The 72,089-nt window shown below is 32.0% G+C and overlaps 4 protein-coding genes across 14 annotated transcripts in view; 3 read left to right on the top strand and 1 right to left on the bottom strand.

Moving 5' to 3' along the window:
* Positions 1 to 10,484, top strand: part of LOC127728076 (HSPB1-associated protein 1 homolog) — a 13,213-nt gene extending 2,729 nt beyond the window's left edge. For 2 of the 9 annotated variants that reach the window (XM_052235275.1, XM_052235277.1), the window contains exons 2-9: positions 314 to 339; positions 875 to 1,058; positions 1,464 to 1,642; positions 2,997 to 3,133; positions 4,351 to 4,483; positions 5,675 to 5,818; positions 6,818 to 6,934; positions 9,731 to 10,484. In XM_052235275.1, coding sequence (XP_052091235.1) covers positions 896 to 1,058; positions 1,464 to 1,642; positions 2,997 to 3,133; positions 4,351 to 4,483; positions 5,675 to 5,818; positions 6,818 to 6,934; positions 9,731 to 10,468 — 1,611 coding nt within the window. In that variant the 5' untranslated portion in view covers positions 314 to 339; positions 875 to 895 and the 3' untranslated portion in view covers positions 10,469 to 10,484. Of the gene's footprint in view, positions 1,059 to 1,463; positions 1,643 to 2,996; positions 3,134 to 4,350; positions 4,484 to 5,674; positions 5,819 to 6,802; positions 6,935 to 9,730 lie in introns of all 9 variants that reach the window. The other 7 variants (XM_052235274.1, XM_052235276.1, XM_052235270.1 and 4 more) reach the window with 6 other exon arrangements.
* An 8,659-nt stretch (positions 10,485 to 19,143) lies between these two features.
* On the bottom strand, positions 19,144 to 36,937 carry LOC127728061 (uncharacterized). The gene is made up of 3 exons (XM_052235252.1): positions 35,270 to 36,937; positions 32,437 to 32,556; positions 19,144 to 25,746 (listed from the first exon to the last, which is right to left on the bottom strand). The coding sequence occupies exons 1-3, from the start codon at positions 36,686 to 36,688 to the stop codon at positions 25,330 to 25,332; spliced, it is 1,956 nt and encodes a 651-aa protein (XP_052091212.1). The 5' UTR covers positions 36,689 to 36,937; the 3' UTR covers positions 19,144 to 25,329.
* Positions 36,938 to 37,176: 239 nt separating this feature from the next.
* Positions 37,177 to 54,807, top strand: LOC127728138 (charged multivesicular body protein 5-like). The gene is made up of 7 exons (XM_052235380.1): positions 37,177 to 37,307; positions 43,798 to 43,902; positions 44,833 to 44,879; positions 49,549 to 49,642; positions 49,993 to 50,064; positions 50,782 to 51,000; positions 52,112 to 54,807. Exons 1-7 carry the CDS (start codon positions 37,239 to 37,241, stop codon positions 52,166 to 52,168), a joined length of 663 nt encoding a protein of 220 aa, XP_052091340.1. The 5' UTR covers positions 37,177 to 37,238; the 3' UTR covers positions 52,169 to 54,807.
* Positions 54,808 to 55,323: 516 nt separating this feature from the next.
* On the top strand, positions 55,324 to 64,731 carry LOC127728033 (uncharacterized). 3 transcript variants are annotated; one of them, XM_052235192.1, is made up of 6 exons: positions 55,324 to 56,056; positions 56,830 to 60,305; positions 61,037 to 61,145; positions 61,528 to 61,593; positions 62,500 to 62,659; positions 63,035 to 64,731. In XM_052235192.1, the coding sequence occupies exons 2-6, from the start codon at positions 56,843 to 56,845 to the stop codon at positions 63,245 to 63,247; spliced, it is 4,011 nt and encodes a 1,336-aa protein (XP_052091152.1). In that variant the 5' UTR covers positions 55,324 to 56,056; positions 56,830 to 56,842; the 3' UTR covers positions 63,248 to 64,731. The 3 variants fall into 3 exon arrangements, with proteins under 3 accessions (XP_052091152.1, XP_052091151.1, XP_052091153.1); XM_052235191.1 differs by lacking the exon at positions 55,324 to 56,056 and having other exon boundaries at positions 56,072 to 60,305; XM_052235193.1 differs by lacking the exons at positions 55,324 to 56,056; positions 63,035 to 64,731 and having other exon boundaries at positions 56,072 to 60,305; positions 62,500 to 63,026.
* Positions 64,732 to 72,089: the final 7,358 nt, after the last annotated feature.

Raw genomic sequence — 72,089 nt, 5'->3', positions numbered from 1 at the left:
TTAAAGGGAGAGTCCCATCATTAATTTATGTGAAAATAGTTAATTCATAGATATCAGATTATCTCTCATGGAATCTTATTGACAGCATATTTTTACTTCACATTATATTGTAAAGAATATTACATGTTTTAATTCAAGTTGGTGCCTACACTGCCTATGTAGTAGAAATATAGAAAACATTTTTAAAGGAAAAGTGCGAAAACTTTAGACTTGACAATTATATAGCAATTATAAGATGACTAAACCTTACCTTTAGATGACTTTACAAATTGATGTATGTTTTAAAAATACATCTACATAATTTCAATGACAGATGTGGAACTCAAATCTGATGGAATTGTAAGTATAATTTTTTATATCACTACACATGCTTCATACTAACAACCTATGAACTAAACTGTTAAAATTACCAGTTGATCATTTAGTAGAGATAAATTCAAACTGCAATTTTGGTAAAATATTTTAGCAATTGGTATTGTCATGATTGTGAAAGGCAATTCAGACTTAATTTCTGGTCTTACAGTCTAAAAATTTCTAAAATTGATTTAAAAGTTTGGCTGCTTAACCTTTGTGCATTGAGTGTACCTGATGATGTTTATTCAAGAAAAATCTGTCATTTTCATTGAAATTATCATGAAATGTTATCATACATGTTTATAATCTGTTATGATATATGTTTATAATCATTAAGAAGGTGAATGAAAATCAGGATAAGTTCAGCACCTTTGAGGATCTTATAGTACTGAAAAATCTAATATTACAATATTTGCATAAAAATTATGTACCTGTGTCTTTTTTTGTGTTTTATATAAATATATGCATGATATGTATATATTTTATACAGTGCAGATAACTATTTTTATGGTTTTCATAGATAATCTCACAATTTGTTACCATGACAAATTTAGAAGCCTTGATTTTATCCAAGAAATGCCCACCCATTATGTTGAAAAACAAGATTTCTGACTGGCCAGCAAGAAAGTGGACACCGAATTATTTAGCCAGTGAATTGACAAATCAAAGATACAAATGTAAAATTGCTCCAAAGGATGATAATGGTAATCTTAATGTAGCTATCAAATCTGATATGCAAGAATCATGCTTAGTAAATTATTGAAATTCAGGAGCATACTACAGAATAAAAATACGTTGATTGCTTAAAGTTACTTGGACAAAAGACTTAGAAACTGGTCTAAGTGAATCCTGGACTAATCATTTTTATGTGGAATTTGAGTTTGAATTTCGTTCCGTATATATTTATAAGAAATCTAGTATTGTAATTAAACACCAATGAAATCATGTTATGCATCAGAATCTACATGAAGTTCATTCAGCTTTGGATTTTTGTGCATTGAATATTAAAAGTTAAGAGTGGCAATTCTTTTACATAAACATGTAAATAACAATAAATTGTTTTTTAAGACAAGGATATAAAAACTAGCAGATTTTCAAATTTTTTATAGTTTTGTGGGAAACAGAATGTGTCCATGAGGAGATAACTCTACAGCAGTTTGCAGAATGGAATTTGGGAAAGCCAGATGAAAATAACCCTTTGCTTCCTTACAATAGATCAGATGTCACCTGTTACATAGACTACAAATATATGAAAGATTTGTTTATTGAGAAAACAGATCACCTGAAAGTAGGATGTTAATCATGCTTATAGTCATTTGCTTTTTTTTCTGTAATATTATTATTTTTACCTCAGAGTACTCTGTTTTTACCTTTGCTGTATAATTTTCTTCAAGATTTTGTAAAATTAGCACAGTTGTATATGAGATAATTTTTTGGTACATATGGAAACTCTGTTAACACAGTCACAATTTTAATAACATTGTTTTGCTGCTAGTGCAAATTCATATTTACATCGATATTTAAAGGTTTCATAAAGAGTGAGAATTGGATATTGCTTGTAATTCCACCTAATGTAATAATGCTGCATTTTGATTGGATGAGAGACATGGTATTTTTCACCAATTTCTATGTATTGAGATTTTCTTTTCTCTGCCAGGGTATTTGTCATTAGGGAATTCCATGAGCTGGGGTATTTGCTAGCAAAAACCATGGTAGATGGGGAATACCATGTCTAAAAAAACCAAATGAATTATTTCTATTCTAATAGGAAAAATTTATGGTCATTCTTAATATACGGTTCCAAATAAAATATTTAGGATAAAAAACAGCATTTAATTTATTGAATTTAGAGTGAATGACGTAAACAATTCCGCGAACCTGTACTTTTAATGATGTCATAAATATAACTCAACGGAAACGCATTGTCAACTGGTCATAAACATAAACTAGAATCCGCGTGTATTTACGCTTCACTCAAACTGATGAACAAAGTGTAGTAGTCAGCCGAGAAACAGCTTATTATATAAGAAATTGTACGGTCAGTGACTGTACATCAAAAATGATCAGAAATGATTATACGGCCAATGCAATTTAACTGCGCAAATAGCACAGCTTCAGTATATATAAAAATTATACATTCAAGTAGAAACTCCATATGATACCCGATTACAATAAACTTTCTGGGGTCAAGATGGATACAAAGAACATTCGGTGGAATTAAACAATAATATCATGCTTACAAGGGGTATTTGGGAAAAATACCGGTTTCGAGGTATTCAAATTTCCCTCGCCTAACGGCTCTGGAAATTTGTACCTCTCAACCGGTATTTTTGGCAAATACCCCTTGTAAGCATGATATATTTGTATAATATCATCTTGAGGTAATACTTTCTTTTGATGAGACTGTACATTTTGTTTGCATTTTCAAAGGGGAACAAAACTAATCAGAAAATGAAGAAAAAAACAAATATTTCAAATTGAAAATGACATTTATGAAATGTTTTCTAGTACCCGTTTCTATAGCGATAGAAGATATAAGCGTTAAGCATAACAACAAATTTTTTAAACAATTAAAAAAAAACACATTTCAGATGAAAAAAGATATATGTTATATTTGGAAAAAATACATTTCTCCTTTGCAGGCAGTGGATTGGAGTGTTTTGGGGTTAGAAAGCAGAGATGGAAATGACAGTACTATTTGGATTGGAAGTGAAGGCTGTTACACTAATTGTCATTATGATACATATGGTTTTAATTTGGTAGCTCAGATTTATGGTAGGTAGGTACAATTTTTGGAACGATTCATTTGAACATATTATTTTCCTATAAATTAATCGAGATATCAGATAAACGTCGATGAGACAGCTATCCAACAACACAAGCTAACTAAAACATAATATTGTAAATTCAGGAATTTTTTTATGTTTTTATTATTGTGATAATTTCTACAAGAAAGGTTTCACAAAAAATAAAAATAATGAATTTTTTGTATGCAACATTTTCTGATATCACAAGAATTAATCACATTTTTTTGGTCAATTGTAACAATCATAATAATAGATGCACACAAAATTTCTGAATTTAACATTACTAGAGATCACTTCAGATTATCATTAGTTACCAGATATCCATATTGCTTAGAAAACTTTTACTAGCTCAAATGTCAATAAATGTAACAGAGATGGCTGATAATGTTAACAACACCCCCTTAAATAGCAATCAAACAATAAACCAACATATACTGCTACAACTACTGACAAGGTTCCTCACTTGGGTAAGGCAGTTATAAATGATGGAGTTACATAAAAAATTGTGAGTATGAAATTTTTCCTGTATGACGATACTGTAGTAAGTAATGGCAGAACTAAAAAATTCTTTAAAAATCAATTCAGAAAATAAGAATCAAAGTGCTTTCTATTAGAAACATATATGTATTACAAAGATATATGGACATAAATAATACTACTCAATATTTTCATCAAAATTGGATGCTTAATTAGGGCTGTTCCAAAATTTATTGGGGTGGGGGATGGGAGGCACACTAATTCAATATGTTGCATCTTCCTTAGAATTTCATAAGAATTTTTAGTAAAATATAAAATATTATATGGGTGGTGCAGGTTTTAAAAAAGTGCCACCTGTGTTTAATTCTGGAACAGCCCTTACTCAAATTATAGCTTAATGTACCGTACTTGTTTACAGTTAACTTGTCTTTCTAACAATTTATGTCAAATTTTATTACATGTACTGTCATTAAAAAGTCACAACATTGAGTATCTATCACATTTCAATTACATTTTCACATTTACAAATGACTTTTAACACAAAGCATGGCATTTTGTGTCCAAATTTCTTTAAAAGTTTAATAACTGCATCCGTATTAATATAGGAAATGAAATTTATCAGACACAATTTATCTTTTATGTCTTACATGTACTTAGTTGTTTACAATAGATATTAGAATAATTTATATATACTGAAGTAAAATAATTGTAGGAAGAGATGGACTTTATTTCCACCTTCAGATACCAAATATATGTATCCAACAAGGATCCCTTATGAGGAGTCTAGTGTTTTTAGTCAGGTCAATGTGAAAAAGCCAGATACCACTACTTTCCATCTTTTCAAGGTAGAATTAATTCTATTCAAAACTTTGATTGGAAATACATTTTTTCTATAAGGGCTATTCCATTAAAATGTATGTGGGAGGGTAGGAAGGGACTTTCAAAATATCCCTACAACCAAGAACCATTTTTTAGATAATTTTGCATAATGGTAATAGACACATATTGAAAAAACACCCATGACCCACATTCAATAATTAAACTTCCCTTCCTACCCTCCAACATACATTTTAATGGAATAGCCCTAAACTAAGGAAAATCAAATTTAGTATTTTGCTATAATCCTATAATCTTTCATACTAAAATCATATGAATCTTCTGAAGTAATTTTTTATTCTTTAAAGTAGTGAGTTCAGGTTGTATCAAGTAATTCAGGATAAAAACTTGCCTGACAATTTATCATAAAGCAAATGTGGAATGGATAGGATGATACATATAGATTCTTACAATGGTACCAGTGGATTATCAGATTTATCTAATCGAGATAGTTAAATAATCAAGTTTTTTTAAAGTCTGAGCCCCGATATTTTTAACTTTCGAGATTGGATAAAATCTGATAATCCAGGAGTAACTATGTAAGAATCTGTTTCTCTAATGATTATCAAATAAATTTTCATTTTTGATAAACGAAAATCCCCTTCTAGTGCCTTCCACGTTCCACAAAGTTGATAATTTCATTAACACCTGTTAGCACATTTTGATTCATCCAGTGAGCTGATAAAGGTTATGACTCTTAAACTCATCCAATCATCTTCTGATATCATCGGCAACCACACGTTGATTAAATTTTTTTATACAATGGGTCCATAAAGGGTTAATTTGCCAAATAATTAGAGAATGAATTTTACATTGTCAAAGTCTTCCTGAACATACATACTAAAATAAACTTGAAATATACCAAGTGCATGTGCTACCTGTTATCAAAATAATATATAAATTTCCATTTTAACTCCTGGTTTAGTTAAATGCACAAACTTTCTTCAATATATATTAGTTTGATGTGTTTTTCTTTGAATTTCAATATGCATTTTTATGAAATATTGGAAATATAAGAAACTATAAAGTTAAATGTAAAACAAGAAATGAACATTGATTCAGTCTGGTCTATTTTGGTTGAAAAATAATATCAGCATCTGATCCATTTCATAAAAATGACAATTATATTTTTAAGTGTCAGATGTGTTTCTAATTTTCAGAATTCTCATCCTCATGTGGTAATTTTAGAACCAGGAGATGTTTTATATGTACCTAGACATTGGTGGCACTTTGTTGAGAGTTTAGAAACATCTATCAGTATAAATACATGGGTAGAAATGGTATGTTCATATAGTGTGAATTGGGTAAATGGCAGACAAAATTGAATTACAGTAATTGAAAGAGGCCAAAAAGTGTTCTCATAAAATGTTCTTATTTAGATTTTGTAGGCGACATATTTCTTAATTTGCAAGAAACTGGTTATTATATCATGAATACAAAATGATGTATTTGGAACTACCCCTCAATTAAAATCAACCTGAAAATTATTATTTGGGTCTTTTTTTGTTGTGTTCCAACGGAGCAAAAAACATCTGATGTGTTTACAATTTAGAAGGGAGAAGGTAGAAGGGAGATAGTTCAATAGGCCATTTTTAGTAATTAAGGTATTATAACCTACATTGCACACACCTTACTGTGCTTATCCAGAAGGCTTTGCACAATCACTATATCAATTGCTTAAAAACGTTGCAGTATGTATTCTCCTCTACCAACTGATCAACTGGAAGAACAGTTTAGCTAATTTCTTCAGTGAAAAGTTGTTAGTGTGAAGTGAGTGCAGTGAAATAAAAATAAATTAATGCTTACCATCCAAGTCCAGTTATTTAATGTCTTTGTCATGAAATTGAAATAAAATGATCACCTACTATAATATGAGGCACTGGTTTAAAAAGGTCTGACTTGGATATGAAAACTTCTGTCTTAGTGACATTTTAAACATAATTAGTTCTAATCATTCTTTAGTTGGTCCATAGTTTATTGCTTTGTTTTTAAACAGGAAGTTTCTGATACTGTGAATATGACAGACGCATTATTCAAGAAAGTACGTTTTCTTTGATTGCAAAGAATCATTGGTTCATGGATTCTAAAATTTAGATTTCATAATTGATAAAGTACAAATCAGTGGAAAATTTGCATTTCATTGGTTTTAATGATGTGTGGTTTAAAGGAGATGTGGGATGTAAATCAATGAGAGCAACCCAATGGTAAAAATTTATAAACAGTATGCATGTAAGTATGCTCCAAATAATAATATCTTCAGTATTTGTAAATGATATTATTTTGTTTAGTTTATTCAAATTCAGGAGGAAGACAAAGATAGCCATGTGACTGAAGCTTTATCAAGAGTATTGTTTGGGTGTATGATGGACATTAAAATAGGGTCAGTTGGGTCAACCACTGATTGGATTAATCCAGGAGAGGTAATAAAATTGCACAGAATGTTCAAATGTATGTTGATGTAGAGGAGTCATAAATGATACCCTGAATATAAATTGAATGTTGCTTCTTTCAGCTTGTATTTTCATATTTAAATAAAACATAGCTACTAGAATTAAAACAAACAAAAGGTTTGTGTATTGATTTTATTTGTGAATGCTTTGTAACTTGTATGTTTAACTATTATGAGGGACAAAAAATATTGAGATTGAATACACAATCATAAAGTGTCATATAAAAAAGGCATACTGCTCCAATTATCTATTTAACACAAATCTCATGGATTCCAAATTTATGACGACACACTCGATCAGATGACTCGAACCTCCGATAAGTCGAATACTTTGTCCAGTCCCTCCGACTCAACATAACGGGGTTCGACTGTATTTGCATTTTTTAATTAACACACAGTTTGAAAAATAAATTGTATCTGCATATACAATGCTACTTTTCATGGTGATTTTGATACACAGTAGGATGCTCACAACTTACTGTTTACATATGTATGCTGATGCATGTGTTTCATGACTGGGTTAAACACAGTGGTTGTCAGCCTTATATTTGGTAAATGTTAGGCAAGCATGAAAAAGAGATTACTTAATTTGTGTAATTGGTTCTAGGACAAAAGCCTACCAGGTACCTTACATATCATCCTTACACTGTTCACTCATTAACTATATGATGAGGATAATTTTAAGCTTATCTCATAAAGTTAACTAGACCTGAAGTTAACTAATAAAGCACTAGGTATTAAGACACATTACAAAAAGTTTAGCAGAAATATTTAAAAATTTTAAACTATTTGAAAATTTAAACAAGATATGAATAAATGTGGATAGTGTTCACATGTTGACACAGATGATGCCCCCCCCCCCCCCCCTTGCATATCATATAGTTATAAAGGGACATAATTGAAGAATGGTAAAAGTGACGCTACCCAAATTTGAACTTGATCGGAGTTTTGTGGTAATAAGCATTGTGTGTAAGTCTCATAACATTTGGTTGAGGCTAACTTAAGAAGAGAACGGAAACTAAAATTTCAGCAATTTTTCTATTTGTAAACACGCATAACTCTAGAACAGTTGTGTATAAGTTTTATAACATTTGGTTGAGACTAACTAAAGTAAGAGAACAGAAACGAAAAATTCAGCAATTTTTATGTTTATAAAGGGACATAACACAAGAATGGTAAAAGTGTTGCCACCAAATTTCGTACTTAATCTGTATTATGTAGTAATAAGCATTGTGTATAAGTTTCATAACATTTGGTTGAGGCAAACTAAAGTTATAAAATGGAAACAAAAGATTTGTAATTTCTCTTAGTTTTGTGGTAATGAATATTGTGTATAGGTTTCATAATGTTTGGTTGGGGCAAACTTAAGTTACAGAATGGAAAGTAAAAATTTTGCAATCTTTCAATTTATAAAGGGGCATAACTCAATAATGGTTAAAATGACACTACCCAAATTCAACTTGATCTGTGTTTTATCAGTGGAAGTCAAAATTAAACATTGCATTGTATAAAGCATTGATTGTAGTTGATTCAACTATAATGATTGACAAAGGAAGATAACTCCAATTTTAAAAATTACTTGATATTTAGAAGAAAATAAAAATTTTGCAATTTTTCCATTTATAAAGGGGCATAACTCTAGAACGGTTAAAGTGACGCCACCATAATGCAAACTTGATCTGTGCTTTGTGATAATAAGCATTGTGTATAAGTTTCATAACATTTGGTTGAGGCAAACTTAAGTTAGAGAACGGAAACTAAAAATTTTGCAATTTTTCCATTCATAAAGGGACATAACTATAGAACGGTTAAAGTGCCGCCACCAAAATTCAAACTTGATCTGTGTTTTGTGGTAATAAGCATTGTATATAAGTTTCATAACATTTGGTTGAGGCAAACTCAAGTTAGAGAATGGAAACCAATTTTGGGACGTACATTCGTAGGTACGTACGTACGTACAGACGGACAAGGGTAAAACTTAATGCCCCCACCGCTACAGCGGGGGCATAAAAACAGTAATATTCATATATTTAATCACATCTATAGTTCATTCTGAATCGCTACATGAGGTTCTGGATGGGGGTTTCTTCATTTCTGTATTTCTTTGACCGTGATGATAATTTAACAGTTGAACATTTTTCTAAAATCTTATTACATCCTGATGTTATTAATAAGGTTAAGGAGTCAATTACAGAACCCTTTGACATGCTAAGATAATAAACACTTATAAAGACTTACTTGTTTTTTATCCTTTTCTATAAAGACAATCTGTTTATGTGTAGAAGTCATTGGTCTTTATTATGGTTAGACACTCAATATATTCTATGGCCAATATATTTCAGATGAAATACTATAAAAACTTACATATGCCTATATAATCAACTAGTTTCTGCAATAGGCAGGAATACATGAAAAACACAAAGACACATTTTTGTCTAGCCTCAGCAAAGTAACATAGGCAAGACTAAGGCATGCTGTTTCTGTCAGCGGTCTCAACAATGAATTAGTTTTTGGTTAGGTCAGTTAAGGGGAACCACTAGTGACAGGTCAATGATATTTGGTTGTATTAGCATTGGCACATCTCATTTGCATAAGAACAGGAAAACAAAAGAAAGCTTCTTGTTGTGTCTTCGATATAAAATGTTTTCTTTCTTAGTGCAATTATTAAGAAGTTACTATGTATACTTTTTTTTAAATAATTCTTAATAAGTTATTTGAAATATATATTGTTGCATAAAAAATAATAATTACTTTTTCCATTTTACAGGAAGTCCAATGCCATGATGTTAACTTCAGATATCTTCAGCAAGCTGTTGATTCATATAAGAAAGCAGGAAATAAAAAGAATCTTTATAGCAATTTAACTAAATTTGCATCTCAGATAGGAAAGTATTTTGATTTAAAAATTGCAACCAACAAAGCTGCAGCTATTCCTGGCAGGAACCAGTTAATTTTTCAGGATGTTGTTGACAGTGGAAATAATCAAGCAACTGAGCAGAGTTTGAAAAGAAAAGTCAGTACCAGTCCTAGAGATGAGTGTAAAAAACAAAGGAAAGATCTTGAAACTGAAAATTTGAATGCTGATATGGAAAGTTACCATGAATGCCTTCACCACAATACCTTATCATTTGATTCTGATTTTAGGCTTCTTGAACCAATGTCATATGATTTGTATGTAAAGGAGGTCATTTGCAGTTATCATACCGAACAAGAGACAAAGTATGATTCAGACATTGATCTACCACCATTCATGAAAAAAACATCGCAAGAATTATTGCAGAGTTGTAAGGAATGTCAATTATTATGTGACAGGACTGAATTAGAAACTGCTCAACAGTGCCAAACATGCAGCATAAAAACATCAGATACAATACAATCTACGCAACAGAACTTTGACCGTGATGACAATTTAACAGTTGAACATTTTGCTAAAATCTTATTACATCCTGATGTTATTAATAAGGTTAAGGAGTTAATTACAGAACCCTTTGACATGCTAAGATAATAAATACTTATAAAGACTTACTTGTTTTTTATACGACCGCAAAAATTTTTAATGCTCTCATGTCGTCGTCTGCGTCGTACGAAGACGCATTTAGTTTCCAGACAAAAACTTTAGTTTAAGTGAATGGATCTCTATGAAATTTTACCATAAGGTTCAATATTGGTTTTGGGGGTTATGGCACCAACAGTTAAGGAATTAGGGGCCAAAAATAAGCATTTCTGTAACTTCCAGACAATAACTTGTGTGTTAGTGTATGGATCTCTCTGACATTATACCACAAGGTTCCATATCACAACGGGAATGCTGGGATTGATTTTGGTAGTAATTGCCTCAAAATTTTAGGAATTAGGGGCCAAAAAAGGGGCAAAAAACAAGCATTTTTCTAGTTTCATGACAATAACTTGTGTGTAAGTGTATGGATCTTTCTGAAATTGTACTACAAGGTTCCATATCACAAAGGGAAAGCTGGAATTGAGTTTGGGGGTAATTGCCCAAAACGTTTAGGAATAAGTGGCCAAAAAGAGGCTAAAAATAAGCATTTTTCTTGTTTCCAGACAATAACTTGTGTTCAAGTGTATGGATCTCTCTGAAATTGTACTGCAAGGTACCATACCACAAAGGGAGGGCTGGGATTGAGTTTTGGGGTAATTGCCTCAAAATTTTAGGAATTAGGGGCCATAAAGGGGCAAAAAACAAGCATTTTTCTAGTTTCAGGACAATAACTTGTGTGTAATTGTATGGATCTTTATGAAATTGTACAACAAGGTTTCATATCACAAAGGGAAAGCTGGGTTTGAGTTTGGGGGTATTGCCCTAAATGTTTAGGAATTTGGGGCCAAAAAGGGGCCAAAAAACAAGCATTTATACAGTTTCCAGACAATAACTTGTGTTCAAGTGTATGGATCTCTCTGAAATTGTACTGCAAGGTACCATACCACAAAGGGAAGGCTGGGATTGAGTTTGGGGGTGATGAATCATAAGGGGGTTCAAAAAATTGGGGGAGGGGGATTTTTTTTTCCTTTTTTCCCTTTTTTTTTTTTCTTTAGAATTTTCCATTTTAAGTTGGTTATTTTTGATTTATATATAAAAGCAAATAATAATGATATTGTTTGATTTCATCAAAAATTGAAATATTGGGGTTCTTTGATATGCTGAATCTAACCGTGTATTTAGATTCTTAATTTTTGGTCCCGTTTTCAAATTGGTCTACATTAAGGTCCAAAGGGTCCAAAATTAACTTAGTTTGATTTTAACAAAAATTGAATTCTTGGGGTTCTTTGATATGCTGAATCTAACCGTGTATGTATTTAGATTTTGGATATTGGACCATAATAGGTAAATTAAACATTTTTAAGTTCTTAGACCACATTCATTCTGTGTCAGAAACCTATGCTGTGTCAAATATTTAATCACAATCCAAATTCAGAGCTGTATCAAGCTTGAATGTTGTGTCCATACTTGACCGAACTGTTCAGGGTTTGACCTCTGCGGTCGTATCAAGCTGCACACAGTGGAGCATTTTATTATCCTGTTCTATAAAGACAATCTGTTTATGTGTAGAAGTCATTGGTCTTTATTATGGTTAAACACTCAATATATTCTATGGCCAATATATTTCAGATGAAATACTGTAAAAACTTACATATGCCTTTATATTGAACTAGTTTCTGCCATAGGCAGGAATACGTGAAAAACACAAAGACACATTTTTGTCCGGCCTCAGCAACATAGGCAAGACTAAGGCATGCTGTTTCTGTCAGCGGTCTCAACAATGAATTAGTTTTTGGTTAGGTCAGTTAAGGGGAACCACTAGTGACAGGTCAATGATATTTGGTTGTATTAGCATTGGCACATCTCACTTGCATTTGCGTCTATTGAAACATAATAAAAATTGTGATCAGGTCAGCTGAAGTTGTCAAGCAAGTATGGTTAGTCAAAGATATTTGTTATGCAGTTGTATTAACATTTGCTAGTCTCATTTCCATTGAAATTATATGGCTCTGCTCCCTCTGTCGTGGTTCATTGACTGTGAAACTTTTGCATAGTTTAAATGTTAAGTTTTTGTTTAGGTCCGTTTAAGCAGTTTAAGGGGAACCACTTGTGATAAATCAATGTTATTAGGTATGCAGTTGTATTAGCATTGGCAGTTCTCATTTGACACGGAGATTAATTCGCCCTGAACCTTTAGTCATGATCCAGTAACATCAGGCGTTCCTCATGACACTCAGGACCAATACTCTTTCTCATTTACATTAATGACTTAGCTGACTATCTAAAGCACAGCTAATTAAGACTCTTTGCAGACGACAGCATCATTTACCAGCCTATTATCTGCCAAAATGATTACATTAAGCTTCAAGAAGACAACAAAGCAGTATAAAATGGGAGAAAGACTGGCTCATGTCATTTCACCCAGACAAATGTAACATCCTTAGAGTTTCAACAAAGAAAAAACAAATACACCATACATTTCTTTTACAACATGCATGGTCATATCCCAGAACAGTTCAATCAGCAAAATATCTAGGCATTACACTTTCTTCAGATTTCAAATGGAACAAATATACACAACAATCTACAGCAACAGCAAATCAATCTCTATCATTCATAAGGTGAAACTTAAAAATTAACTCAAAATTTGTATAGGAAAAAGTTTACCATACTATAGTTAAGACCGCAGACTTCAGAAAACATAAACAGACTGGAACAAGTGTAAAGAAGAGCCGAACAATATGCCTTCAACAGATATCATAACACCAGCAGTGTATCTGAAATGCTAAACGATCTGAAGCCAACTATATATTATGGGTTTTTATACGCCCGTCTACAGGACGTATTATGGTATACCGTTGTCCGTCCGTCCATCATAAATGCTTTAACCAATTTGCATAAAACTTTGGTGAATTGTTTATATCTATTGACGTGAGCTCCCTTTCATTTTTGATAAATTTCAGATTTTACGTTTCAGAATTATGAGGTTTTATTCATTAATAAAATGCTCCGCTGGGGCGCAGCTTGATACGACCGCAGAGGTCAAACCCTGAACAGTTGGGGCAAGTATGGACACAACATTCAAGCTTGATACAGCACTGAATTTGGATTGTAATTAAATATTTGACACAGCATAGGTTTCTGACACAGAATGAAAGTGGTCTAAGAACTTATAATTTTTTAATTTACCTATTCATACATGTGATGGACTGTGAAACTCAGATCAGGAGATTAGGACTCAGATCAGGAGGTTTTTAATCGACATAAATTTGTCGTAAATGTAACCGTGTGCTGTAAAAATGGTCTTTTAAAGTGTGTTTTCTTCAACTTTCCATCCAATTTATTATGTTTATAGTACCCTTGTACTTATAAAGTTTCTCCATCTTTATATTTTACATGTTCAATCTAACATTTTTTTTTTTCAGTATGTTCTTTAAATTTCTTACTTCATATTCTATAAAACATTTATTGCAACCAGAACATTTGTTTAACCATCTGCAAATAGCTTTTGTTTGCATACTCAGAAAATCATTCTAACTGTAAAACAAGGGTCATAGTTAATATATAAATTTCAATTTAAGCCTTGAAAGGAAGTATAGAATCCTCAAATAATTTTCAAATTATTATTTTTTTATTTGTCCTAAGACATTTAAAATCATTTATTTACCATCCTTTTATGATTATTTGTTCAATTTATATTTTATTTATATTCTTTTAAAAATTTTCATTATTAAAAGGAAAGTAACTTAAAACAGGATAAATCAAGGGAAGTAACCCAATAAATACACAGTTTTTGTTACACAACGGCAGTTAGCCTGAGGTAAAAAATCATTGATTACCAGTATGTTTGACACCCAAGCTGACAAGTGAAGCCATATAATTATGCATGTTAATTGATTTACAGGTAAAATATAACTTCAGGTAATGTGAGTTACACCAGATGCCTGAGATGATATGTTGGGCAGAAATTTTTCATTCATGAAAAATTTCATACACGGGATTATAATTTTCCTCTTCAACCGGAGGTCGGGAGGAGACTCCTGAAAACAGGATTATTGTACTCCTGTCGGGAGGTTCACATGTATGCTATTCAAACCATATCATTATTATTTGCTTTTATATATAAATCAGAAATAACCAATTTAAAATGGAAAATTTTAAAGAAAAAACGAAAAAAAAATCCCCCCCCCCAATTTTTTGAACCCCCTTATGATTCATCACCCCACACTCAATCCCAGCTTTCCCTTTGTGGTATGGTACCTTGCAGTACAATTTTAGAGAGATCCATTCACTTGAACACAAGTTATTGTCTGGAAACTAGAAAAATGCTTGTTTTTTTGTCCCTTTTTGGCCCCTAATTCCTAAACGTTTAGGGCAATTACCCCCAAACTCCAACCCAGCTTTCCCTTTGTGATATGGAACCTTGCAGTACAATTTCATAAAGATCCATACACTTACAAACAAGTTATTGTCCTGAAACTAGAAAAATGCTTGTTTTTTGCCCCTTTTTGGCCCCTAATTCCCAAAATTTGGAGGAAATTACCCCCAAAAATCAATCCCAGTATTCCCTTTGTGATATGGAACCTTGTGATACAATGTCAGAGAGATCCATACACTTACACACAAGTTATTGTCATGAAACTAGAAAAATGCTTGTTTTTTGCCCCTTTTTGGCCCCTAATTCCTAAAATTTGGAGGCAATTACCCTCAAAATCAATCCCAGCATTCCCTTTGTGATATGGAACCTTGTGGTACAATGTCAGAGAGATCCATATACTTACACACAAGTTATGTCTGGAAGTTACAAAAATGCTTATTTTTGGCCCCTTTTTGGCCCCTAATTCCTTAACTGCTAGTACCATAACCCCCAAAATCAATCCCCACCTTCCTTTTGTGGTATTGAACCTTATGGTAAAATTTCATTGAGATCCATTCACTTAAACTAAAGTTAGAGTGCGAAAACTAATGTGTATTCGGACGACGACGCCGGACGACGACGACGACGACGACGACGACGACGCCAACGTCATACCAATATACGACCACAAAAATTTTTTTGCGGTCGTATAAAAAAAGGGGGCAGTTTACAGTTTTCGGACAATAACTCCAAAATGCGTTTAGCAGTTCTCTTGAAACTTTGGTGAATTGTTTATATCTATTGATGTAAGCTGCCTTTCGAATTTTATAAATTTTAGATTTTACGTTTTTGAGTTATGGTGTTTTACCGGTATTCATTAAAAAAGGGGGGATTTTCCAGTTTTAGGACAATACCTCAAAAATGCTTTCAGCAGTTCTCATGAAATTTTGGTGAATTGTTTAAATCTATTGACAAAAGCCCCCTTTCGATTTTCATAAATTTCTGATATGACATTGAGAAGTGATTGAACTTTATTCTTTGAAAATGCGAAGGGCGTATCATGTGCTCATGGCGGAACTGCTTATTCTCATTGTTGAAGGTCGTATGTTTATCTATAATTGCTAACTGGATTTTGAACTTTTGTGGATAGTTGTCTCATTGGCAGTCATACCGCATCTCCTTATTTTTATATAAACTAGCAAACCTCACAAGAAGGCAGATTAAAAACCATATCAGATGTTCCATAAAGTCATAAACAATGAAATTGCATGACCATCGCAAAATTAACTCATAAATAGGCCGGTCTTAAACAAGATCAACATACAGACAACTTCAATGCAAAACAGACAGTTTCAAATATTCATTTTTTAGGCAAACAGTCAAAGATTTGAATAAACTACATGTACCACCCTAGATCTCAAACCATAATTCAATAAATTTTGATGATGTTCTCACACATAAAATCTTCCTTAAAAAATTCTATAAACTAATTAAATGTACTTATTGCTTTTTCTTGAAATAAAAAAAATATGAAATAAAAGAAAAATGTGGAACACAGATACCCCCACTTGTAAATATATGGCAAATTCAGCAATATTTCCATTTATAAAGGGACATAACTCAAGAACAGTAAACATAACATGTCCAAATTTAAACTTGTTCAAGTTCAGTGGTAATAAGCATTATGTATAAGTTTAGCAACATCTGATTAAGGCTAAGTAAATTAAAGTTTAGAGTGTGGAAACTGCAAATTCAGCAATTTTTCCATTTATTAGGGCACCCAAATTCAAACTTGATCTGTTTTTTGTGGTAATAAGCATTGTGTATAAGTTTCATAACTTTTGGTTGAGGCAAATTAAAGTAAGAAAATGGAAACTTATTTTGGGACTGATGAATGGACAGACGGACTAAGGTAAAAAAAACTTTATATAAAAGTTAGATAAAAATTTTAAATTTTATAAATAAAAGAAATAGGCCATGACTGAGAGGGTTGGACCAAATGATTTCCATGGAAATAAGATATGCCAATGCTAAAACAACTGCATACCAAGTATTATTGACCAACCACTAATGGTTCCCTTAAACTGACCTGAAATTACAATACCACAGTGTTATAGTAATCTCAGAACTGACCAAATCACAATCTTATACATTGTGGATGCTGTGACGGCCAAAAACAGCACACCTAAGTCTCGCTCTTTTTGTGACTTCCTTAAGGCAAGGCAAAGCTAGAAAATCGTATAAATATCATCTATCAAACTAGTAATGTGTGATTAAAATCAAGAGCTAAATCTGCCTGTGGATAACACTGCACATTGGGATCTACAAAATGACTGGATATGTATTTCTCTGATGTGTCTCAATCTTACAACAAATTTGAACCAATTTTGAATATGAAAACGTAATGACTTAAATTAAAATTGATTGACTAATTGTTTCCTTGACATCCAGTGCCAAATCATGCATATTCAGGATGAGAAAAAATTAACAACAAGAGGCTGTCAGAGTGACAGCAAAAAGGATTTCCTGCAGAGGTCGAACCCTGAACAGTTGAGCAAGTATGGACACTATATTTAAGCTTAAAACAGCTCTGAATTTGGATTATGATTGAATATTTGACACAGCTTAGGTTTGTGGCACAAAATGAATGTGGTCAAAGAACTGAAAAATTTGAAATTGGACATTTACCTATTATGGTCCAATATCCAAAATCTATGTACATTGTTAGAATCAGCATATCAAAGAATCCCAAGAATTCAATTTTTGATGAAATCAAACAAAAGTTTAATTTAGGACCCTTTGGACCTCAATGTGGACCAATTTGATAAAGGAATCCAAAATCTTTAAATGCATGGTTAGATTCAGCATTTCAAAGAACCCCATAAATTCATTTTTTTTTTAAATCAATCAAAGTTTAATTTTGGACCCTAATTTGAATCAACTTGAAAACTGGACCCAAAATTCCAATATTTATATACAGGTTTAGATTCAGAATTTGCAAGAACCCTATATATATTCAATTTATGTTGAAATGAAACACAGTTTAATTTTATCCATATACTTATTAATTTTCTGTTCAAAGGGAAATAACTCAAACTGAATAAATGATATCAAAATAGTTCTCTAAAATTAGATATGATGTTTTATCTATTTTCAAATTATAATCAAAAATCTAAATACCACTTAGATTCAGCATATCAAAGAACACCAAGAATTCAATTTTTTTTTAAATAAAAAAAGTTGTATTTTGGACCCTGTGGACCTAAATGTGGACCAATTTGAAGACAGACATCAAAATTAAAAAAAAAATTTAACAAGAGACCAAATGTCAAAGAAATTAATTATTAATTTCTGTACAAAGGGAAATAACTCAAATTCATATAATAAAAATAAATTTTGCTACTGAAAATTCTAAAACTCAACAATTAGAACAGATAAAATCGTGAAAATTGAACTTGACCTTCATTTAGTCACAGGAAACAGCATATCTAAATTTGAAATTTTGTCAAAGCATTTTCATGTTAATGAACGGACACTTTTGTCAGCTGCCCGCCCGCTGTACATCCCCAAATCAATAACTGATTTTTCTTTCGAAAATCCAGTTAATAAAATGAAATAGTAGGTTCTGAAAAGTGGGTTGACTGTGATGAATGGTAGGAAAGTTAGATTGCTACTTGAAAAAGAGATTATATGGGATATGGAAATAAATTTTGCCTTGCAAAAGGTCTTATTTACCCCTCAAAGAAAACTTTGAATTTACAACTGTTGTGACATTGGAAGGTTTCCCACTTACACAGCAGCTGATATAACTACCTGCAACTATTTTCACAAAACATTTCATGTGTAAAGATACTTGTGTTTTTTGTTTTTTTTTATTATGTTATGGGGTTTTTTTTTTCCTGAGGAGTCAAGTGTTGGAGATTGATGTGGTATGTTGTACTGTGCAGTATTTTTACTATTCTTGTCTTCCTATTTGTGTATTATCATTAACATTTTCGTATAATTTAAAAATCAATTTTATTGATAATATTTTTTGTTTAAACATTCACTGGTTTAACTGGATTTTCAGAGCCAAAGGTTTCTTTTTCATTGTTATCTATCATGTGTGTGTGTGACTTTGTGATTAGTAGTTTGTTCTTCCTTCATTTTAACAGGTTGTCTTGACCATGTTAACTCCTATGGATTCTTGACATTTTGATTATTCCTTGTAAGAGCTATCTGCTAAGTAATCTTATAGTCTCTTTCTGAATTATGTTGTCTTAAACAAATTGTCCAAGATTTTAACTGGATTCTTATGCATATATTTTTAAAACAATAACAACCAAAAGGCAATAAAATTTGTTTAATCAATTTAGGTATTCTATAAATTAATAACAAAGTAATATTCCATTTTAAATGCTAGTCTGGTTGAAATAAAATAAAACATGACAAGAAAACTTTAAAAAAAAAAACAGCAACTTCAATCTGGTTATATATATAGAATGCAAATCTGGTTTGTATGTAAAAAAATCCAATAAAAACAGCCAAAAATTCTAACAATTGAATAACATAAAAATTTTCAACTACCATAAGTAGTTTTACTTTGAGGACACAATTTTCTAAAGTTTTGTATAAAATACAGTTGTTTTTACACCATTACCTGTATGATGAAACAGATGAAACAGTTTGAAAACTGTAAAAATATTTTCATTTGTGGTCTGAGGAGAACCTTAGTTATTTGGATCATGAAACATAGCTTAATATCAATGAAAATATGTTTTTCATTAAGCATAGTATAGTATTTCATAATGAAGTATGAAACTCATGTAAATTGATACCACACAAACCATTAAACTGTCACAATTTGCACAAGCAAACTTACTAATCAATATAAATTCAAAATTAACATGCAAATGCAAGGTAAAAATAAACAACTTAGAAGTGATGTATAGAGTTTTGATTCATTATAAATCATCTATTAGAAATTAAACATGTTCCTTGATTTTCCCCAATGATAAAGTTGTTTTATCCCATTACCAATTATTCACATTCTAATCTAACACCTTTTTCCATGAATTTCGTAATAATATATGCAAGATACATATCAAAATCATAATATATTTCAGACTTTTTACATTTTTTTTTACAGGCAGGGGAATTTCCTCATATTTTGTACAAGTACCTAGGTTTATAGAAAAATCTATCTGAGTTTAGTCTGTATCGCACATTCACTTCTTAAGGGTTAAAATCCACTTGGTTATTGAAGAAAAATATATCATTGTGGCAGGTGTGTAGACTCCATCAAGATCAAGAGTCATAAAATGTAGCAGAATACCAAACAGGAACTAGTTCTTATTATAACTAACCTTAATTAATGACACCTGCAAACATTCAGGTCAGACTGTATTATGGTAGATAATGCAGTCTTATCAAGATATTACTGAGTTCTGAATATGTACATTAGTACAATGTAGTCTACTATATGGTTTACTCTTACTTTCCTGTGAAGGGATGATGACAGTAATGCTTTATACTGAAGACGTCTTATTTCATATAATCATGGGTAAAAACTCCACTTGTATTTAGTAACATTGAGGAACAACTCTGCCATAAGAAGCACTCATCTACAAGAGTAGCACTAATCTGCAATTGAAAGTCAACTTATAAGGATTTCCTGTTAAACAAAAACAACAAAACAAACAGTCCTTTCAATTACATTAATAGAAGTATCAAATAAATAAAACTATTCAAAAAATTATACAAAGTCCATAAAAAACCTCAACATCAGTAAAAACTAAGTTAAAACACTAACAAACAATATAAATATATATCAACAACAATTACTTGTACAAAAGTTAATATTTTTTACAAATGAATGATATTACTTAGTATATCTATATATCAAAGTTATAAGTACATTAAACTTTGATTTAAATAAAACAATTACTGCATGTTAATGATTAAAACTTGGGAGATTACTAAAGCAAACAAAATGAAATGACAGAAATACTCTGTGTCTACTTATTTACCAATTATTGCTTTTACTGCAGAATCAGCAGATTAATGCATTGGATAAATTGATAATTTATTAGGAATTTGTTTGTTTACTTTTTTATCTATCAAAATCAATATTTCAGTGTGTATGGCTATAAAACCCTGACACAAGACCTTGAATAAGAGTAAGGTACTATGAAAATATTAAAATAAAATAAGATTTAAGTTCAATTAAGTTTACCCATTATATTTATTTACAAATGTACTCTCTCTATAAACAGCAAAATAACTCAACAAATAACCTAACTCCATGGAATCTGTGTTTTTATTGCCCATTTTGCTACAATGATTTCACACAAGGTTCTGTTGGGATCCATGTTGCATCATTTCTGCCAATTGATGCCAGATTAGCATGAAATGAGACGCATCTGTAGAGAGCATACCAAATATTAAATTTAAAAACATAGCCTCACAGTTTTCCCTTAGAAAATTATTAATCAAAATGTGGCAGCTATGTTTTTTCTACTAAGAATGGGAATATGAATTCCAATATATGTATAGAGTCTCAGACTTAAATCCATTTACTTTCCTAAATTTGTATCATTTTGGCTTATTGGTTTGAGAGGAGATGTCCTTAGTTTTAATTATAAATAAAAGGAAATGAGGCGTAAATGTCAACAAGACAGCAACCCAAATGTCATAAATAATCAAAAGACATCTAGATGGCAACATTACAGTATGTTAAGGGTTGTCATCTTTGAAATGTGCCTTTGTGTTCTCTGTGTACTGTCATTTTTGTACACCAGGACACTAAGTTTGGTATGTTATTTAGTTTTCCGTATTAATTTTTCACTTTTTTAATAACATGATCTTTTACAGAATGAATTTGGCATATATTATTTTCAGTTTTGCATTAGAATAAAAAATGAAACTAATAGTAGATTGGTGTATTGTCTGAAGTCTGATTTCCTTCCAAGATTTTTGCCAATTTATTTAGAGAATTTATTAAAAATGCCAAACCATGAATTAGACCCCTCTTCAAACACACATGTTCCTTAATATTTTTGTATACTTTTACATGTCATGAATAGACATGGTCGGATTAGTCTGCAAGTGTACTGTGACTTTCTGTAAATTTCAATCCAGTGTGAATAAAGATTGTGAATGTTCTGAAACTTCATGGTCAACAAATGCATAGTCATTTTAATTCAATAAAAATTGTTATAAATTTTTTGGCAGAGGCCTTTACGACATAATAGTATGTTGATTTCAATTGATTTTATAGTAGTGTTACGAAGAATTTCTGTATTTTGTGATTTGTAGCATTTATTTTACCTTTGGTGTTTTAAAATGGAAGGCCCAGTATTAAGAGAAGGCACATTTCATAGAGGACACCGTTTACATTGTGTTAACATACAGTCTTCAGCAATAGACAGATGACAAAGATTGTATACAATAGGTCAAGCTCTAAATAGCCCCAAATCTATTGAAGTTGTGAACAAATTTATGTACATTTATTTCACAGATCCTTCAAAAAATAAAAGGTGTTCAAAAGCATATAAAATAAAAATCAGTACAAGAATAGCACTTGGCTCTAAGATAATGGTATACTAGAATACAAAAACACAGGTACAAACAAAAAGATAATAAACAATACTATAATGTATCAAAGATTGTTCACAGTTACTAAAAGCAAACTAAAGTACTTTAATGCTGATAAGAAATCATGCTATCCTAAACTGTCTACAGTTTGAATTGGTCACTAGAAAAAAATCCAAATTATAAGAAGTTAAGAAAAACATGCTTTCAACAGTAGCAATTTACAACCGTTACAATCATGTTTCAATGGAGGATCCAGGATCTTGAAAAAAGATGTGATGTCTACAGATTTATCATATTTGCTCTTTCAAAAAAAGGAAAACAGTCTCCTCTCTATTCTGCCATTTATGCTTCTAAATATTTGTTTAAAATCATTATATAATCATGAAACATTCTGACTCAAACAGTATTTGGTCTGAAATGGTCATTAAAGCTTTAGCTTAGTTTCTACATTACAGACAAATAAAGATATGTGTGGCCAGCAGAAACTATAATGCATAATGGAAAAGAAGGATTTGTTTTGACTTTACACTGGATGATGTGTTGTCTAACAAAAAGCCTGTATTCTAAGTGTTAAATCTTTTAAGCCAAATATGAAGCTAATGTGTTTCTGCTGCTTTACTTAAAAAAATTTGTAGGTCAAAAAAAATTCTGACTATCATGTTCAAAGTTTTTAATTAATCTATTTACTGGAGTCACAATCTTGCTAGAACAGCATTTGCTCAAAAATAGTAAATAAAAAATTATACACACTCCATCAAAATTTAAGTTAAGATCAATTGATTAAGTGGTATCATGAAAGTAAAATGTCAATATAATACATCCATGGTGGTATCAAAAGAATTTTTTATCCCCCCGGAAGACAAATATCAGTTTTAAAAAAACAAAATGTAAGAAATCTGGGCAAAACATACCAAATTTCGTAAAGCTTATTATGTTCAATAGTAAAATCTTTACACATATCCAATATAACAAAAATACAGTGAATGGCAAGAAATAAAAACAAAAAATATGAAATTAACTTTGGCACCCATCCAAGTTAACAGCACTAAAATTTACATCAAATATTTTACATATTGTATGTCAATAGTGTTACTCAATCACTATTTTCAGTCATATACTATGTAATTGGTTGACTTATATTTTTAACCATTAGAAACAAACTGTATAGTGCATGGCCAATCTTATGTGGTGCTATATAATATTAGTAACATGGTGTGTTAGTGACCTAATACGATATATATGGGGTCAGTAAATTCCATATTGGGTGAGAGCGAAGCTCGAATCCCCATATGGAATTGACTGACCCCATATATATTGTATTATGTTACTAGCACACTGTGTAACGAATTAATCTTACCGACTATCTTCACATGTGGTATTTAGACTAGCGGCCCTATCAAAATGATCAAGTCTGAATTCAATACTTAGTATTAAGAACCTACTTCCATTTGTCTATACAAAAAAACAAATGCCAATAATAACAACTTGTTAGCTTTAAATTTGTATTATGAATTTATTTCAATCGTTCATTATCAATTTCTTCGTCTGTTGAAACTCTCAGATTTCTTTTTTATTTTGAAAGGGAAGTAACTCCTTACTAACCCCATATGGTAACTAACCCCATATTTTTTAGGACACCCTATATCAAATATATGTAGTCACCACGTGTAGTCCTTTAACCAATTATATCCCCAGAAATCTATAGGAGGTAAGATAAACCTTAATATATGAAAAACCCATGGTAAAATACTACACAGCTCTGGGCTAGTTGAGTTTACTGCATCACAATGCATTTTGGGCTCAAAAATGTCCTATTTCGGGGAATACTGATGTAATTCAAGAGTATAACTGCAAAAAGTTTATTCTGCTATTTGGCAATTCCTTGATTTTTCAGATGACCTTGTCCAAAAAGAATCTACCCAATATCCCATCTTTTTAACTGCATTTTACAGGCCATTTCATATAATTTCCCAATTTTATTTGAATTTGCCATGCAAATAATTGAACTAATTATCTTTACATATAAATTGCACATAAATAATTAAAAACACTACAACATATCATTATTTTTTAAATACTAGTACATTTTTATAGTCATAAATAATAAACTGTACATCTGAATATGTTTAGCAATTTGTCCTATTCTTCAGTATGTCAGCTTTTAAAAACTGGGATAAGTAAAAATTGCATTTACATCAGAATAAGAACAGAACACTCAATTTATTGGCTGTTGCAGAAAAGGTAGAATCTTTGAACATGTTGAAGGCATTTGCATATAAATTTTTATGAGTTTTCTATGAGTGGTTGGGTCTAGATTATGTTTTAGCATTAAAGTATATTATTAAAAAAATCTTGGGAAAGTGGGACTGCTGCTGAAAAAGTGCCTTCAGAGATATCAATAAACTTTTTGTCTGGGGGAAAACCCTAATATAAAACCATAAATTATGCGTACTGAATGCAAATTGAAACTACAAAGTTATGTCCTAAAATAGTGATTGAATAAAACAACACATAACAAAGTTATAAAATCTCAAATTACAACAATTAGTAAAAATAAAGCTTCTTACCACACATACTGACTGATGATTCTCATATTAATTACATTCAAATAAAATAAACTTTCACAAAACTATTGGAAATTTTGACTTGAAGGGTAACAAAAATGAACATGTATGAGATCTGGAGCCTCTCATTACTACCTATATATATATATATATACATGTATGTTAGTTTTGCAAAATAGTACATCTGAAGTTCTTATAAAATATTCAGCTTTTAGATAATGAACAAAGAAAGCAACATATTTCTATTTATATATTCAAAGTTATTTCAATGAGGAAAAACTGTTCAAAATATAGATATGAAAGTTGTGTGACTTATAACTGAAGTAACCTTAATGGTAACTTAAATAAGAATGAGTCAAACGAGAGTCATCTGTTTAATCATTTCTGGTAAAGTATGACATGATTCCAATGTCTTTCAGCTGCTGATAAACAGTATCATCCCAGCCTTTGTTGGCTGCTGGATTAATGGGACTTGGGTGTGTGATTCTCTCTACACGGATTTCATTATTTCCCTGATTCTTTAGAACAGATTGCACTCTTGACTCTACAAACTTTCCTATACATACTATTATTTTGACTTGTAGGATGTTTAAAGTCTCAATCAAAGCCATGTCACAAGCATGGTTTAAGGCATTCCTCTGGTCTGCTCTTAATTCTGGTGGAGTGATATTTCTGCCAGTTGGTGACATGAATGCTAATGGGCAAAAATTATGTACAAAGCAATGTCTGAAGAAAACCTCAGGTGTTCCACAAACTCTCTTGAAAAATCCCCAAAAACGGCCACCACTCACCTAAAATAAGAAAAACAAAATAAACAGTTATTGTTAATTCAGAAATTATTGTGAGCATTTATGAATGCAATTGTTAAACAATGGAAAAGAATCTGAGATACAGGAGTAGCTACATAAAAACAAGAAAACTCTGAGTTATTGCTCACTAATGATACCCCTGCTTTAAGTTTTCAATAATCAGAAAGTTGAAGAGAAAAGTATCTGAAAATGCATGAATCTAAAACCGCGTCACATGGTAAAGCATGCTGATGTGAACCCATATAACAAATTTCAGGAAGATCTGATTTGTAGTTCCTGAGAAAAATGCAACGAAAATTACATGGGATAGATATACAGACAGAAGTAAAACAGTCTACCCCCTCCTTTGGAGCGGGGGTAAAAAAAAGGAATTAGAATTCAAAATATCTATTGGTAGATTATATTGATATTAACTTATTAGCCATATAGATAGATAACATATATAACTTCTACCTAAATTGGTTGGAGAGTTGTCTCATTGGGCTTTGGCAATCACAACACATCTTTAAATTTTTATATAATATCAGAATGATTAACAGATGGGAGTAATGTGTAAGTCTGACTTCTCCATAAAGGAAATAACACCTCATAATTTTTGTGTGTCTGAAGGGCATTAAATTCTTATGGATTTACATTTTTCAGGAACACTGAAACCCAATCATTTGAAAGCTAATTAAAGAACCTTAGTGAGCGCTCTCACATACCCCACATCCCCACATTGTCACTGGAGGAATAAAATAACAGTAAGAAAAAAAAATTGAATCATTATTTCCTGTCGATATGCACATCTACGTAGTATGTCCTTATTATCTACAAAGTTTCATGAAATTCTGTTGTGTGGTTTCGGAGGAGTTGCGATGACAAACTGTTGCAGTAGTATATTGAAGCAAATAAGTTCAAAGGGGCATAACTCCTAGAAAAAAAATTGAATCGTAATTTCCTGTCGATATGCACATCTGCATAGTATGTCCTTATTATCTAAAAAGGTTTAATGAAATTCTGTTGTCTGGTTTCAGAGGAGTTGCGATGACAAACTGTTGCAGTAGTATATTGAAGCAAATAAGTTCAAAGGGGCGTAACTCCTAGAAAAAAAATTGAATCGTAATTTCCTGTCGATATGCACATCAACGTAGTATGTCCTTATTATCTGAAAAGGTTTCATGAAATTCTGTTGTGTGGTTTGAGAGGAGTTGTGATGAAAGGAAACAGGACTGACGGAATGGCGGACGGACAGACAGATGGATGGACGGGTCAAAAACATTATACCCTCCGCAACTCATTGCGTGGGGTATAATAAACATCTTTTTTAGAATTCTCAATACAGAAACCAAATACAGCTACACTTTTTACATGGACAAAGTGATATAAATGTGAATTGATCACCTGGTAAAGATATGCCATTTTGATACAAAGTTTTATCTTTATTTTACCCAACGCAACGAGTTGCGGAGGGTATAATGTTTTTGAACCGTCCGTCCGTCTGTCCGTCCGTCAGTCCTGTTTCTTGTCATCGCAACTCCTCTCAAACCACACAACAGAATTTCACGAAACCTTTTTAGATAATAAGGACATACTATGTAGTTGTGCATATCGACAGGAAATTACGATTCAATTCTTTTTCTAGGAGTTACGCCCGTTTGAACTTATTTACTTTAATATACTACTGCAACCTTTTGTCATCGCAACTCCTCTCAAACCACACAACAGAATTTCATGAAACCTTTTCAGATAATAAGGACATACTACGTTGATGTGCATATCGACAGGAAATTACGATTCAATTTTTTTTTCCAGGAGTTACACCCCTTTGAACTTATTTGCCCAATATACTACTGCAACCTTTTGTCATTGCAACTCCTTTCAAACCACACAACAGAATTTCATGAAACCTTTTCAGATAATAAGGACATACTACCTAGATGTGCATATCGACAGGAAATTAGGAATCAATTTTTTTTCCAGGAGTTACGCCCCTTTGAACTTATTTGCCCAATATACTACTGCAACCTTTTGTCATCGCAACTCCTCTCAAACCACACAACAGAATTTCATGAAACTGTGTAGATCATAAGGACATACTATGTAGATGTGCATATTGACAGGAAATTATGATTCAATTTTTTTTTCTGATACAATTTTTTTTTTTTACACTTATTTCATTTCTCCAATGACAATGTGGGGACGTGGGGTATGTGAGCGCGCTCACTAAGGTTCTTTAATTTTTAATCAGTTTGTACCTATCTATTATCATTGTTTTTGAGATCATTCCAAAACACAATAAAATGCTCTGCTGGGCGCAGCTTGATACGACCGCAGAGGTCGAACCCTGAACAGTTGGGGCAAGTATGGACACAACATTCAAGCTTGATACAGCACTGAATTTGGATTGTAATTAAATATTTGACACAGCATAGGTTTCTGACACAGAATGAATGTGGTCTAAGAACTTAAAAATTTTTAATTTACTAATTCAAACCACATCATTATTATTTGCTTTTATATATAAATCAGAAATAACCAATTTAAAATGGAAAATTTTAAAGAAAAATAAAATGCTCCGCAGGGCGCAGCTTGATACGACCGCAGAGGTTGAACCCTGAACAGTTGGGGCAAGTATGGACACAACATTCAAGCTTGATACAGCTCTGAATTTGGATTGTGATTAAATATTTGACACAGCATAGGTTTCTGACACAGAATGAATGTGGTCTAAGAACTTAAAAATTTTAAATTGGACATTCACCTATTATGGTCCAATATCCAAAATCTAAATACATGGTTAGATTCAGCATATCAAAGAACCCCAAGAATTCAATTTTTGATGAAATCAAACAAAGTTTAATTTTGGACCCTTTTGACCTCAATGTGGACAAAGTTGATAACAGGGCCCAAAAATCAAAAATCTAAATACATGGTTAGATTCAGCATATCAAAGAACCCCATATATTCAATTTTTGTTGAAATCAAACAAAGTTTAATTTTGCTGGACCCCGATTTGGACCAACTTGAAAACTGGGCCCATAATAAAAAATCTAAATACATGTTTAGATTCAGCATATCAAAGAACCCTAAGAATTCAATTTTTGTTAAAATCAAACAAAGTTTAATTTTGGACCCTTTGGACCTTAATGTAGACCAATTTGAAAACGGAACCAAAAATTAAGAATCTAAATACACGGTTAGATTCGGCATATCAAAGAACCCCAATAATTCAATTTTTGATGAAATCAAACAAAGTTAAATTTTGGACCCTTTGGACCTCAATGTGGACCAATTTAAAAACGGGGCCCAAAATCCAAAAACTTAATACACGGTTAGATTCAGCATATTAAAGAACCCCAAGAATTCAAGAATAAAACCCTATTGAAATTGATCAAGAAGTAAGCAATTTATACGAAGTATCTTCTTTTGCACAATACTGTGCAATTGAATATTTCTTGCTATTGCGCAATACTATACAATTGACAATTTCTTGCTATTGCGCAATATTGTGCTATTGGATATTTCTTGCTATTGCGCAATACTGTGCAATTGAAGATTTCTTGCTATTGTGCAATACTGTGCAATTGAAGATTTCTTGCTATTGTGCAATACTGTGCAATTGAAGATTTCTTGCTATTGTGCAATACTGTGCAATTGAAAATTTCTTGCTATTGCACAATACTTATTATATAATAATTTACACATCCTGTTTGGTGTGTATCTCCTACCATATCATTATTATTTGCTTTTAAATATAAATCAGAAATAACCAACTTAAAATGGAAAATTTTAAAAGAAAAAAAAAAGGAAAAAAATTTAAAAAAGTTAAAAAAAAAAAATCCCCCCCCCAAACTTTTTGAACCCCCTTATGATTCATCACCCCCAAACTCAATCCCAGCCTTCCCTTTGTGGTATGGTACCTTGCAGTACAATTTCAGAGAGATCCATACACTTGAACACAAGTTATTGTCTGGAAACTAGAAAAATGCTTATTTTTGGCCCCTTTTTGGCCCCCATATCCTAAACGTTTCGGGCAATTACCCCCAAACTCAATTCCAGCTTTCCCTTTGTGATATGGAACCTTGTAGTACAATTTCAGAAATATCCAAACACTTATACACAAGTTATTGTCATGAAACTAGAAAAATGCTTGTTTTTTGCCCCTTTTTTGGCCCCTAATTCCTAAAATTTTGAGGCAACTACCCCCAAAATCAATAACAGCCTTCCCTTTGTGATATGGAACCTTGTGGTACAATGTCAGAGAGATCCATACACTTACACACAAGTTATTGTTTGGAAGTTACAAAAATGCTAATTTTTGGCCCATTTTTGGCCCCTAATTCCTTAACTGTTGGTACCATAACCCCCAAAATCAATCCCAACCTTCCTTTCGAGGTATAGAACCTTATGGTAAAATTTCATGGAGATCCATTCACTTAAACTAAAGTTAGAGTACGAAAACCAATGTGTCTTTGGAAGACGCCGCACGACACCAGACGACGACGACTACGCCGACGTCATACCAATATACGACCAAAAATTTTTTAACATAATGCCCTAATTCCTCAACAGTTGGTACCATAACCCCCAAAATCAATCCCAATCTTCATTTTGTGGTATTGAACCTTATGGTAAAATTTCATAGAGATCCATTCCCTTTAACTTAAGTTAGAATGCGAAAACCAATGTGTCTTCGGACGACGACGACAACGACGATAAAGACGCCAACGTCATACCAATATACGACCACAAAATTTTTTTGCGGTTAAAAAATTAGTCAAAAATCGTCATTCCATGGTTTCAGCCATATTCAGCATTTTTGTAGCTCTTGTACATGTATAGCTGAACATTTTTGCTATTTACAGTTTCTACTATTATACATGCTGTTTTCATGATAATTTGCAAAATTATAAGAATTGGTCAAAAAATGTTTTAAAGTCAACAACTCCTATAAGGACGCATCAAATGGTTTTAGTCATATTGTTTTTTGTATATCCTGTATTGCTGATCATTTTTGTAGTTTACAGTTTTTATCTATATTTTGTAGCCCTTGAGAAAAGTGGTAAAAACACAAACATTTGTCAACTAATGATCATTACTCCATAAGCAGCCATTCAATGGTAATGGTCACATGGCTTTTTTTATAGATATTATATTGCTGATAATTTTTTTTCTATTTACAGTTTTTATCTACCGGTATCTGTTATAGTTTTTGAGACAATTGGCAAAAAACATGAAAATTCTTCAAAAATCATCATCAAGGATCAGAACTCCTTCAGGAGTCATCCAATAGTTTCGGTCATACATGTATTTACATTGGTGTAGGTCTTGTATTGCTGATCATGTTTGCCTTTAACTGTTTTTACAACTTAAAAGGCAAAAACATAAAAATTAGCCAAAAATTGTCATATAAGGGCAATTACTCCTTAATGAGTAATCGGATAATGTTGATACGAATAGGCAGTAGGTAAAATACAGTAATTGTCTGATATCTTGAAAATTATAATAAAATAGAGAAAATCTAACAGGATAGAAATGCACAGAATGTCCATTTACCCATGTTCTATTTTTAGCCATTGTGACCATGTTTGTTGACTGACTGAGGAAAAACACAATTTTTATACTAGATACCCTAAGGATCACTGAAAGTTCATTAGTTTCAGAGTGGAGGATCTTTGAAAAAGCTAATGATATGCTGCATGACAAAGACAGGTGACTCCAAGTGATTACAATAGCTCACATGGCCCAGTGAGCTAAAAATGAACAAAAATATAATTTCAAAATTTTGCTTTGGACAATCTCTTAATCATAAAAAAGCTTTATAAAATTCTATAAAGGTTTGACAAAGTAATTGATGTCTAAGACACTTTAACACCAGATCTTATTAACATGTTAACTGCAAAAAAAAAAAGGGAAAAACTAAGTCGGTTCAACATGTTCAGTAAAAAACCTAAAAAATAGAAAAAAAAATTAATAATCTTGCTCTGGATACTGTCTTTTGATCATAAAAGAGCTTCTATCCAATTTACATTAAATTCCATGAAGGTTTGAAAAAGCAATTGATGACTAAAAAACTTCAACATTTAACTGTATCTCGATGTTAACTGCTAAACTAAAACTATGTCCATTTATAAATAAAAATACAGAAAACTGAGATAAAATTATTTTCTACAAATTTTGCTCTAGATACTGTATGTTGTCCTAATAAAACTTCTGTCCAAATTTCATAAAATTCCAATAAGGTTTGACAAAGTTATTGATGTCTAAAAAAACTTTAACCACAGACTGAACCATAATGTTGATGCTGCTGACGATGACAGAATATGATTGCTGTGTCTTGCACCCAACATACATGACATAAATGTTGCAGGCTCAGCAAAAATCAGTCCGTTATGGAATTTCAACTGGATACTGCATACTGGACAAAAATCCATGTAAATAGATTAAAATATATAGTAAATACTTCTTCTGTGTCATGCTCTATGCTCTTTTCAAAATGGTAGGCATTATCTTATTTCAATATTTTATCTCTCACTAATGCTCAGTGTAAAAGTATTGATAAATATAATGCCTATCCATGTTGAAATAAGCATGGAACATGACCCTATTATTACTTAATTAAACTGCTTGCAATTACCAGTATTAACTTATAGAAATCACTGCAACTGGCAAGAAATGTATTATAAATACCTCAGATCTGTGACAATCCAGTCCTGTAATACATCTTTTAGGATGTTCCCTGGCTGGTTTCTGTACATTGCCTCTAATTTTAAACCAATCCCTGACAGCAGAAACTTCTCCAAAAGGTACCTTAAATAAAGGACACAGATACCTGTCATCTTTTTTCAGATAATATAACCTTATTATAGATTTTATAACTTTTAGAATCCTGGTAATAGTGAAAACAAAAATCATGGAAAAAATATCATAAAAGTACCAATTGCAACATGATTATACTGTCTCTTCTTTTGACATAATACAATCTGATTAAAACCAGATCTTCTCTTCCCCTGTTTATTTATTATGTTGAATAATAACATAAAGAAACTTCATTTGGACTGTTTGGAACCAAACATATAGCAACAACTTAGAGATAAAATTGTTCATTCATACCTAATAGATATTAACAAATATGGTTGTAACTTATCAGAATCTGTCTTAAACTTATAATTTTACTCAACAAATTTTTGTTGACAAATACATCCTGAAGAAATTAACTTTAAACAATGCTAAATATGTGAATACATGATGTGGAATAGACAGAAACCTATTGACACCAAAAATCATAAGACATCTGAAGTTAATTCTAGAAAAAAAAATGGAAAATGTGTCCCAATGGACACAGATGATGCCCCCGCTTGCAAACAACATTATAAAGGGACATAACTCAAAAACAATAAAAGTAACGCTACCCAAATTTGTACCAGAGTTGAGTTTAGTGGTAATAACTATTGTGTATAGGTTTCGTTATGTTTGGTTGGGGCAAACTTAAGTTACAGAACGGAAACTAAAGATTTTGCAATTTTTCGATTTATAAAGGGGCATAACTTGATAATGGTTAAAGTGATGCCACCAAAATTCAACTTGATCTGTGTTTTGTGGTAATGAGCATTGTGTATAAGTTTCATAACATTTGGTTGAGGCAACTTAAGTTAGAGAACGGAAACTAACAATTTTGTAATTTTTTCATATATAAAGGGGCATAACTCTAGAACGGTTAAAGTTACGCTACCAAAATTCAAACTTGATCTGTATTATGCGGTAATAAGCATTGTGTATAAGTTTCATAACATTTGGTTGAGGCAAACTTTAGTTAGAGAACAGAAACTAAAAATTTAGGAATTTTTCCATTAATAAAGGGCATAACTCTAGAACGGTTAAAGTGACGCCACCAAAATTCAAGCTTGATCTGTATTTTGTGGTAATAAGCATTGTGTATAAGTTTCATAACATTTGGTTTAGGCAAACTCAAGTTAGAGAACGGAAACCAATTTTGGGACGTACGTACGTACAGACATACAGACGGACAAGGGTAAAACTTAATGCCCCCTCCGCTACGAAGTAAGTTATCAATGACTATGAAAATCTGCCATGAACTCCAAAATCCTTGAATGACAAAAAAAAAACAACATTTAAGATTTTTGAAATCTCAATATCCCCTTCCAATGTCAATCAGTGGGACAACAAAGGATAAATAGAAGAATGTTCACCAAAAATAAGTATAGGTAAAACTCTTTAAATCAACTCTATAATATAATAGTAAAATAGATAACAGAAACAAAAGAACAAGCAAACAATAATACTTCATTGATCAAAGATTTGTCAAAGAATGCTCCTTTTCAATGAAAGCAAAGTCAAAGTACCCGACCTCAGTGTCTGACACACAGAAAATTGTCTCACCTGTATAACAGATATAAACAAATAGCATGTTGAAAGTCTGCACCAATTTTCAAGAACACATTCATTAAAGTTACTGGAAACTTTGAAACTGACTATGTGAACAATTAACAATGAAAATCATGTCAAGGTCAGGTGACCCCTGTCAGACAAACATGTAAAATTACATTCTAATGATAAAAATACAAAATAAATTTGAACTATTAATATCACAACCTCAGCATCAAAACTCAATACTAAAACTCACTGATGATAAAAACTTAGCTGAGGACTAACAACATATGCCAGATCAAAAATTACTGTAAATTCAGATATTATTGTGAGGTTTTTACTATTGCAAATAATGTGACTGGGTGATAATTGCAATAATTAGAACTTGCACTCTGTTATCTGATTCATATAAGTGTATGCAGATTTTCCTGAAATCGCAATAATAATTCTCGCATTTTTGTCATTTCCTCAAAAATCGCAATAATAAATGCACGCAATAATTTAAAAGGGGTCAACATTCAAAATTGACTTACTTCTGAAATATTATGCAAGATACACAAATAGCATTAAAATGTTGTTGCCACCAGATTCACATTTTGATGCCTCTCCTTCAGTGATTTTCACTGCAAGCAAGACATTTTTTTAATATTATAATGTTATGCGTACATTTGTACATGTACTCTACTTTTTAATTGAAATAACAGAAGATTTTCTTGTAATAATGTTAATACAATTCATGCATGAGAAGGCTGGCTTCATTAATATAACAAGATTATTCATTTCACTGAATCAGTTTTCAATCAACAAGACAACTCCAAAAGTAAAAAAAACACTGTTTTATACAAATATAAATGTCTATAAATTTTACAGCTACAATGTTTTTCTAGAGTTTTTACCCATGTTGGAACTCCCATACATATATTTTGACCCCATCCTTTGAAATTCCCCATTGAATATACTCTCTATACAGCTACATGTATATAAGCCACCATCCTAAGGAAACACTCAGCTGTGGTTGTAAAGTGTCTACAAAACATTTTCCATAAAAGAAAAATGAAATATTTAAGGATAAAATTGCAAGAGTTTTTATTTTCATTGTTTTAATTTTCAATAATTAGTTTTTGTAAATACTTACTCCGTTTTGTGACATTCCAAATGGACCTGGATTCATAGCTAGGAAGAGAACAGATTTATCAGATGTACAGAAAGTTTTCAGGAACTTCAAATGAGTTTCAAATGCATAAACTAATGGATTGTAAATATGAGACACAGGTTCACCGAAACTTATCATCTTTAAATGCTGACATAACCTCTTTTCTGCTTCCAAAAATTGACAACATTTCAAATTATATGATTCATCTGCCACATAGTTAAATATTGTGGCTGGCTTCAAAATATCAGCATTTGGTTCTTTAGCAGAATTACTGGAAGCTTGGTCATTAGAACTGCTGTAGTTTTCATTGTCGTGACTTTTTGAATTTCTAAGTTCTGTTTGACTATTAGAATCAGTACTTAGAGATGAACGTGAAGTTTCTGACAAACAATTTCCTTTTGCAACAGTATCATTAGGTTCTGCAACTTCATCCCACATGTTACAAAGTTCATAGTTGCAGTCTTCTATCCCACCTCTCATTTTCTTAGCTCTCTTTGAATTTGAGGAGGGTTTACGTCTTTTAAGGATCAATGAGTCTAGATCTTCAAAACCATTATCATCATTATTAATCGGTAAATGTGGATCTTGAAATGTTTTGCCATAAAGTTCTTCTGATTTTATATTTGGATACATTCCGTAATTTTGATAGGAATGGCCTGGCTGATTATAATATTGTTGGAAATTAACTTGTGAATTAACTGGTGGCATATTGTTCATAAAAGCATATGGATCATACTGCGAATATGCTACATGACCATGATGACTGACAGCACTTTGGTGGTTATTATGATAAACTGGTTCATGATCTGATGGCAGTTGTTTTTCAGTTTTTATATGGTCTTTCCACATTTGAGACATTTCATTAAGTTTATAACTGTAATAGTTTTCTGCACCAGTTAATCCTGCTGCAGCATTGCTTTTATCTTGTGCATGTTGGTGAGCTTCTTGTGCATGTTGGTGTGCTTCTTGTGCATGTTGTGCATGTTGGCGTGCTTGATTGATTTCTTTTGCTTCTAAATGGTTAGATCTTTCTTCATAATTATTACTATGTTGAGGATAATTCATAAAGTTTGCAAAGCTTGGTAAGCACTCTTTGTAATAAAGAGACTGTTTATCAGAGTTTTCACTTTGGCCAACAGTACATGGATTATACATAGATACTGGTTTTGAATTTGTGCATGTTAAATCTAATGCTGTAGATGATTGTGCTGTATCATAATAAAAGTTATTGTTTGGTTGATGTTGTTGTATGTTTGGGTTGCTAGAGTTCTTTCCACAGAAAAATGACTGAAATGAGGGCAAACTTGAATTAGATCCGCCTTGATGATCCATAGTTGTTAAATGATTATGATTCAAAATAAGAACTATTATTACAAAGGAAGAGACCAAAATGAATCTCATAAAATCGGAAAAGGCAGATGTTTTATTGTTTTGTGAAAAACTAATGTATGCAGAAGTTGTTGAAACTTTTTCCACTTTTTACTGCGATTTCTGCTCCATATTTTGATCAATGTTTTATCTAACGACATGAAACATAACACTATAAATAGTACAAGGGTAATAACACATGAATTCACGGTTCAGTGAAGTAAATAAAGCCAAAGTTTGATTATCATAATCAGCATGATGTGAATCACTGACATTCTCCATTTTGTCTCCATCACATGATCAGGGAGGCTTTTTTTAATCTTTCTAAATACCAGAGTTATGTCTCTGTAAATACAAAATAGAATAACGTTCATTTTGCATGATATAGATTTAATATACAGTTTTAGTTTCATCAAGCTCTTGTGCAGTAGATAATTTTGAAATACATATCATATACAAAATAAGAAAGATAGATGAACTTAGTGCTCCCTAAAGGATATGACGTTTATGTCACACTAATTCGGTTTCCGGAACAATCAAAACAGACGAAGAAATTTAGCTTTCATTTAAAAATAAGACAAAAATGAATCGACTATTCGGAAAAGGCAAAGAAAAAACTCCTGCACCTAATCTCACAGACTGCATTTCAAATGTAAGCTAACTTAATGACTCAGATCAGTGTAAGATAACAGCATAAGTCGCTGGAAGTGGAAGTGAAAAATATAGAAGGCAAATAATATTTTTCATGTCTCCAGTTAAATTTTTTATAATGATATGACAGGTGGTTTTTGTATCTGTATGTATACGTCGTAGCAACCAATAAGACTTAAATCATCGGGTACCGTAGGTGGGATTAGAAAAAAAAAAGCTTTGAATACAAGTATGAATCAGGCCGAGTGAATCAGGGTCCGATCACCCAAAATCACGTTCACGCCCATTCATGTTCGCACCCTGGGTCTGTTCGCACCCCTTTTTATAGGTTTTGTGTTGAATACATTATTAATCGTGTTTAAGTAAATGTATTGCAATAAATAAGTTGTTTGTATATTGTTTCCTCAAAATAAAATAATATTCTTAAAATGTATTGTTTCCTTTAGTGTTTTATTAATTATTTTGACGAAATGAATCATGAATAAAAGATTGACATAAAGATGACAAAGTTCATTCATCTAAGACTTGTATTGAAAAAAAAGAAAGGCGGTAGATTCCAAATCTTCTTTGATTTTATTCATAACAAGCTAACTGCAAATGTACATGTTATATTCACATCAAAGCTTGTTATAACAACGATCATGATTTTCAAACACAGAACAATAATACCAAATTGGCTTTGTAAATACCAATTAACAGTAATCATACCTAATTAACACTTAATAATTAATCATCAAATCACAAATAAATATTTCATTTAAAAATTGCTGAATTTTATTAATGAAAATATAAAGATTTTAATAAAGATATCTAAAAAAAAACATCTAGAATTCAACCAGTATTTGAATAAAAATAGGGTGCGAACGAATCCAGGGGGCGAACTTGTAGGGTGCGAACGTGTGTTAGGAGCGAAAGGACCCAATACCTTCAAGTACAGTCTTAGGCAACTCGCCCCACTTATGAAAAAATGATTAAATCCTACTACTGAATTAAGGCCTACCAACTCGCCCCACTTATGAAAAGGAAATAAATCTCGATGAACTAAGGTCTGCCAACTCGTTCCACTTATGAAAAGTAGTTTAAACTCGATGAGTAAAGGTCTGCCAACTCTCCCCACTTATGAAAAAATTAATTCCTGCTGAATTAAGGCCTACCAACTTCCCCCACTTATGAAAACTTTTAAAGGAGTTAAATCTCGATGAATTAAGGTCTGCCAATTTGCCCCACTTATGAAAAGTAGTTTAATCCTAATGAATAAAGGTCTGCAAACTCACCCTGCATATGAAAAAATAATTTAATCCTACTGAATAAGGGCTATATATCAACTCGGCCCGCTTATGAGAAGTAGTTTTAATCCCAACTGCAAACTTGCCTCACATCTGAAAAAAGAAATAAATGAATTCTGATGAAAACCTTAGAAAGGCATCTTGTTTTTTTTTAACTGCTTTTCTTTTGGTTGAAACAAAGCAGAAAGAAGTAAGTTTCAGCATTTCTGTGACATTATTGACCATTGTAACTGTTTATGATGTTTGTTTTCTGGTTAATATAAAACACTGTTTTACGAGATAAGACAAGAATCATGAGTGTTTTCACATATACATAAGTATGCATTACAATAACATTAAAAAGCAAGCATACAATGAATTGATTATGACAAGCACTGAAATGATTACACAAAACAAAGTACTAGATGAAATATCAGCACATAAATACACAAAGATTGCATACTAGATTGTCATAAAGTCTCACTTAAAACAGATCAGTAGCTTTCGGCTTCCACAACTGGACCATTGACACGACCACACTGACTTAACAGTCTAGTTGTAGAGATGCTGGCGGCAATGTACTGCTTCCACATGTTGAAGCATCATTTAATTTCAATCAGAATCATAATTAATGATTTAATTTTTATGGCCCCGCCATAGCGGTGGCGGCATTAAGTTTTACCCTTGTCCGTCTGTACGTACGTCCCAAAATTGGTTTCCGTTCTCTAACTTGAGTTTGCCTCAACCAAATGTTATGAAACTTATACACAATTCTTATTACTACAAAGCACAGACCAAGTTTGAAATTTGGTGGTGTCATTTTAACCGTTCTAGAGTTATGCCCCTTTATAAATGGAAAAATTGCAAAATTTTTAGTTTCCGTTCTCTTACTTAAGTTTGCCTCAACCAAATGTTATGAAACTTATACACAATGCTTATTACCACAAAAAACAGATCAAGTTTGAATTTTGGTGGTATCACTTTAACTGTTCTAGAGTTATGCCCCTTTATAAATGGAAAAAATGCAAAATTTTTAGTTTCCGTTCTCTTACTTAAGTTTGCCTCAACCAAATGTTATGAAAATTATACACAATGCTTATTACCACAAAAAACAGATCAAGTTTGAATTTTGGTGGCGTCACTATTACTGTTCTAGAGTTATGCCCCTTTATAAATGGAAAAATTGCAAAATTTTTAGTTTCCGTTCTCTTACTTAAGTTTGCCTCAACCAAATGTTATGAAACTTATACACAATTATTATTACCACAAAAAACAGATCAAGTTTGAATTTTGGTGGTATCACTTTAACTGTTCTAGAGTTATGCCCCTTTATAAATGGAAAAAATGCAAAATTTTTAGTTTCCGTTCTCTTACTTAAGTTTGCCTCAACCAAATGTTATGAAAATTATACACAATGCTTATTACCACAAAAAACAGATCAAGTTTGAATTTTGGTGGCGTCACTATTACTGTTCTAGAGTTATGCCCCTTTATAAATGGAAAAATTGCAAAATTTTTAGTTTCCGTTCTCTTACTTAAGTTTGCCTCAACCAAATGTTATGAAACTTATACACAATGCTTATTACCACAAAAAACAGATCAAGTTGAATTTTGGTAGTGTCACTTTAACCATTATTGAGTTATGCCCCTTTATAAATTGAAAGATTGCAAAATTTTTAGTTTCCATTCTGTAACTTAAGTTTGCCCCAACCAATTATTATGAAACCTATACACAATATTCATTACCACAAAACTAAGATCAAGTACAAATTTTTTGTTTCCGTTTTCTAACTTTAGTTTGCCTCAACCAAATGTTATGAAACTTATACACAATGCTTATAACTACATCATACAGATTAAGTATGAAATTTGGTGGCGACACTTTTACCATTCTTGAGGTATGTCCCTTTATAAACATAAAAATTGCTGAATTTTTCGTTTCCATTCTCTAACTTTAGTTTGTCTCAACCAAATGTTATAAAAATTATACACAACCGTTCTAGAGTTATGCGTGTTTACAAATATAAAAATTGCTGAATTTTTAGTTTCTGTTCTCTTCTTAAGTTAGCCTCAACCAAATGTTATGAGACTTACACACAATGCTTATTACCACAAAACACAGATCAAGTTGAAATTTGGGTAGCGTCACTTTTACCGTTCTTCAGTTATGTCCCTTTATAACTATATGATATGCAAGCGGGGGCATCATCTGTGTCCACATGTGGACACTATCCACATTTTCTTTTTTTATTAGTATACAAGTGTTTTTTGTTTATTTTTGTCTATTGTTATGTTGTTATTTTAGCAGTACAGATGGGGAGATTGTGTAGATTACACTAATTTTCATAAGTGGGGCGAGTTGGCAGGACTAAATTCATCGGGATTTTACCATTTTTCATAAGTGGATACAAATGTTGAAATTAAGTGTCATATTTTCCTATATAGCCATATGATTTTTTTGTACAGAAATTCATATTTGTTTTTAAACAGATTTCCCTAAAAATATAAATTATTAATATATTTCAGAATTACTGCAAGAAACTGCACAGACATTTCTGAATTTAATGAAAAGGAAATCGCCCAATTTGGACAAGAAAATATTTTCAGTAGATTTAAAAAAAAAAATGTGTTTTTATATGAAATAATAGGGGAATTTCTGATAGGAGAAACACTATGACCCAAGACTGTATATTGTTTCTCGCTTGATTTTAGACAATAAGAAGTTTAAGGTATCAAACTTTGTAGCTGTTATGCATGGTTCTCCTTGGTCTTGCTTTCAATTTATTATCTGGATTGATAGCAGGAACCAGCCTCTCAACAACCTTGTACATATACATGTATATAAATATGATTTTGGCTAGTACCAGACATGTGACATAGATTTCAAGTCACAATGGGAGATTTAAAAATTATCAGTTGTAGATAAGGGCTCATAAATAGAGATATTTTTTTGTAAATATTTATTGACGTTTTCGGTGTTTTTTTTAGTAAAGCTACATATATATCTCACATTTTTTATTAAGATAAGAGTATTATATTAATTTTAATGAATTAAGATAAACATAGAACTCAATTTTGCCTTTGTCATGTTAAAAATTGCTTTGAACCTCTCTTGACTTAATGAAGAAAAGAAATGAGTTTTCAAGCATCTATTCATAAATCAGTTATCAAAATTTTTAAAAAGTCAACAACAATATAATTAATATGTACTGGATAGATTTCACTACCTCGTCACCTCCATAATAAGCTGTTCTATTTGTATTTGATTTTTGTTTCATAAGTATTCTTTTTTGTCTTTCTTTTTGTTTATCTCAATTGTAATAGTCTGTGCCTATACTAAATAATGTCATCTAAAGTATTGATTTTATATTTAAGCCAGATCATGCATGATCATCAGGTCATAGAAATTTACAAAAATATTTATGTAAATAAATTTCTACTGAATTTCAGTTTAAGCATTGAAAGTAGTAAAAAGCTCTCAAATAATTTCGATAAAATATTTGCCTATTTGTCCTAAGATCATGAAGATAGTTAAAATCATTTAATTACTATTCTTATATAATTCTTCCTTAAATTTGTATTGCATTTATATATCTTTTACCAGTTAATATTATTTTATGCGATGTAACTTGAAAAAACGGTAAAATAATGGAAGAAGTTTGAAATTTCTATCAAGTGTTTCAAATACACAGATCATTTATAAAACAACGGTAGTTATCCCAGGTAAAATACATTAATTAATACATGTAGTATGTTTGACAACTAAACTGTCAAGTGAAGCCACAGAATTATTGAAGTTGTATGATTTTACAGGTAAAATTTACGCCACCTGGTCCAGATGCTTTTGATAGATTTACATCTTTGTGTAGTCTTTCTATTGTTAGTTCAGGTGTGTTTTGTTGTTTTGGGTATTGATGTTGATTGGTCAATAGTGAAGATTGATATTGTTGAATCAGTATTTCAGCCTTTTCTTTTCTCTTACTGGTATGCTCCCCTTGTACTTTAAAGGTGATACTTCAATACATGTACATGTATTATGAAAATAAAAAGATGTGGTATGATTGCCAATCATGTTATGACCAGTGATGGGTTTGTGATTAACACTATATTAAGGAGGTTGTCTTCTTGTTGGTGATTCATGGATTTGAATGAGTTGGAAGCAAGCAGTTTATTTTGAAACTCCTTGTCGTTTTGCAGACATTTATTAGCAGTTTATATCTGGCATGTCTGGACAGTTTATATAATTAAGTCTCCAGTTAGCATGTTATTAGTGTTTTTACTTGCTGTCAACTATACTTTTTTGTAGAGATTTTCAAACAAGAAAACCAATGGCCTGATTAATGTTTAAACAATAAATGAAAAACAAATTTCAAACAACATCAACCACTGAATTACTGACTTGGGAAAGGCTCATACAGAATGTGGCACAGTTCAACATGTTTGAGAGCACTTCACACCAAACTTAAAATGTCTGACAAAAAAGACAAAAGGACCAATCTAAGAGTCCTAAGAGACAAACATCTATCTGACTGAGCTAGCTTGTCTTTGCTCTAATTCCTATATGCAGCAATCTCAGTGGAGAAGTAGCAAATAGAAATTTTAAAGTGTTTATTTTGATTGGGTCTGGAATCAAACTGAAACCCACAACCTCCTGCACTTGAGACATGTATATGCTACCACTGAGGCAGTTCATTAGATGATGATGATGATGGATGGCTGCTTAATGTCCAGCGGCAAATTAATATGCATATTCAGGACGAGAACATTTTAATGTAATATGAATATTAACCCTGCTTTGTACTAGACCGACACGCTGAGCGCGATGTTTAACATGCTAGTTCATAAGGTAACAGATCGCAGGAAGACATGTCACCTTACCTGGACACATTATTCTGTCTCTGAGCTGACCAGTCTTTGCTTTTACTCCTAAATGCTGCGTGGTTAGCGGAGAAGCAGCAAATACCAATTTTAATGTCTTTGGGTTGACCCGGCCTGGGTTCGAACCCTCGACCTCCCACACTCTAGGCGAACACGAGACCACCGAGGCGGTTCAGTTCATTAGAGATTGGTACCACATGTACATGTATGTATAAATTATGTACAAGGATTAGCAGAGTATTTGGTCTTTTTTAAGAATAAGAGGCTGGATTTTGATGCATTTTTTATTTAATTCATATTAAACTTTTTTTTTAAATGTACTTTTATAAAGAATTTTTTATAATTCAGATTGACACTAGAGGAGATTCTATAGACAAAAAAATTGCGAGGTTAGATGCAGAATTAAAGAAGTATAAAGATCAAATGAAGAAAATGAGAGAAGGACCTGCAAAGGTAAGACACCAATTCTATTAATCAGTTATTAACTGAATTTTAAGAAAGAAGATTCAGTTATGTGAGGTAGTATCACAGGTAGCTCCAACTGTTTCCATGCAAGAGCTTTTCTACCAATGCTTTTCAAACTTTAATAGGTAGGTTAAGATTGGATTTGACGATTTTCCATTTGATGTTCATGAATTATGGCCCTTAATTTCTTTTACACTAACACTAATAGATGGTAGAAAAACTTGTTTACCTGTCATTTGATATGACAGGATTCCTTATAGAAATTATTGTCATTAAATTACAATTTTTATCTATTTTTTTGTGTTTTCCAAACTATGATAGATATATATAACTTTTTAAATGCTAAAAAATAAATCACGATGTCCTGTACCTTTTAATTTTTGCTACATGTTATGTACAACAGTACATTTTAATATTTGCTGGATGTTATGTATCTTTTAATATTTGCTGGACAGTTATGTACAGTTTCACACAAAATCTAAATTAAATCAAATAAATTTACATATTTTATCAGCAAATGAAATTAGGCATTAGTCTGTAGAAAAACTGTTAACAGTTCTTGAATAAGTATAAGTTGTTAGTAATAGTTAGAATTAGAATTTAATCAATTTTTAGAGTGAAAAAAATGCTAATATTCTTTTTTTTTAGTCTGCTTCATTTTATACATTGGTAGAGATAGAATCACAATAAAAATATCTTTTTGCTTGATTGTTGTTTTTATGCCATATTAGATTGAAACAGCGTATGTCAATGCTAAACTAGAGTGAATTGATTAAAGCAAAGCAGGTGAAACCAAAACCCAGATAGGAAAGGTAGCCTTTTGAATATGTGGTGATAATCTTAAAGAACATTACACTGAAGCAATTAGCACTAAAAGAAACTTTAATAGTTAATAAAATATTGTTTTAATCTTTTCAGAATATGGTAAAACAGAAAGCAATGAGAGTTTTAAAACAAAAGAAGATGTAAGTTGTATATATGTAAAAATTGAATTTTGAATTTTCAAAATATTTGATACATGTATCATAAGTTAAACTGTATTGATATGAAGTTATCATTTTGTTTCAACATATGTAATATGGTTGTTTATGTTTTTTGCACAGATCATAACTTGAAAGATGTGTTACATAGAGATTTATAGGTTTCATAACGAATGAGAATTGGATATCAACTTGAATTATTTAATTTCAATATACATGTAATAATAAACAAGCCTATGGCGAGTTTATTATTGCTATTTAAATTAGATAAAAAGAGTTGATATCAAGCAATATCCAATTCTCACGAGTTTTAAAACCTAAGAAATGTACATCGCATAACCTTTGAAAGTTAACAATGACCTAATGAATAGCCAATGGAAATGCCGTAATATTGTCTCCTGATGCTGAATAAGCCAATCAAAATTAACACTGTTTTCGTTTCACTTTTTTTGTATCACATTCTGTGCAGTGTGATACAAGGAATAGCTCTTCATGCAAGAAATAGATAACAGGCCACAATCATACGAGAAACATGATTTACAGATGACAATTAGATATACATGTACATATGTAATACTTCACACATTTAGAACATTAAACATTTTTGTTTCCCTGCAATGTGGTAGAATTCAAGACATAGGTATGGTATTCCAGCAGCTGCAATGTTCACAAATTGTATAAAGCTTAATCATTGGAAATATTACAGAAGGTAGAGAGTTAGGAAATCCAAATTTTATAAATAGATGTCATATGGTCTGAAATTTCTGTCTGACATAGGTCAGTTGTCCTTGACCTCATTTTTATGTTCTAATGGCTTGCTTAGGTCAATCCCATCAGTTTTCAAGATTCGTGTACTTAATATGAGTAAAAGGGCAACTATATTTGCTTTATAGATCATATTGTACATGTAAGTATGTATAAAAGGAGATTGATGGTTTACAACAAAACACACAAAAAACCAAAGACAACTAGAAGTTAACACACAGTTATCAACAATAGACAATAGTCTGTACCATATATTGGCCTGATTCTAGTGTTAGGAAATAAATGCTATCAACACCAAATTTTTAAAGGACAAACACACTTAAATTTTAAGTAAAGACATCCACTGACAAGGTTCCTGATTTGACGCATTGGCATAATAACATGTCTATGGTTTTAGTAGGTTATCAATCTCCCACCTTTTTATGACCACAAAAAATTTGCATTTGTATAATGCTATCAGTCGTCGTCTGCGTCATCGATGTCGTCCGATGACACATCTGGTGGCAAAAAAGTCGCCAAAAAAAAGCATTTTTCTAACAGTAGTTCTAGTTTCCAAATAATAACTTGTGTTTAAGTGTATGGATCTCTCTGAATTTGTAATACAAGGTTCCATACCTCAAAGGGAAGGCTGGGATTGAGTTTAGGGGTAATTACTCCAAAGGGGGGGGGTCAAAAAGTTTGGAGGGGATTTTTTTTCCATTTTTTTTGGGGGGTTCATATTTTTAATTTTCTTCGAGATTTTTCAAAATTTGAAGAAAAAAAATTGGGGGGGGGGGGAGGGATTTTTTTTGCATGATTTTTTGTTTTTTTCTAAAAAATTTCCATTTTTACATTGATTATTTCTGATTTATATATGAAAGCAAACAAATACTGATATGGCAGGAGATACACACCAAACAGGGCGTGTAAATTATTATATATAACAGATTAACAGTATTGCGCAATAACAAGAAATCTTCAGTTGCACAGTATTGCGCAATATCACTCTATTGCGCAATAGCAAGAAATCTTCAATTGCACAGTCAAACTTCAAAGTTTTATCACAATAAAAGAGAGATGCTTCTCCCTGATGACTTCACAACCTTCAGTTTAACCTTTTATTATAATCAGTAATAGCTTAATAGCTAAATAGGTGAAGTACCTTGTTTTTAAAAGGTTTTACCCTCCCCTTTTTCACCGAGAAAAGACAATATCTTGTGATTTGCTACTGTGCATTTAATATAGCAATTATACTTTTCTTAAAATATGTGTGTCTGTTTATTTGCATATTTGAATGACCAGCTGCTAATTAATGGTCAAATATTGGTGCAAAACACTTGTAAGTTGCATCAAATTATACTCGTATGAAGAGTGTTATTTCCCTTGATTATAAGCTATTCCTGTAGATTGGAATGATAATAACATAACAATGTCTTTAGTGTGTAATGTTGACTTACTATTTAACAATATTAAATGTTTCCATAAGTAATTAGTCCCTTTTTCAAGTCAATGACATTTATCTTCCTTCAGCGTCTCGATCATGCATGTAATTGTAAACAAAGATTTGCCTAAAAGAAGTGCTCCAGCCCCGTGCCAGTCATACATTTCAAATGCGAAAATTGTTGCTGATCTTTATAAATAATGTTAATCAAGAACCAACTGTGATAACTAGGTATTTATAAAAGACAACTAACCTTCATTTTCACAATCGTCTCTGGTGTACAAGATACAATCATGCATAATTCAGTCTGACAACTTCTCAAATTCATCTTGTAAATTGGGGCAATATGCGTAATTGATTTTATATAGGCGGTAATGGTAACGTTTTCCTCTGTAGCACAGTCCATACCGTAAACTTGGATATGCATGATGGCTCATTTCGAAGCTGAGACATTTTCACATTTGTGGTTAAATTTTCGGGGTACGAAGTGTGATTCATTTATCCATAAATTAGCACACCCCGAAGATCCTTTCGTGTTGGGGCTCCTGGTGGTAAAAAATCCCCTTTTTTCACACAATAAGTTCTTTGAAAATTTAATACTTTGCATACATTTAATAACTGCATAGTTTTTACACATTTATTCTATGGTCCTCTACTTTTCAAATCAACACAAATGGTTAAGCTCAGTCAATTGTTAAAAATAGAAACATGTCCAATATCACTACACAGAGATTTTTTGTTTACACACAACTTTTGTGTTCCTCAATTTGAGGCGCATTAGGGATATTGACCTAATTGCACAGTATTGCACAATAGCAAGAAATCTTCAATTGCACAGTATTGCGCAATAGCAAGAAATCTTCAATTGCACAGTATTGCGCAATAGCAAGAAATCTTCAGTTGCACAGTATTGCGCAATAGCACAGTATTGCACAATAGCACATTATTGCGCAATAGCAAGAGATCTTCAGTTGAACAGTATTGGGCAATAGCACAGTATTGGGCAATAGCAAGAAATCTTCAATTGCACAGTATTGCGAAATAGCAAGAAATCTTCAATTGCGCAGTATTGCGCAATAGCAAGCAATCTTCAATTGCACAGTATTGCGCAATAGCAAGAGATCTTCAATTGCACAGTATTGCGCAATATCACACTATTGTTCAATAGCAAGAAATATTCAATTGCACAGTATTGCGCAATAGCAAGAAATTTTCAATTGCACAGTATTGCGCAATAGCAAGAAATCTTCAATTGCACAGTATTGCGCAATAGCACAGTATTGCACAATAGCACATTATTGCGCAATAGCAAGAGATCTTCAATTGCACAGTATTGCACAATAGCACAGTATTGGGCAATAGCACAGTATCACAATATCACAGTATTGAGCAATAGCAAGAAATCTTCAATTGAAAATGAATACAAATCTTTTAACCAATTTCAATGGGATTAATTTAAAGTCTTTAATTTTTGGGGTTTCTAACCTTGTATTACTATTTTGGATATTGGGCCCCATTTTTAAATTGGTCTACATTGAGGTCCAAAGGGTCCAAAATTAAACTTTGTTTGATTTCAACTAATATTAAATTTTTGGTGTTTTTTTATGTGCTGAATATAACCATGTTGTTAGATTTTGGATATCAGACCATAGGTAAATTAAATGTCCCATTTCAAATTTTTAAGATCTTTGACCACATTTATTTTGTGTCAGAAACCTATATTATGTCAAAAATTTGATCACTATTCAAATTCAGACAGTATCAAGCTTGAATATTGTGTCCAAACTTGCCCCAACTGTTCAGGGTTTGATCTCTGTGGTCGTATCAGGCTGCGCTCAGCGAAGCATTTCATTACATCTAGACTACTAACACCTGCTTTGTTGACTATTATCTTTAAAACTCAATAGATGTTTGAAATGTGGTCTAAATATTCCCTACAGTCCCAGGTGATTCAGTCAGGCTCCTTGTTGCCTCCATTTTTAATTTCCAAGCAATTTTACGGAAAATCAGCTAATAGTAAAACATAGAACCCTCTCTCTTACCCCATATATTTATGGAAGTTGGTTAAGAATCTAAAAGTTACGGAAGAAATATGAATGGGCCGGTTTACTGGACGGGCGGAATTACAGGACACTACTGTATTTCATGATGACTGATCTTGATCCATTTTGTCATTTATGACAGACCTAGTAATGGGCAGGTCAATATTTTATAAGATACAAAACATTTTTTCAACAAATATAATAAATAAATATGTTACAGAAGTAGGAATATGCATTTACATCAGAACCTTGATATTTATATACAGATTTAATCGTAAGTTTTAACCATGGCACAAAAAACCATAAACACGACTCAATAGTGGAAATGAATTAACACATTACATGTCTCAAAAATGGTTAAAATTTGCTATGTCTATATCAGTAATACAACTGTAATTTGAGATCTATATTATTTTAATCTATGCAGGTATGACAACCAGCGAGATAATTTAATGCAGCAGTCTTTTAATCTAGAACAACAGAATTACAATATACAGAATATTAAAGACACAAAGACAACTGTAAGACACATGTTTTTTTTTTGTATTTTTAACCAGTTAAAAATTATAAAGTTGATTTTATTATTTTCATGATAGAAATAGATTTGAAAAAGATACATTTTACTGATGTGAGTTTCTGTAGTGTTAAAAGCAGTTCATTTTCACGCATTTTATAAGACGGAATTAAAAACCATCTAATGTCTTAATGTAAAAAGTAAAGGTGAAATATTATTGCAAAATGATTGTACATTTTTTGGTCAGAATGAAATCAGGTCATTCAGAATGATTTTGAATTATACAAATGTTTTATATTAACCTATGTTGACATTCAAGAAAAAAATAATTTAAATTTTTAAGAATTCATTTTTTAGGTAGATGCAATGAAAGTTGGAGTAAAAGAATTTAAAAAAGCCTACAAGCATGTAGATATTGATCAAGTTGAGGTTTGTATAGATATATTTAGAATTAGCTTTACAGATAGGATGTGTTACATGTTATTTCTAAGTTTTCAACAACTCAAAGTTAAATCAGTCTTATTTGTTGATTGTCAGATCATAGGTTATAGGTTATTTGCATATTTAATTAAAATCCTAGTTTTCCTTTAAAATTAAAAACTGGCTAATCATACATGTTGACAAATCAGCAATCAGTGACATTTCCATAAACATTAATTGACAAGCTTTTTACTAATGCCAAATCACAAATAATTGGAAATTGATATCAAAATTGATAAAAATAACGATATTTTTAATTGATTTTTGCATTAACGCTTCTTTTACAATCATCATTATGCACAAATTACTTCCATCAACTGCTATCCAAATTTTGTTTATTTTAGTTTGTAGTCCACATATTTATTTGTGAGGGATTTTCTGTCAGTTGATAAGTTTAAGTTCTCTTTACATCTGATAACAGTGATTTTTTGGTGTGCATATCAATCAACATATCAATATAACTCGCCCCTTTTGTCATAAATCTTGAAAAAAGCAGATACGAAAAAAACTGATATACTGTAAATAGATAGTCATATAATGCTGTAATCTTTACTGTGTAAGTTAATCACAATATAAGTAATATCATTTTGTCCACAATAGATATAAGGAAAACCTATGCAAATTAGATATAAAAAAATTTCCTGTACTGAATTTTTACAATTTCAGAATTTGCAAGATGAACTTGAAGATCTATCTGAACAAGCCAATGATATTCAAGAAGTAATGGGCAGAAGTTATGGAATGCCTGAATTAGATGAAGATGACCTTGAAGCAGAATTAGATGCATTGGGAGATGAACTTGATTTGGAAGATTCATCATATTTAGATGATGCTGTTGCAACACCTTCAGTTCCTTCATCTGAGCCAGGTGGAGAGAGTATGAGAGTAAGTATTAAATCAATGCTCAATGTTCACAGATAATTATAATTTTAATACATTTTTTAAAGATTAATGACTGTCAGGTGAAAAAAAAAGTTATGTGGTTTAATTTTTTTACCTTACTATAATAGTAATTGATAGTCTTTGTCACAAACTATTACACTGAACGCACAATACTGTTTCAGTTAAGTTGCTACCAAGTGGAACTCTGCTTGTTATATGATAAATGCAGACTGGGCATGCAGTGTCCAGGTGTCAACATTTCTGTTCCAAGACACTATCTTTTGAATCATAAACAATATCTTTAACAAATTTGGTTTGATACTGCCCCATACCCATGGGGTGAACAAAACCCTATTGATTTTGAGGTCAAAGGTCACAGCAGCAAATGATAAACTAAACTTTTGGTGCAAAATTTGGTTTCTGGATCATAACTTTGGAATCATATGTCCAACCTTCAACAAACAAAGCTTGAAAATGCCCCTTGGAAAGAACAAGACCCCTATTGATTTTTGAATCAGGCTGTCAGAGGTCAAGATGACAATGTATACAAATAAACTGAATGTTTATGGGAAGAGTTTCATTTCAGGACAATATCTATTGAGCCATAAATCAGATCTTTGCCAATAGTTCATTGGATAATGCGCCTTTGGGATGAAAAAGACCCTATTGATTTTGAGGTTACTAGGTATAAGGTCAAAGTCACAGCAGCAATTCTTATCAGTTTAATAAAGCTGTCACTCAGAATTATACGATAATCCATGGTGCTTCCAAGTTACTGCTTTAATCTTTTTCTTCTGTGCTTGTTATCATGATATATATTTTTTTAAATACAGCAAGATGTAAAAAACTAATAATAATGGAATAATTGTATTATAAGTTAAATTACAATAGTGGACAACATCAAAAAAAATATAATAGAAAAAATAATTCTTGACACGTACATGTATTTGTCATTTGCAAGAGTTTGTAAAATATCTGCTCTATTTTCTTCAAGATAAACGTCTTTACAACATTTCATGCTTATATTAATATATTCAATGCAATTTAAAATTTTAAAAAGTAGTTGTATCACAAGGGGAATAACTCTTAATACTTTTTTCTTCTTTTCTTACAGGACAATGTACCTGTTGATGAATATGGACTGCCACAAATTCCACAAACAGCAAAATAACAAAGACCAATTGTGATCAATATTTATCTACTGTTTTCTTGTCTATATATGTAATAGAACAATGTGTAAATAATGGTTATTTACTAAGAAATGATAGATTAAGTTAGGTTTGACAGAATCATTAGTCATAGCCAAATTTCTTTGTGATTCATTTTAGATAATATATTTAAACTGTGCAATCTATTTGCACATTACTTAATGAGGCAAAAACAAAAAAGGTGTGTGTTTAGGGCTAAAAACCCTAATTTTGAGCTCTGACTTGTTTTTATGAAGATTTCTTCAAAAACTTTTCACCAACATACATGTGCAAACTTGATCAACATCATCACTATGTTCATTTACAAATTGCAAACAGTGAACCTCCTGTAAAGCTTTATGTATAACACAGGAACCAAACTGAGTGAAAAAACACAATACTCTTCAGATCGTGACAGAAAAAACATCTGACCTATAATTTTTCAGAAGGTAAACCCTAATACACATATATTTTTTTGCCTTATTAAATCAAAGATCTGGATTTTTCTATTCTGGTCGTCTCTTTCTTTTCCTTCATAAACAGTTCTAGACAATATCTATTTGTTCCTTCAACTAAAACATATTAAAATGTTATGTGGTTTATTTTTTAAGAGCATCTCCAAGGCCTCCTGCAAGTACACAAATTAATTTATTTTAGAAAAAAAACGTATAAATATTGATATACAATAATAATACAGATGACTGGATCTTTTAAAATTTAGAAAAACTTACTGATATGTCTTCAAACAGGTTTCATTATACAACACATTTACTGTTCTACAATTTATTAGTATTTACATTTGATAATTTTCACTAGGGATACTATTTGTAAACACATCTTAACGTAGTTTTTTGTACAAATAACACATAATTATTTTATACTGTTTGGATAACACTTTCCTTTCCTGTTTGATTCCCTCAAGAATTGAAGGAAAATATACCCTTATCCAAACCATTTATTATTTTTTTTACCTGAAAATACAAAAATGTGGATCCAATTTATTTAGGGGTGAAGTGATGTGAGGTGATTATGCTTTTATCTGTTCACTGATATGAGACGGTTAGAATGTGAGCTGTAATCCTTTAGTTTACTGGGTTTTTTAATCATTCATTGTAAGAAAATTGGATTTAGATTAATAAAATACTGTATGTGGATACTTTTGTTGCAGATGTGAAAAACTTTTTGGCTGATGTTATTTTATTATTGTCGTACTTGTAATAGAACTTATGTAAATAAAATTCATTTTATGATAACACATTTTCGGATTAGTTAGCTAGGCACAAAGAAAAAGTGATGATTAAAATGTGTTGGTTTTCTCTAAAAAAAATTGTTAATTAAAAAAGATATGCCACTATTAGGGCATTAGGAAATACCTAGATTCTCATTTAACTTTTTGAAAAATTTGAGGAGTGATTTTTTTTGTTGTTGCTTTTTTACCATTTTAGTGAAAACTTAACAGAAAAATTAAAGAAAATTGCAAAAAATCTAAATATTTTTTATTTGCTCTTAAAAAACTTGATCATGGAGGATGAGAATCTATGATTTTTATACTCCCAGAAGAAAAAAAATTCTGGAGCGTAAGACATCCCTATGTTACTCAGCCTGTCCTTCCATTCGTCTGTCTGGATTTCTTGCTTTCTGGATGGCAACTCGAATTTCCTTGGTTGGTTTCAAATAAAACTTATATAGATTGAAAATATATCAAGGTCACAGCTGCTGAAAATAAACTGATTATACATGAATATAGAAATATGAGGTGATATTTTGTTGTTTCTTGGTGATTTCTTGAGGTACATTTGTTGCAATTGAGAGGTTAGCCAGGGTCTGATGTACCCCTGTCAATTTTTAAGGGTTCTCCAAAAGGGTTTTCTGTATATTAGGGCTCTAGGGGAGTTTTAACAATTTTGATTTCTTGATATAACTATTACTTTTTAATTTTTCTGTTTTCATCAATATTATTTGATATGTGGGGGACAATCCATCAATTTTGTAGTTAAGGGAGCAAAGGTTGGCCATGCCAACTTTGTTCTTGTTTTATAATTGCCCAATAAGAACTTTAATGTGACAAAGACATGAAAATTAGTAAAGTGTAATGTTTGTTTAAGTTATTTTAGTTATATAATCCTCATTCTAAATTAAGTTTGTATATAAAAATGTATAGTTAAAACTTCATGTGATCAAATTTAGCTTTATCATGACTTTCTACATGGGGAATATTGTCCTCTACTGTGAATTTGACTATTTTTTATAGTTACCAACTTTATTGATAACTGTACTAGGAATTATTGCCAAACTATCTTCTATCTTTCTTTTTAAAATTCTCAAAGCTTCTTAAAACTTACATAAACTCTATTTGTTGCAATGTATGAAGGAAATTAAAAAATTCTTAAAAATATGACAGAATGGAGGAAGGGTTTTAACCTCCTGAGGCATTTTGTGAAATTTATTCATGATGCACACTCGACCACTCATAAAGTAGCCCTAGAAAGATGATTTACAAACATTGTTAAAAAGAAATTTCTAAATGCAAATTAGTGCTCTCAACCGTTAGAAACATATTTATATTTTTAATTTATTGAAATGGTTTTCATTATTTTATAATAAAACAAATAATGTATAAAAAGGTTTTGTTCTTATTATATACAACAAACTGTGAATTATTATAATAGGCATTATTGCCCTAAAATGAAGATTTTTTTCATATTTTTTTAAAACTATTATCCATAGAGAGAAACTTTTGACAATCAAAAATGATCCACAAGACAAGATCTTCAAATAAGTAGATATTGCCAAAATTGTTGGTCAACTCTTTGTAGGAGTTAATACCCCTGAAGTGATATTTTTTACCAGTAGTTTGCATTTTTAACCGGATTTCCGAAGGAAAAATCAGTTATTGATTTTTGGATGTACGGTGGGCAGGAGGCTGCCAAACAGTGTCCATTCATTAACATGAAAACGCTTTGACGAAATCTTTTCAAATTTAGATATGTTGTTTCCTGTACCTAAATGAAGGTCAAGTTCAATTTTCACGATTTTAGCTTTTCTCGTTGTTGAGTTGTCGAACCTTTTAGTAGTTAAAAATTAATATTTATTATGTGATTGAGTTATTTCCCTTTGAACAGAAATTGTTATTTGACATCTTCCATTTAAAAGTGCACCAGTGTCTGTCAAATATCTAAATGGGCTGTAATCAACTAATTACAATTCCAAAATCCTTCCCGGAATGTTGGGGGATTTGTTTGTGAAATATTTAACAATAAAAAATAACTTTATAAAGAATATAAGTTATTATTTGCCATTTATTAGATAAAACTATGTTGCATTCGCAACAAATTTGACGGACTTGCGCTACCGTAATTTATGAGGTCGTATTTGAGGTCTATAACTGTCTGTAACCTATTGGAATTACGACTATTCACGGTTATAGTATATTTCTTCACAAGTCAACCAAACAATAACGGTGCTTTTTAATCACTGGATGATCATAAATATGTCATTTTTTTTAATTTGAAAATCGATCATTTCAAAACAACCGTTCTGTCAGCAATTTTGACGTTAGCAATCTTTCTCAAACACACGTGAACAGTTGGTTATTTATAAATAACTATTCCTGCTGATTCATGTTATAAAAATAAACGACCACAAAGACTAAATATGCATCAGTTGAACCACATATTTTTGTTGACAGTATATTTATCAACGTAAATAATTTTGCGATCGTCTTTTCTGTCAAAGTTATGGACTGACGTTAGCAATGTTCAACTTTGACTTTCGGTGTCATTCAGTGCGATAATAAATCTTTTGCCGCTTGGAGCGCTTCTAGATTACGTCACACAACGAAAAGCATGGCCGGTGACTGCCAACATCAACAGGTAAACAGCAATCTTTTTATTTTTTCATCCGTCTGTCAATATTTTTTGATGTTAGCAAATAATGACGATTGAAACATGTTATTAAAAATGTCATTTCTAACAGTTCCTGTAACCGATAATTTTACATACACCATCCTGTACCTATTTTAAAGAAATAAACACCAGGAAACGCGCAAAAATCGACTCGAAAGCACATGGATAATAATTTGTGATTGCGATCGTCAAATTTTGACAGATGTTTATTTTCCGATTGTCAAATTTTGACAGATTTTTTTTTTGCGATCATCACATTTTGACGGACATTACTCATTCATTCGTCAGAATTTGACAGAAATTCTTTTGCTATCGTTATAATATGACAGACGGTCATTTTTTCTAACAGACTTAAAGAAATAAATGGTCAAAACGATATTCACTTTTGACAAATTTGATGGTACTTCAAACAATCTGAAAGTAAATGGAATGTGCGTAATTATAATAATGTAAATACCCTGCATTGGACAGTTGGATACCATGAATCGACGAAACTTGTGGAGGGGAACCAGAATTAAATATGATAAAAAATACATCAAGCCTTCAAGGCAATTTGGAATACTTAATTAAAATGTTGGGTTCCAAAATGCCTAAAATAAATAAAGTTGTAGGGTTGATTGATTGATGAGATGAAACACCACGTTCTACACATATATAAAAATAAGATGTGGTATGATTGCCAATGAGACAACTCTAGACTGGTCAGAGACCAACATTCTACACCTGCATATATTTTTTAGGTAGTTCTTTGACATGGGGGATCAAGTTAAAAGTAAATCTGCTCAATATAGGAAAAAACTTAAAGAAGAAAATCCTCTAAAATATTCAGAATATCTGGGAAAACAACGTGAAAGAGCCAAAAAGAATAGAGAAAATCTAAAAAAAGAATTGAAGAAAAAAAAACCATCTGATGAAGCAAAAAAACAAAAACATCGACAATTAGAACAACAAAGGCAAAGGCAAACTCAGTACATAGAAAGAAAGAAATCAGAGAATGTAAACTGGAAACCAAAGAAAAAAGAGAAAGTCACTGATACGCAAACCAGGAATGCAATAAAAAGTCGTCAGCAATACAATAGAGATAAAAAAAGATTAGAAAGGAGTAATATGTCATACCAGAAAATTATGTGGATCCGAAAAAAAGACAGAGAAAAGAAAGCTGCAAAAAGAAAACAGAAAAGGGAAGACGCTGATTCAAAGATCAATAAAAAAGGCAAACTCATGCAAGATCAGCATGGAAATGCATTCAGTTCAAAACAAACTGAATGGAATGTAACAACAAAGATAAGGACTGCATTGCCTAATACACCTGTAAAATTTGCCAAAATTGTCAAGAATTTAGTGGAAAACGCCACACCAATGAAGAGAAGATCTATGGAAAAAATAGGTATCAAATCTGGTAAAATTAGATTAAATGGCATACCTACAGACATCAAGGCATCTTCAGAAGGCAAAAGTGCCCTCAAAACAATTGCAAAGTCCCTTGTTCATGAAAGCAAAAGATTTTTGAGTAAACAATTGGCACTTAATAGGAGAACAATCACCAGAGTTATTTCAAAGATGGGGAAACAGAAAGGTACCACAGTGGGTAAAGAGGGTATACAGAACTTTTACAAAAGAGAAGATATCGCAAGGATACTACCACAAAAAAGATTTGCTACCAAAGATGGCCCTGGGTATGGTATGCAAATTTCCGTGAAAGCAGCTCATTCAAAATACTTGGCAGAAAATCATGCAAAGCCTGTAAGTCTTGGAAAATTTGCAGCTCTACGGCCTAAAAATGTACGTAAACTTGCAGCCAGTCACAGGGAGTATTGTGCCTGTGTTTACTGTGTCAACATTAGATACAAACTGTTGGTATTGAGCAGGACAGTGAAAGATTCCAGCAAAAAGAAAACGTGTGAAAAGGATATTTTGGATATACTGTTGTGCAACAAATCAGACAACGAACACTTTCATAAGTGCCAGTGTATTAATGGTGAATGTTCAATATGTAATAACTACAATAGGAAACTCCAGCTGTTTTACAACGAAATCCCTGAAAATAAAGTAATGAAGTGGAGTAGATGGGAAAAATCAACAGACATCGTAACCAAAAAAGTAAAGAGAATTATAGTAACTAAGTCTGGAAATAAGGGTACATTATTGAAAGAAATGGTAGAAGAAGACATCATGAAGCCAGCACAAGGAACAACCTTTATCAAACACCTGCATAATGCGCAATGGCAAAATAAACAATTCAGCACATTAAAAAATACTTTGCCACCGAACTGGACACTACAAATAATGGACTTTGCGAAAAATAGAGGAGTAATTTATCAGAACGAGATTAAATCAGCCTTTTTCTCCCCAGAGCAAATAACAATGCATCCCATAGTAACTTACTATCAAAGTGAAGTTGGATTGGTGAGAGACTCAGCAATTATAATTTCTGAAGATTGTATACACGATTATCATGCAGTTAGGCACTTCACTGCTATTGTAGATAGACACATTGAGGGTAAAACTGGGAATGTCCCAACTCGAAAAGTAATCTTCTCTGATGGCTGCAGTAGTCAATATAAGTCTAAAGGCCCGTTTGCAGATTTATCTTTGGAAAACTCTGTTGAAATCAACAGAAATTTCTTTGGTTCAGAACATGGGAAGTCAGATTCAGATGCTGAAACAGGAGTTGTTAATAGAGCTGTTGATAGAGCGATTATAGGGAACCAGGTGATCATTAACAACAGTAAAGATATGTTCAATTACTGCAAAACTAACCTTGAATTGAACGAGAATCTGGGAAAAAGAAGTTTCTTTTTTGTAAAGAATGGAGACATAAACAGAAATAGACCAGAAACAGAGGTGAAACCTGTACCTAATACTCGAAAGATTCACCAAGTATTAAACATTAAAGATGAGCGATATACTTTACAGAGTAGAACCCTATCATGTTTTTGTCAGTATTGCAGACAAAAAGACTACCAAAATTGTCTTAACAGGGAATACGTGTCAGAATTTACTTTACAAACTTTAACATGTTTGAAAAAAAATGAAGAAAAAAATATAGCAAAACCCAAACCTCTCAGTGCTTCATCAGATAATTTAGAAAAAAAGAAAAAGGTGCCACAGAAAATGAAAAATGAAATGAAAGATAATAAAACAACAAAACAACCACTGAAAAAGCCAACTGGAAACATGAAGAAGAAAGATGGAGTCCAAAAGAAAGATATCCTTCAGAAGAAACAAAATCCCTTGAAAACAAACAACTCTGATATAAAAACACAATGTGACAACACTGAAATTAAAACCACTGGAAAAGTTCAAAATAATGTGAGGGAACATATATCAGATAGGGATGCTTTATTCATACAATTGCAATACAAATTGATAAATTGTTCATCCTTTGATGAATTCCAAGCTGAATGCCTAAATTCACTAACACTCATAGAGGGCTTTGAAGTAAATGTCAATCACCATATTTCAATTCTGAACCTCCGATGTGGAATAGATAAGGCAGCATTGCAACTTTTGGGAGAAGAATTTTTAGCAGTAAATATGTACCCAATAGAAGTTTATGGTGATGGAAATTGCTTACCCCGATGTGGTGCAGTATTTACTGGCTTGCACCATATTGAATTGCGGGTAAGAATAGCAATAGAAGGCATTGCCTTTGAGCATTTATACATGGATAACAAATTTCTAAACAAGGGTTCCAGGCACATATCTGGCAAAAACCATACATCTTTGTATGCTCAGTACTCTGATGAATTTGATCCATCTGCAGTCTTAACACCAGCTGTTGAAAGAAGGGTATATCGCAAAGAACTCATGGAAATAATAAAACCAGGCAGGTACATGGGGATTTGGCAGATGTTTTGTTTGGCATCTGTTTTAAAATCAAAAGTCAGATCAGTGTATCCCCTTTATGGCAGTGGAATGGTTCGAGAAGATCTGAACCGCATCATTTTCCCAAGAGATATTGGGGTTAGTCTTGAGAATGAAATCTGTATTATGTGGTCTCACATACATGGCTGCAATATTGATAGAAACTTGTGGAGACCAAATCATTTTGTGGTAATACTACCAATGGACAACTCAACTCAGGAAATTGATGTTGTGATGGACTCGGAGTCAGAATCTGAAGAAAACTGGAATGTTGGAGTGTCTGAAATCCTGGACCATCTGGAGGATATTGAAGGCAAACCATTGCTTGATATTAGCCTTGAATTCTCAGGTTTGATATCTTTATATATATAGTTAACTAGGAAGAAAAACAGATCTAGGGTTCATTTTGTAAACCTCAATGAGACAGCAACCCAACAACAAAACCAATACCAAATGGGGCCTTTTATAGCTGACTACTGTGGATTCATTATTATTCATGGGATACCAAATTTTAAGGGTATAGGTAAAAAACAAATTTAAATGTTCACCGAATCACAAACTTTCTATAAGCTTGTATGCAGACTTTTGCTAAACCACGAAATAAAATATCCACGAAAATACAAATTTTCTTTAAATACACGAAAATTGGTATCCACGAAAATAAATGAATCCACAGTAACTGAGTATACGGTATGGGGTTTTATTATTGTTGAAGGCTGTACGGTGACCTATAATTACTAATATTCACTTATTTGAACTCTGGTGGATAGTTGTCTCATTGGCAGTCATACCCCATATCTCTATATTTCTCATATTTTTATACAGATGATACAAATGTATGTCAACATGAGAAAGTGTTGTAATAGAACAAATTTACAAGAACAGGTACACAAAAGACACACAACGACAAACATTAAACAGTAAACACTAAAAAACATTGAACATTCCTGTCTAAAAATTCATCAGGTAAACCCATGATCAGATGTTAGGAAAATCAACATATATATTTCAAAATGACCTAATGAATTGCTCAATAAGTACATGGCAAGTCTTGTTCAACATTGTTCTTCAATCTTTCAGCACTGGACACGTTTCTCCAAACTGCAGACAAAAGAGAAGAAGAGCAGGTCATACTAGACGAACTTATAGTGGATAAAGCACCATCCACTCCATGCAGCAGAGCAGGAAGGTAGCTTAAATATGCTTTTTCCGCTATGTTTGAAATTTATGCTTCATTTTATTGGATAAAAGAGATTTTGAAATACAAATGATCATTTAATTGAAATCTTCTCGGAGAATAACAGATTTTTTTTTTAAATTTTGCCATGAATGATAAAACTGGAACCCATTTTCAAATATACACTTCTGTATGTATACCACCTTATATGCATGCAAATTACATTCATCAAGGCTCAAGTATGACAGAAATTTTGATTACTGTTCAAAGTAACTGTTACGGCAGTGATGTTTATTAATCATAATTTTATATTCATTGTACTGATTAGAATTGTATTGCCCAGTGTAAAACATCTGGCATACTCAAGTTAATAATTTTTGTTTCATGTTTACAGGCATCATGAAAACACAGAAGAGTCAAACATTGTTACAGAAAACAATGTTCAAGATGTTCCAACAAGGTATGTATAAGTGATATTCTCAACATTGGTATACATACATGTATATGTGATAAACAAGTAAAAATTAAAAAATCAAATCTTTTAATGAAAAATGAAATAGCATTTATTTCAGACACTTGCTTAATCAGGATGTAATCCAACACTTTCAACTTGTTCTCAATGTTTTTAACAGACATTTTAATAATGGTACAAACTTGGCTGTCAAGTTTGGAGATAGTATTATTCCAGCAGTAGTAAGTTGAGTTCATGAACAATTTTCTTGTTATTTCTGTTTTGTTTTATTCACAGTACACCATGAGATGATTATTCTCGAAAATATACTGGTACACAGTGTATAATTGAACACTGTGTCACCTCAAAAAATCCTATCAATACATTCATTATCAGGGAACTGTTCCTTTACTTTCAGTGCTTTTCTTATGTTCATAGGGAGTGTGTTATGTGAACCATTACATTAGCTCTAGATATGTCCCTTCATTTACTGTTTTGGGGTTTTACACAATTTTGGTATTGTCAGACAATAATCATCTCTCGTGTTCAATATACTGTGCTATGTTGCAAGCATAAACTTTCAGTTTGAAGAACACAACCTTTATGTTTCTAGTTCATGTTTAAAAAAAAGCAGATTAATTCAAATAATTAGTTATGCAAGTACAAATGTAGTAGGAGAATTATATAAATATCATATAGTCTGAAGTTAAAAAATAAAAAAATAAAATGAATCTCTCTTAACAAGTTTAACTGGAGTATACAGAAATTTCAGTATATAAATTATAAAGAAAGCTTGTATATTCACACCATTTTATTTTCACTACTGAATATATATATATACACACAACTGGCTGTCATTTCTAAGTAGTCTTTCCAATATTTTCTGTTCATTTATTTCAAATTTTGTTCTTAAAGATTTCTGAATGGCCATGGATACATTATTACAAATACTATAAAGAAGGAAAATGGATGGATGGACAGACACTGTATACTGTTGCTGCCACGGATGTTCTCAGAACTGTGGACCCGCCTGATATTAAAATGGAAGGCCGTCACCTGTTCTACATATTCAGTGGTAGGTACTTGACTGATAGTCATTGACAAGGCTTCTAACTTTTGACAAGCACATAAATATGTTGAGGGGATAAACTAGTTTTGTCTATATGTTCACAAAATCATTGATTAATCAGTAGAGTAGCACATTACTATACATGTTAATTTAACCAATGTTGTACATGTAGCAACCATAGTTCTAATGCTAGCTTTATCTATTGCAGATAAGGTGTTACAGTAAATTGCATAAATTGCTTCCATGTTGTTACTGTGCCTGTTTAGATAATTATAAAACAAGTGACAAATTATATATTGTGTATTATCAATGATATTAATTTATATAAATATAGTGTTATAAATGCAAATTATTTTAGTCAATACATTTTTTTCTTTTAAGGTGATGTTTTCAAGAATGGGCCTCAGAAGATCTTGGACTAACTACAGGAACTATGAAGAAAACAAATTTCTGTCAATGATTTTTGTTATAATGATATTATTAAATTGGATTCAATGCAAACTGTGTAGATCTTGTTCTGAAAAAAAAATTAGAATATATGTATTATTGGCTAAAAACTTGCGACTGCTTGATATTTATTTTAGTTACCAGTGATTGTGAGGAAGATTTGACCGAAACATTTAACAAGCTTTTTCAGACCAGGTGCTCTTTTCCCAAAAAGTCTTACGACTAAAATTGATTGCAAGTTATACTGAAATGTTCACGACTTACGAGTACTTTTTCTCGTAAGATTTTTTGTGAAATGAGTTGCAGAAACTTCTTTATTAATACTAGCAAATTAAGTTATTTTATTCAATGATATAAAACAAAAACAAAAACCGAAATAGATACATGGATAAGCAATGAAATATAGCATAAGTATAATAAATATAATGGCCAATCATCTATGGACATCATCACTAATTGGTTGTCTGCTATGGGATGCCTGTGTCCAGAATGACATCAAACTTTCTCCAATTTTTGTAGATATATGTTCCTAAAAATGACCTTCATGAGAAAAAAGGGGAGTGTCTTGCAAGAAGCAGACCCTGCTTAACCTTCCAGAGCACCTGAGGCCATCCCGTTTTTACAGGGTCTTTGTCTTTAGTTCTTTAGTGTTGAGTGTCAATTGGTTGTTGTTGTATATGTTTATTGTCCCTGAGATTGTCTTTGTCCTTTGTTTTTCCTTCTTTTTTGATTGATTGATTGCTGATTGCTTTACTCCCCATCAGCACAACCTTCTTTTTGACCCTTTGGCTGTGTACCCTTCCTTAATTGGTTTCATTTTACTTATTATACCATTAAATACTTGTTTGATCTTAACAGGAGGTGTCTGTTTCTGTCAAAACTTCATGTTGGCAAATCGATAGCATGATTTTATTAGAATTGTTGGTACATGTATCAAATAGCTTTCTGTCAAATTTTATGCTTGCAAATAGCATAAATTTGTAAAACTTTTATGTTAGCAAAGGGCATTCCCTCAAATATTTATGTTAGCAAATATCAATATGTCCACATTTTATGTTAGTGAATATTGTTCTGTCAAAACTTTATGTTAGCAAAAAATATTCCGTCAGAATTTTATGTTAGCAACTAATAGTCTGTCAAATGCTGACATTAGCACTACATTTGTCAGTCAAAAAATGACATTAGCAAAATACAAAAATCTATTTTTTTCTCTTGTAATAAAATCTCTATGTATGATGCATTGTTATATAGCTTATCTATAGAAGTAAAAAACAACTAAACTCAACTTTAAGCAAAACTATCAGAGTTTTATGGCATAAATATTTATTTATATTTGTTGCTAATGTCATAAATTCCGTCAAAATGTCTGTCAAAAATGACATTAGGAACAATTTTTTTTAAATTGTTTAATAAAAGATTATTATAAGGGGAATAAACTTTCTTTTTGCATATTTTGATTGTGTACCTTATTTTCTACTAATTTGCCAAAAAAGCTAGTAGAAAAGAGTTAACAAAAAAAAATATTTTCAAGGTAGTTGTTGGTGCACTTTTAAATGGAAGATGTCACTTGCAAGTATCATTTTCATTAGATAATAAGCTATTTTTATTAAAGGATATTTTTCATTACATTACATTGTGTAGATAATATTGTTGACATTGATAGATAAGTTGCAGATCTATATTAGTTTGTGACAAATGAATGAAAAAATGTTGGGAACTATTAATTATATATATAAAGTTTGATTACACTAAGTGTTTTTAAATTTTCACCTGTAATCAGATAACAGAGCATCTGGTAGATATCTAATCATACAATTATAATTGGAGTGACAGATTTATATTAAAATGTTCTGTTTCCTAAATGTTTTGATGATGATATGATCTGCAGGACAGTATAAATAAAGTTTGAAATTTATTGTTCATTATTAGACATTTTGAAGATAATTACAGATAAGTGCTATAGATTTTTAATAGATATTGTATTAATGATAAATGACATTTTGGATTCTTTTTTCTTCTTTTCTTTAGTAAATTGTTTGAAGAATTTTGTGGTAGGTTTAATTTGTTTGTTATTCTGTATAAACTTATTTTCTGAATGCTATATATATATTTTTTTTTTGATGCAGCGAACTCCTTTAAAAACCAAGCTTAGTTTGTCTATTAATAAACATATATTTAGATTTCTGATTTTGGGCCCAGTTTAAGTTGGTCCAAATGGGGGTCCAAAATTATTGAGGTTAAAAGGGTCCTAAATTAAACTTTTGTTTAATTTCATCAAAAATTGAATTCTTGGGGTTCTTTGATATGCTCAGATTCTAACAATGTACTTAGATTTTGGACCATAATAGGTAAATGTCCGATTTCAAATTTTTTAGTTCTTTGACCACATTCATTTTGTGTCACAAACGTATGCTGTGTCAAATACTCAATCACAGTCCAAATTCAGAGCTGTTTTAAGCTTAAATGTTGTGTTCATACTTGCTCAACTGTTCAGGGTTCGACCTCTGCAGGAAAATCCGGTTTGATGTCACACTGACAGCCTCTTGTTTTTACTTGATCCTGTTTGGGGGTCCAGATTTGCAAATATAATTTTCATGCAGGACAATCCGGTTTGCTGTCACTCTGACAGCCTCTTGTTGTCTATTATCTTGAAAACTATATTAAATAGATTAAAATATAAATAGCAATAATGATCAGCAAGACAAGATCTACATTCATGTCAACATGGCCCAAATTGTCAGTCAACTCCTTATATGAGTTCATGACTTTAATGTCCTTAGAAATGAAATTACACCATGATGATATCTAAATGAAACATTGAATTACGGAAAATTCAAATAATTACATTTTTGGGGCACGTTTGAAAACTTCTCATTTTGGCACTTTTACCAAACTGAATGGCTCAAGAAGTGAAATTTCTATTTATGATCAACAAAAGGTCAACATAGCCGAAATTGTACCTAGCATACATCGATTACCACATTTTAGTGACAGTTCATAAGTTTAAACTGCACATATGAAGATGTACTTGAAAGGTTTTATTCAAAATAAACAAATTCATATACAGTTAAATAGTAGCCATTTGCATCCTGATTGTACTACAAAAGTCCATTATAACCTTGCAATATGTCAAAGTTCAATTAACCTAACAGATGATCTACCGTAAGTCGTCTACTGCTAGTGTTCTGAATATTTTAGCAGATCTACCTTATAATTTTAATATAAAATCATACCAAAGTAAATTTGGTCTCGAAATGGTCAAAATATACATCTTTCTGCAATTCTTATTCATGCAAACGTTATTGGTTTGGTTACATTTGTAGTTTTTCTCGGATATTGCCAGTCACAGACTTTTCAAAGCAGTCCAAATTGGAAAAGATGAAAAGGAGAAACGATCCTTTCTAAAACTTTCCTTTGCCAACAAAGGTCTCGATGCCATCATCTTGGGCAATATCCTTCATCATAAATCAGTTCAATCGAAAATACCTCACTATTTTAAAGATCAGTCTATACCTACCCTTTCTTATACCTATACCAAACCAATTGCAACTAAAATTTTCAATTACAAACACGTGTTGCAGGATCTCAATATTGACGACTTCAAATCTATACCTCCTGATTGCACCTGTGCTAGTTCCCCATTCATATGTAATCCGACTGGCCGCGTTATCACTTGTGACCTAAACGTTGTCAATAACGCTTCTCTGCGAACTGTGTTATCCAAAGGCCCGAAATATCGTGAGCCTTAATTCATCAATTGGAAACTCAACTTCAAAATACTGATGGATTCAGTCGAGGATTATCCCCAGCAATCGGTTTGACGCGCGAAAGAAGAAGTAGATACTCTTTCAGAATGGATCATGGCTGTGCGGTCGTTGATACAAATCAGAGAATTAAAAAAACTGAATGGGTCTATGAATACACATGCTACACCAATCCTTGACCCAAATGTTGCAAAGCACGCAACCTTTCTATCTCCATGACAAATATGTTTTTGTCCCCGCAGATAAAGCCCCAAACAACATTGTTTTGTGGGTAAATCATATTACATAAACTGCTTAATAATGAATTAGGCATTGCCAATTCAATTTGAAACTGAACATATACCCCCACGATACTTACCAATGAGGAAATTCGGAATAATCATAGGTCTGTTCTATGTTCCTTTGGAATTTCAACCAAAGATGAATAACTGGATCTTCCTTCACTGTATTGGATACCTAAATTACATAATGTGTCCTTACAAACAACGTTATATTGCTGGGTCTCCCAAGTGCTCTATGAAACCTCTTTCTTAATTATTAACATCAATTTTATCAGCAATCAAAGTCGGGCTTCAAAGTTATTGTGAAACTACCTATTCTAGAGGCAGCGTGAATCAGATGTGGATACTAAAAAAATCCAAGATCTGTAAGAGTACATTCAATCTAAAAACTCCTTCATTCTGCAGTAGTATTAAAACATTTGACTTTTCTACACTTTACACACGTATTCCCCATTCCAAACTAAAGGACAAATTGAAAGAGTTGTTCCTGCTTTGTTTCATAAAAATAATGGCCAACGTAGATACAAGTATCGTGTCTCAGGGAGGGATAACTCGTACTTTGTAAAAAAATCACTCTGATTCAAACGAAAAATTCTCTGAAACTGACATTATGAAGACGCTTGATTTCTTGATTGACAACATATTTGTTACGTTTGAAGGATGTGTTTTTCAACAAACAAGCGGCATTCCCATGTGAACCAACTGTGCTCCTCTTCTTGTCGACTTGTTCCTTTATTCATAAGAGACTGACTTCATACAGAAGCTTCTTAGGAAGAATGAAAAGAAGCTAGCACTATCCTTTAATTTTACTTTCCGCTATATAGATGATGTCCTCTCACTAATAATTCAAAGTTTGGTGACTATGTTGAAAGCATCTAGCACATCGAACTTTAAAATAAAGGATACATCTAGACATTGACAATTAGGTTCGATCGAGAAAACTAACTTTACGACAAAAGAGAGGAGTTCAGCTTCCAATGTGAACTTTCCACTTCTATGTAGCAACATTCCAGCAGCGCCTGCATATGGAGTATATATCTCCTAGTTGATTCGATATTCCAGGGCTTGCGTTTCCTATCATGATTTTCTTGATAGAGGGTTGCTGCTCACAAGGAAGCTATTAGACCAAGAGTTCCAAGTGGTGAGGTTGAAACCATCCCTTCGAAAATTTTACGGACGCCATCACGAGTTTGTTGACCGTTATGGAATATCTGTTTCACAGATGACGACGGATATGTTCCAATCGTCGTAACCATAATCCCGTACTCCTATTCCCCCGAATGTGACCTACCGAATTAGACATAACACCCGGTTTGTACTAACACGAGCAACACGACGGGTGCCACTTGATGAGCAGTATCTGCTTACCCTTCCGGAGCACCTAAGATCACCCCATGTTTGGTGGGGTTCGTGTTGCTATGTCTTTGGTTTTCTATATTTTGGTTTATATACAGTTGTTTGTCTTTTTGTCTTTTTCTTTTTTTGCCATTGCGTTGTCAGTTTATTTTCGACATGAGTTTGAATGTCCCTTTGGTATCTTTCGCCTCTCTTTTATTATACAACACCATATAAAAGTACAATCTTTTTTTTAACAGAAAATCCTTTATTTTATAAAAATCCACAGAAAATTGTCTTCCCATACTCTAATTCACCGACAGCTTCCCCGTATGCTATGACCTTAACATGACCCATCTCGTTAGGAATTCGACAGTTGCATTGAGCAAATGCGAAGGGAAAACTGTGATGGAAGAAAACATTATTAACTTAAGCATGCTAAGCACATGCGTAACTCATCTCCAGCTAACAGTTGAATTGAAGGTCGCATGAAAACGGATTCAAATGACGTTAAATTATTGACTTGCAAGCCGATAATACATCAACGATATTTTTAAGCATATTTTGACAATATTGAATCAAATTGACAGCTTATATCTTAACATTATTTCAAGATTCCTCTTTGATAAATGTTTGAAAAAAATCCTATTTTAAATTTTGGGTCTTAATCGTAGCTAATGCCCCGTTAAAACACTTTATTTTGAACGCTAGTGTATATAGTTGTCTCATTGGCAATCATGCCATATCTCATTATTTTATATTAATTGACATTTTATATGAGTAGCGGAAAAGGGTGATTTATCTACAACATATAGACAATGTAAATCATGAAATTACACAAACACAATCACTGTGAACCCCAGTATTCACAAAAACAAACATAATTGATGAAAAATTTGGAAATTATTGACATAAATAACAGAACAAAACACCATCCCGAGATCCGCCAACTTTGTTATGACATTATTCCATATTTATAATATATCATACCATGTGTTGCTAACTAGTTTCGCAAGGAATCAGTCACAACATATCATCTTGTACACTAGATTTTAAGTATCATCAACAAAACGACAAGCAGCCCATACCTAAGGCAAAACTTGTTAAATTGATCTCTGGTGGAGAATTGTCTCATTGGCAATTATACCACATCTTCTTATTTTTAGAAGACCACTAGTTCTCCAACAACTAACAAAAAGTACACACCTGTTATACTTACGGACATCAAAGGAACCCGATTTAAACAAAAATAAAACCATCAAACCAAGTTGAACCCTCAATTAAGTGGTGGAGAAAAAGCGGGGCAAATAGTAAAGGCAGATATAAGTGGACTGAAAATAGCATCTGCCAAAAATAAACGATCCAGGATCAATTTGGTTTGGTAATTGTGACCATACCACTTACAAAAATGCTACATATGGCAATCACAGCACATGGAGATGTAATAGACAATACCATTGAAAATTATAATAAATGAATACAACAGCTGTAGGATAACTTAACACACCAGTCTACTCCATATACCATTGGAATAAGAAAAAACACCACAAAACTCCATACCACTTTACTACGCAAGCTAAAGAACTAGCAGAACAAGTCACCCAGCTAAACAATAAAATCAAAGAAATAAATAGCAGAATAACGGAAGCCCTGGAGTAGCTACACTCCAAAATTCTCAAATGACTTACATGAAGATCAAAGTATGAAAAAGGGAGCACATAGAGTCGAAGCAGACAGAAGTTATTACAATTTCCAATAATATGCCGATAGAATATATCCAACAAACTTAATAGCACGATTTGGCCCAATGAAATCCATGACCAAGCAAATATAGACTTTTGGTAACACGTGTTTTCTTAATCTGGTCAGCACGAGTTCTTCCGCGTTAAACCAGGACCGAATACATTAACAATCTTGACCACCACAATACCATCCAAAACACAAATAACAGCATCAAAATACCAACAAATATATTAGAACGCAGTTGACACAAGAAAATCCCTACCTAGGCTCAGATCGACTTTTGGTTACGTAACACGTGTTTTAAGCTCTGACCAGTACGGGCTCTTCCGTGCTAAACCAGGACACAGCAATCTTGACCATCAACAACAGTATCAGAATATAATAATTTTCAATATAAATGTAATCAACATTATACTGCTAACAGGTTTGCTTTACTGCATTGGAACAAACTTAGCATCCAGTAATTCATGGGAGCAACAACAACTACTCACTTTTGTACTAAATAAAAACAGCATAAAGAGACAAAATCATATTATTAACGATATCAAATTCGAAACAACACACCACAATACTATTACTTATACAAAGGGGTGGTATTTAACTTAACCCTGGACCTAGAGGGACACCGTAACATGAAAGTTCGATAGAGTTTGTTGTGATGAACGTGATATATGGCATTATAGATCATGTATTGAAATATGTAAAGTTGATTATGAATTCATTCAAAGGTTAAACATACAATGGCTCTGCTGTAAATGCGAGAATATAAATGTGTCTGCAAACTTTTATATTTCACAGCTATGAACTGAACACATCAAATTACTACGAACGTGAAATCTCATTCGAATCTGTGTCATCAAACATATTTAGCCCAATAAAGATCCGCAGTCCAAGACTCAAAACACAATCCTCAACGACAAACAGTTCCAAACATCAAAGTAATAGAAGAACACAAAGTAACACCATATTTAACTTATATGAAAAATGAACATAACAATACTAACAGTCAATTGCAGAAGCATAAAGGACAAAACCTCAGAATTTAAAGCAGCAAAATGTCAAACACGACATCATCTGTAAAACAGAATCCTTGCTCAAAAACCCAGGGAAAACCATCAATAAAGACGCTTTTAAATCCACGCGATTTTCTGGATTTACTTTTATCAGGAACGCTCAAAGCCGGACATTTGATAGTAGAGGACGTATAAGAACCGAAACAGTAGAATAGCTACGTGACCAAAAAAAACCTAAAATAATAGCTAAATCTATCTAAAGTCAACTTTGCCTGAAATAGTTGAAAACCTAGTTTCTTAATGATTAATCATTTCTTAATTTATAATCGGACAATTTTTAGAAAGGTTTTTCAATTGCAGAAGCATAAAAGACAAGACCTCAGAATTAAAAGCAGCAGAATACAACTTCAAACCTGACATCATCTGTGAAAATAAACTCATCATAGATACCAGGATTAAATTTAGTATTTACGCCAGACGCGCGTTTTGTCTACAAAAGACTCATCAGTGACGTTCGAATCCAAAAAAGTTAAAAAGGCCAAATAAAGTACGAAGTTGAAGAGCATTGAGGACCAAAATTCCTAAAAGTTTTGCCAAATACAGCTAAGGTAATCTATTCCTGAGGTAGAAAAGCCTTAGTATTTCAAAAATTCAAAAGTTTTGTAAACAGTTAATTTATAAATATGACCATATCAATGATAATTCATGTCAGCACAGAAGTGCTGACTACTGGGCTGGTGATACCCTCGGGGAATTAAAACTCCACCAGCAGTGGCATCGACCCAGTGGTTGTAAATAAACTCATCATAGATACCAGGATTAAATTTTGTATTTACGCCAGACGCGCGTTTCG

Source organism: Mytilus californianus, unplaced genomic scaffold (genome assembly GCF_021869535.1).
Source record: "Mytilus californianus isolate M0D057914Y unplaced genomic scaffold, xbMytCali1.0.p SCAF_2, whole genome shotgun sequence".
Taxonomy (NCBI): Eukaryota; Metazoa; Mollusca; class Bivalvia; order Mytilida; family Mytilidae; genus Mytilus; species Mytilus californianus.
This window is presented reverse-complemented; position numbering and strand designations above follow the sequence as displayed.

What these genes read in the sequence shown, in the direction of transcription:
- LOC127728061 (XM_052235252.1), bottom strand. Translation starts at nt 36,688, where the DNA reads ATGAGATTCATTTTGGTCTCTTCCTTTGTAATAATAGTTCTTATTTTG. An exon ending in TTGGAATGTCACAAAACGGA is followed by an intron (nt 32,557 to 35,269) that starts GTAAGTATTTAC and finishes CCTTTATTTAAG; the next exon opens with GTACCTTTTGGAGAAGTTTC. An exon ending in TGGATTGTCACAGATCTGAG is followed by an intron (nt 25,747 to 32,436) that starts GTATTTATAATA and finishes TTCTTATTTTAG; the next exon opens with GTGAGTGGTGGCCGTTTTTG.
- LOC127728138 (XM_052235380.1), top strand. Translation starts at nt 37,239, where the DNA reads ATGAATCGACTATTCGGAAAAGGCAAAGAAAAAACTCCTGCACCTAAT. An exon ending in GTTTTAAAACAAAAGAAGAT is followed by an intron (nt 44,880 to 49,548) that starts GTAAGTTGTATA and finishes TAATCTATGCAG; the next exon opens with GTATGACAACCAGCGAGATA. An exon ending in CAGGTGGAGAGAGTATGAGA is followed by an intron (nt 51,001 to 52,111) that starts GTAAGTATTAAA and finishes CTTTTCTTACAG; the next exon opens with GACAATGTACCTGTTGATGA.
- LOC127728033 (XM_052235192.1), top strand. Translation starts at nt 56,843, where the DNA reads ATGGGGGATCAAGTTAAAAGTAAATCTGCTCAATATAGGAAAAAACTT. An exon ending in TATTAGCCTTGAATTCTCAG is followed by an intron (nt 60,306 to 61,036) that starts GTTTGATATCTT and finishes TCAATCTTTCAG; the next exon opens with CACTGGACACGTTTCTCCAA. An exon ending in GTTCAAGATGTTCCAACAAG is followed by an intron (nt 61,594 to 62,499) that starts GTATGTATAAGT and finishes TTGTTCTTAAAG; the next exon opens with ATTTCTGAATGGCCATGGAT.